Raw genomic sequence first — 72089 nt, forward strand, 5'->3', positions numbered from 1 at the left:
TAATTATAAAATATAATTAATTAAATTTGCAGAAGAAAATTTCCACCACATTTGTCGTCATTCATTCCAAAATTGAGGGTCACTTGTGTTAAATGAACACTCCTCTCGTTTCATTAATTCCTTCCAACTTTTTAGTGTGAGGGTAGGTACAACATTTTGAAGGTTTTGTTTATTAGTGTATGTGTTTGACCATCATTGACTTTATTGCCACAAGTTTTTCTGCATGTTTCTTTACTAATGATAGAGATATTATATGTTTAAATTGATATAGGAAAGAATCATTAAGATTTATTTCAGTAGGGTCGTCTTCACTGAAAACCATCGATCATCACTGTAGTATTTGCTTTTATTTAGTTTGATTACTTTTCCTGATCTTTGCTTTGGAAAAATACTGTATGTTTTAGAAGAAGGATGGAGTTACTATCAAGAACTTGGTAAGATGTCAACTCAGCAAATGTTAGTAATATAACAAGTCTGTACCTCTCCAATTACACACGGAATCCTCATGAAACCATGTGAAGCAATCTGCAGCTGCATCTGTGAGGAGAGACAGGAAGCTCTTTCCCTTTTAAATATAAAACTAGTTAACTAACTATTAACAGTGTGTGCCAGTAATTTTGGTCAAAGCTTTCAATCATGTCAGTCATATATGGTCTGGAAATTAGTTCAAATAGTAATGCCCAAAAGTCTATGGACTGTTTCCTGACACACTTAAGATCCCATTAGTAACCCTAGACATTTGTGCAATTAAACTGTAATCAATATCACTACAGGCTTTGGGATACACATCATTGCTCACTTCATGGTGTACATCTTGGATTCATCCTTTGAGAATGATTGGCCTTGCTTAACTGTTACACCTCTCTGTACTTCAGTTTTCTCATCTGTAAGTGGGAGATGGTACCCATTTTCCTAAAGGAGTAAATGAAATTACATGTTTTTCAGTGCCTGAGTGACTCAAATCTGATATAATCTTACTACAGATTATTTTCTACATGGCAGGTGCAAAACTGCTGTAAACACCCAAGTCATCTCATTTCATGCCGCTTAAGATTCTTTCAGCAACTCCCATTACTTTTAGAGTGAAAGCTAAACTCCTTACAATGGCCCACAAGACCCTATACAATCTCTCACTCATGGTCTATTATTTCTTTATCATATTTCTTGCAACACTTGGCTCAGACTACTCCAGACACCCTGTTCTTGATTCTTCATGAACCTTATAGCCATGCCCCTGCCTCAGGGCCTTTGCACTGCCTGTTTACCTCCATAGCATTCATTATCTTTCTCTAAACAATCAGACAGTTCCTTTCTCTTCTTCTTCAGCCCTTGCTTCAGTTTCACCTTCTCAGTGTGGGTCTATTTTAAATGACATATTGACCCTTAGCCCTCTTGATGCCCTTTATCCTATTCTATTTTTCTCTTAATACTTGATATTCTCTAACATGCCATATAATTGATTCATGTTTGTAATTTGTTGTATTTTCCCCACTAGAAGGTTTAATTATGAAAGTAGATTTTTCTCTCTAAGCTTCATTCATTCATTCATCTCTCACATCTAGAACAGTGCTAGGCATTAAGTGGGAACTCAAAGATATTTAATGAATGAAGAAATAATGAATAAATGGCAGTAATTTCTCATATTTTTACCTGGTCTAATTTACCTCCTTATGACTTTGCTCACTGCCATCTCTATCATTTCCCCTCAGGCTTTGGTATATGGCAGGTTAATCATTCCTCCCAAGGAGGCACTGGCTGGTTAGGAGTTCAGGGAGCCTTTAGTTACCTCAGAACATGATCATTCCCCATTTCTGTGTATTTACAAAATATCTGCCCAGCATTTTGCCTTTGAGTGAGCATTCAAGAAGCTCCAAGAACACTGCTCTCTTTGTTTCGCTATTGGGGAAAAATAGAACAAAACTCAATCCTGCCCAATGTGACAGTCTTTCTCTTTTTCATGCCCTGCAATATCAAGTCAACTAAAGATCTACTTTTCAGCCATAGCTGACAGTGTCTGGGTCCCTGTGACTCCATCAGACACTGTGACCACTGGCTGTCATTAAAGTTTCTGATCGACTATATCCAGTATAACTGCTGCGAATGGAAGAGACACACCATAGTCACACAAAACATGAAAATCATGTTGGGTAAATGGTAACAAATTTAAAGATTACTTTCTCATAAGTAAAAATCTGTAATTTACTTCTTTCCTCTTTCTTTTTCTTATAAATGCAAGGAGTGTAAATTAGGAGATGACAGGGAGATGAGGGAGATGACAGATGGTCTCAGAGAGAAAATGTGAACAACAGTTGCTTTGTTTTCATTTGGGCAAACGACATGAGGGAAGCTCATACCACAGCATGGGAGGGACAGGTACAGTGCTGGAGAAAGATTTACAATATTCCAATGAGCTCTTTAGGCTTTAAAATAGATGGCTTTGCATAGGATCGACATAGCTCTACTCTTAAGTTAAATTGAAGAATAAGACAAACTGCATTTCCCAGAGATGGAGTTGGAGAGGATCTCCCTTAAGGTACCTCTTTACCATGTTTAAAATCACAAAATAGAACACAATGGTGTATGAATAACAATATATGAAATCATTCCAGTAGGATAGTCCCTGTAAGTATGTGGGCAAGCACCACACAGGTATAGGCACATGACTCAGCAATGCACCCAAACCACTGATTATGCAAACTCTTTCTGAAGCTTCTTCGGTGAGTTGCACTGTGCTAACCTTTGGGGAAAGCATGGAAGAAATGGCTCTTGCCCTCAAGAAAGTTATGGTTGAATGTGGGAGAAAAATGAGAGGTATACAGATTTACCGTATAATATGGGTACCATCAATTGCAAGGTAAGACTATTGTTAAGGAAACATAAAGTGACATTAGGGGGAACCAAACTCAAGTGGGAAGGAAAGCAAAGTACATATTTTTAAGAGGATATTACAGGCTAGAAAAACCTTAAAATATAACTAAACTGGAGTTAGCTAGATGGAGGAGAGAGTAAGTGGGGGAGGATATGGTTAGCAAAAGGAAGAGCAAGAGCAAAGTGATGAGGGCAAAGAAGGGCGTACTAGAGGGTACATAGGGACAAGTGCCTGGCAGCATATTGTGAAAGGCTTCCTGTACCATTCTGAGAAGTTTGGATTTTATATGGAAAGCTGCTAAGAGAATTTACACGAGGAAAAGACATGAATTTTACTATTTTGAAAAATAATACCACTAACAATACAGAAGATATATCAAAATTTAAGCAATTGGGTAGATAATGATTTCACTCATTAAGAAAAAGAACAAAAAAGAGAATATATGTCTGACAAAGTGACAAATAGAATTAAATTGATAGTGAATTCAGTTTGGGATATGTTAAGTGCTTATGGAAACGTTTAGGAGAGTTGGACAAATAAGAGTTTCAGTTTAAGAGAGAGATCAGAATGTGAGAAAAAGATTGCAATCATGAAAATTTTCATAGTAACATCCACAGTCTCTTGACACAATTTTTATTTCTTGTCTTCTCTTATAAGAAATAAAACTATTGAGGGAAAAGACTTAGGACTCGGCTTGTTTATTTCTGGGTTCTTGGCATTTAGAACTGTGTCTGGATCACAGTGCCACTCATGAAGTATTTTCTGAAAAGATTAATTTCCAGAATTGTCCTTAAAGGACATGTGTTTAGATAAAACTACTTCTTACAGGGAGTAGAAATCAGAAAAGAGGTATAGTGTACTTCTAAGTTAAATATTGGGCCAATGATGCCATGTGATGCTGAGAAAGAAGCACCAGTGAATTAGGAGATTATGGTGCTGTAGAAAATAATGAGATTGTGAAAACCTGTTCAAATGTCCTAGAGCACTAACGCATTTATTAATGACCTCATAAAGAGATCAGTGTGCTTCCAGTGCAGAGAAAGAAATAAAGTCAGAGAACTGAGAATGGGGGAGAACCAAATGAGATGAGAATATCATTACTCTTTTCAGGCACATGGGATGGAAAAGAGCTAGAGCAATAGCATCTCAGAAATACTAAGTCAAAGAAGAATTTTTCAAAAGATTTTTTATTTACTTATTTTTAGAGAGAGAGGAAAGAAAAGAGAAAGAGGGGGAGAGAAACATCAATGTGTGGTTGCCTTTTGAACTCCCCCTACTGGGGACCTGGCCTGAAACCCAGGCATGTGCCCTGACTAGGAATTGAACTGTTGACCCTTGGTTCTCAGACTTATTCTCAATCCACTGAGTTACATCATCCAGAGTGAATTTTATGCCTATTTACTTACATTTTCACTGGGAGCTGTTTAAGCATAGTTAAGGATTAGCAGTGAAGTAAAGAAATTAAAAAAGAACAGAGTAGTAATTGGAAGAAGAAGATCTATGGCGGGGATAAGACCAAGTCTGTTTCATTGTTAGCTCTATGCTGAGTTGCCTGCAAGCACAGGATACACAGAAAATAGTCTTAAAAATGGGCAAAGGACCCTGGCTGGTGTAGCTCAGTGGATTGAGTGCAGGCCTGCGAACCAGACAATCTCAGTTCGATTCACATTCAGGCCACCCGCCTGGGTTGCAGGCTGGTTTCCTGGGGGCCAGTTCCCAGCAGGCCAGTTCCCAGCAGGGGACGCACAAAAGGCAACCATACATTGATGTTTCTCCTCCTCTCTCCTTCCCTTCCCCTCTAAAGATAAATAAATAAAAATCTTTTAAAAAATGGGCAAAGGATATGAACAGACACTTCTCCATGGAGAGCATACAGAGGGCCCATAGGTGTATCAAAGGATGCTCAATTCACTAACCATCAGAGAGATGCAAATTAAAACCACAATAAGATACTACTGCCTCACACTGGTCATAATGGCCATCATTAGCAAGTCAACAAACAACACGTGCTGGTAAGGAAGTGGAGAAAAGGGAACCAAAGTGCTTTGTTGGTGGGAACAAAGACTGACACAGACATGGAAAATGGCATGGAATTTCATCACAAAAATAAAAATGGAACTGCCTTTTGATCCAGCAATTCCATTACTGAGATTACGTCCTAAGAATTCTGAAACACCAATTCAAAAAAACCTACGCACCTCTATGTTCATAGCAGAGTTATTTACAACAGCCAAGTGCTGGAAACAGCCTCAGTGCTCCTCAGTAAACAAGAGTATCAAAAAAAAAGACCTGTAAATTTCATTTACACAATGGAATGCTATACAAAAGAAAGAAGAAGGCACCCCTATCCTTCACAACAGCATGAATGGAACTGGAGAACATTATGCTAAGTGAAATAAGTCAGGCAGTGAAAGACAAATACCATACAATCTCACTTATGAAAGGAACCTAATGAACAAAACAAACAAACAAGCTAAATAGAACCAGAATTATGGAAATAAGGAACGGACTGACAATAACCAGAGGGGAGAGGGGAGGGGGATAAGGGAGGAAAGAAAGGGAAGAGCCTAGTTAAAGAACAAGTATAAAATGACCCGTGGACATGGACAACAGGGCAGCGATTGACTGTGGAAGAAGGGGGATGGCTGGGGCAGGGGAAGGCAATGGAGAAAATTGGGAAAACTGTAATAGAACAATAAAAAAAGAAATCTGTGTAGAAAGTCCTATTAATTGAATGAGTATACTATTGAATGGGACACTGTTGAAATATGTAAATATGCAAGGATCAGGGTCAGGAAGCATGTAGAATAGTTGCTTTTGATTATGAGGAGACTCAACTGTCTTGTTTTACTTCTTCCCAGTTATCATGGTTTTATAACAACAAACGGTCATTTCTGTTTTCTGGATATTAAGGGGCTAAATGCGTTCTGGGCCCTGATCCCCATTTCTGCTCCTAATCCCATACTTTGGTGCTCTTCTATCTCTACAGTAAAATTAGGCATGTTGTGAACACACATCAGTCTTCAGTGCCCCTCTCTCCTCCAGCTTAAGTTCTTGAGTCCCACCAGCTCCATGCCTTTACCACTTACGTTATTTTACTTGCATGTGTACATCCTCAGCTCTAGCAAGATAATCCACCCTCTTAACCAACTCACCCACACCCTGCCTGGTCTTGCCACCCCACTTATGAGCATTGTATAGATTATATAAGATTTCTAGGCAATCTTTCTTGATGTTTTAAAATCAGACTGGTTTCCTGTCTCTTGTAAAAAGTATGTGAAACATCTCACCCTCTTTTATGAAGTTATCAAAGACTACCCACAAAATATTCACTCAATGTTATAATTCATCTGCTGTTTTTATGAGTGGATTAACATCCAGTTTCTTAGCCATGGTGACACGTAGGACTATGACATTTACTGGCATACCTCTTCCTCAAGGGTACACCTGGGAAGGCTAACCAGTTTCTCAAATACCTGCTGTAACTTCTCCCTTTTCTTCTACTTATAATAGATATGAATAAAAAGTATACTATGGAGGCAACACTGAATCCTCTCTAATTAAATAATTTCATCAACTTTAATGTAACTATAATAACAAGTATTTTTTAAGACCACACCAAAATTCCAGACTCTATTAATAAGTCAGAATACAAATAAACCAGACTTAAGTGTTTAAAAGATAGAAAATTTCACTCTGTATGGCTGTAGACTATACACTAAATTTTCATTAGCCAACTTGTCTATTTGAATTTTTAGAAATGAGGCGTTTCAGAAAAGATGTCCCCTCACTAAATTCATCACCAGAATAGCAATCCAAAATTTATGCTTTGTTCTTGACTGAAGTACAATACAATTAATGTTGGTTTATATTACAGAAGATGTATTAGTTATTATTGCATAGTAAATTACCTTAAGAAAAACATTTATAACTTTTTTTACTGTCTTTCTCTATTTCTGTGGGCCAGGAGGAATCCAGGAACAGCTCAGGGTCTCTCATGAGGTTTCTCTTGAGATGTCAGTGGTGGCCGCAGTCGTCTCCAGGGTGGACAGGACTGAAGATGTGCTTCACAGTGGCTCACTCATGCCTGGTGAGTTAGTGCTTGGTGGTGGTAAAAAGTCAGTTCTTCTTAACGTGCACCTCTACCAGGAGACTGCTGGAGTTCCTGGAGTGAGTGGTAGGAGAGAGTAAGTCAGAGGCTTCGTGTCTTTTTTGCTTAGGCCAAGGGGTCACAGGCCATCATTTCTGTAGTACCTTATTAGTTACCCAGGTTGGCCACATTCAGTGTGGAAGAGGACTCCACAAAGGCATCATTGGCAGGACCTGAGGATCTCCTCTGGACTCTCACAGAAGTCTGAAGTTTTATATAAGTGGCACCCTGGTTGGGTGACTCAGTTGGTTGGAGAATTGTCTCATACATCAAAAGGTTTCAGGTTCCATTCCCAGTCAGGGCACATACCTGGATTGTGTGTTGTATCCCTGGGTGGGGCGTATGAGGGAGGTGACTAATCTAAGTTTCTTTCATACATGAATGTCTCTCTCTCTCTCACTCTCTCTCTTTCTTTCTCTTCCCCCACACCTTCTTTCTCTTTCAAATCAATAAACATTTTAGATTATGTGTTCATATATATGTGTTTCATACTAGAATTTCCCTTATAATAAAGATGCCTTGTTTACCTCAGACTGTACACTCATAATACTTAGCTTAGTGCCTTCACTATAACTAGTGCTCAGCAAAGATCTATTAATTATAGAGAAGATATATATGACTTGCTTTTAAGGATCTCAGAGAGACCTAAAAGTCCAGATTGGTTAAGTTGGCTCTGTTAACTCCAAAGGCCCATGTGTAGCTTTAATAATGGACGTTGCAGAGCAGTTCAGTCCTCCTCCAAGAAAACTGGAACCCCTGCTGGGATGTGGAAAGAAGATGTGTGTGTAGTCCTGACGCTAGGGTCTGTGTTGTATTTCTGGATTGGATGATTATTAAGGGAAGGTGGTGTCAATGAGCTTTACATTCAGGATTTACCGCTAATGTTTTCCAGATGCACAGGGATCTTCTCTTCTAAATTTAAGAGACTTAACAACAGTTCTGGAAAGTCTGAGACTAGTTCTGAGTCTCACTGATGCAGCAAATTTGCTGCATCTAATCTTCTGACTTGAAGCAGAAGAATAGCCTAAATAAAAGCTTTTCACGTTACATGTGTCATTTACCCTGAACACAGATGTGTAATCCAGGACAATGGCTGCCAGCCCAGCATTACCCCCACCCATGTTACTGCAGTAATGCTGTGGTGCAGCAGGCCAGCAAGGACGTGGAGTTCAGGGGGAAATCATGTAATTCATCCAAGTCTCTGCTGCCTCTTTGCCCTGTGAAAATAGAGAGGAAGACTGACATCTCTTACAGGACTCTTGTGACAAATACTTAATAAAAATCCAAGCCAAAGCTCTCTATAAGTACAAAACAGTACTATACAAAGCATGCTGTGACATGATGATATAATCTAACAGCATAAATGTTTTTAAGATGAATAGCAGATTTTGGCAATGCCTGAGGCAATGCCTCAATATCACTAACGCCTGAGTAATCAGATCTTCAAGAAATCCATTCTGTTTTGGATCCGGCTGCAAGACTCTCCCAGCTAAGCCAGGATCCACCTTATTACTTTTTGTGTGGCAAGACCAGTGTTGTTGGATTGAGTCAGGCTGCATGGTGCCAGTGAAACACAGTGAGTTAGGTAAAGAAGAAATCCAGACCATTTCAGTCACACTGACAGACTTTGGTCCTGATATCTTTTTACTTTACCCATAGACCTTTTGAATGCTGCTTTGTGAATGATGACACTTTGACTTTATGTGGTAGAGGTGATTACTGGCTCTCAACCAGAATTTTTACAGACTTTTCTGTATACAAGGTAACCCTCAGGTGACTTGCTTATGCACCTCTTTACCCCCAAAGCAAAGGTGGATTTGTTATGTGAAGATATCAAACAAATTTCTGTTTAGGGAACAAAATGGAGATGGAAGGTTTGAATCATGTTTGATTTTGTAACACCTTAACCTTTCCTGATACACATGTTTTCTGACAACACATTTTTTTACTCAATTAAAATTTATTTTATTCTGAAGTGTTGGAAGAGGGTTGAGAAAGTGGGAAAGAATTGTATTAAACCTTCTCCCAGAAAGTAGCCTAGCCATGTGGAAGGACATCAGAACTGGAATCCCAGTTTTGTTCACTATTAACTGTATCAAGTGGAAAGAGGCTTAGTATTCTAATTTCACAAATAAGAAAAATGAGACATAGATATAAACATCTACCTGTGTATAAGGATTAAATGAAATAAATTTGAACCTCTATTTTGAGCATTTTGATATCAGCAGTAGGTTGGGGATCTTAAAAAATTAAATGGGACCATCCAAATGTGTGATTGAAAATGCTCGGAGGTATATTTTGTACTATTTACAGCAAGACAAGAATGCATTTTAAATTTATCCTTGATTATGTTTTCATTTTTTAGACCTTGCTCTGCCTCATTCTTTCTGTGATAATAGCTATAATTACATCCACTCCTCATTATAAAGCTTTTCTTTTCTCTTCCTTGACATTCTGTCTCCATTGACTAATGATGGCAAAGATTTTTCCTGAGATTATTTATAAAATTCAGGGGATTGTGAAGGAATGTTATATGCAGGCTGCATTATACACCTTATTCCACTTTTCTTAGCTACAAAATAAATTTGTCAAAATTGATGTTTGTAACGTAAGCTAAGTACCTATTTCTACACATGTTAGCTTCTGAGAAGTGAAAACTGTCCTGTCTAATTTGCCCAATGCTTCATCCTTATCTGTCCTTACAACATCAAGATAAATTTCACTATCCCTCTTCTCTTTATCTTCCCTTAGTCTTTGTAGTGATTACTAGAGTGTATTTTGTTTAGTTTTTAAATCCCTTTCCCTTGCCTTTCTTCTCATTCTTGGAGTCCTTAGTAAAGATTGTAGGTACATTTCACTTCCAGTCTAGCATTTAGTAGTTAAAATTAAACTTCATTAGATGAAGAAGTATAGACTATTATTCATGTTTTTAAGACTTTGGGGAGTGGGATTGTGGATAGAAATGACTTTTCATATTTGCTCATAAATAAATAACCACGTGTTTATAATCAATAGAGACCCTCTATGTGTAATGTATCCTTCTCTCATGCACTTCCCATTAGAGATGAGCTTGTGTTTCCTAACACGTTTTCAAGGGAATGATTTTATAACAATGCTTCTGTATGCCTGCATTATTTTATTCAGTCGCATGCCAGTCTGGTATTTTCTCTCTTATTATCTTAACCTTTCCTCTATTTGAAGTAATTGTCTAGTTCATGTAAAACTATTTACTTTATTTTAATTACTTTAAAGGGAAAAAATTCTAATGTACATTGATCTTTTTCTATCTTTTACCCTGAACATACACTTTATTATTATGAAAATGTTTTCCTACCTACCTCATATGACCTCCCATTCCAAATCAATGGTCCCCTAGCTTATCGAATGTATTAATATTATTGTAATCCTTTCAGTGTGTATTGTAAATACCATATGTGTTTTTCTACTCTATTCCCCATAGTAACTATAAATTCTTTCAGGGCATGGGCCCTATCTTATTCAACTCCATTTTTAACATATAGCACTTTAAATGGCCGTAATTACTTCAATAAATGTTTGTTGATATATAAATAACTTCAGCTGACTTTTTATATTTAAAGTTTTATTTATTGCCATCATTCTATTTATCCAATCTCATTGTTTTAGTGATTTCTAATAATTATATCAACCAAAAAGTGACAAGTAAATTCTTTTCTAGACTTATACTAAACTATAGAACTACTATTACTATGTAGTTAATTCTTTTATTCAAAACATTTGTTTCTGTGTTAATTTCCTTCAAAGAAATCTTTGAACTAAATGTTGATTTCTTAAAGTTATATTTAGTTATCTTTAAGACACTCTTGAAATTCCAACAACTCATTTTGGTAATTAAATTACATCCAAAATTATTAGAAAATCCTACTATTTAAAGGTATCCTAGAATCTATCCAATGCAGCTTTTCAAAACTTGATAATAAAACCCATTTAGATTGATGGGTATTTATGTACCCAGAAAAGATAGGTAGAACATTAATCCATTTTATTCATTCCAATGAGAAGCTATGGAAATAAACTAGAACACATCCAAGTTTTTTGAACTAGGCTCATGTTTACAAGACTGAGAAGTGTGTACCACAGTGTGGTTTGGTGGTTTAATATTAGTCTAGATATCAATTAAGTCTCACTTACTTACCATATTAAAGTTTGTTTCTGGTTGTCACAAAGCTGATGCATTTGCAGAAGGGCTTTTCTCCATCCCAGGCTCAATCCAAAATACATCCCCCAGGATGGACATGGCAATGTAAGCAACCATGTAGGTGGCATGCCAGCCTTCAATCACCTTGGACCAAAATTATACATGTCACTTTAGGCCAAATCATTTTTCCTGGTCGCCATGCATAAATTCTATATACATAATAGATTGACTTGTCTCCATGGGAGCCAATATAGAAGCTTGCCAGTCCCATATCCGATCCAAAGGGAGGGTCATTAACTGTGCCCAGTAAGAAGGAAAGCACCAGAAATGGGAATTCACTGGCAATGTCTACGTGTTTGCTCAAGTATGCTACATTAAATGTTTTTTGCAATCAAAACATTGTGCTAAGTCAAATTTTTATATATAACAATTCAGTTACATGTAGGTACTAAAAACAAAAACAAAGAAATAAACAAAAAGCCACCATATCATTGCCTTTTAAATCAATTTTTATAAAAAAATGTCAGTAGTATTTGTTCATATTTTAAGAAGAACTAGATATAGTCAGAAAGACTTAATATCCTTTGAGTTAATATCAGGTATTGTGATCCCTCCAACATTTGTCTTGTTTAACTGTTACTTTTTTTCAGTAAAAACTCAATGTGCCTTTTTATTAACTAAGAAAAGAGTAAGCTCATTTCATCAGTCATGAAATCACCCCTGCATCTCCCCATTCATGCACTGCTGTCCAAAATGAGAGAATGAATGCATAATTAAAATTCATACCCTTTTTATGGAGACTCCTAAGTAATAAAATTCTACAAAGTAGGCTGAAAATAAATTGCTACATGGTTTTTGCTTTCCTTCACTTTCAATCAGATACTCATGATGTCTGTGAAAATCTGGAGCAAAATCTTGCTACAAACTGGAGCAAGAGGAGATGGCTACACAGCAGCACATGGTTGAAGGTTTATCTTCTCTAAGCTCTTTGAGGATGAATAAACACAGTTAGCAATGAACTATTTCTGAGCTTTCATTTGACTAAAATGCAGGCTCCACTTAATTAGCAAAAATCAGCTATATATTGGTAAGATTACAGAAATGACTATACGGACCTTTGACTCTTATTCAGGAAAACAGCAAATATCAGCCCATAGTCATCACGTAGAAGAACTCTTCTAAGAATAACGTCTAACACCAAATAGATCAATCTAAAATTTTTAGTCCAACAGATTCTCCTTAAAGCCACCAACTGTATATTTTAATGCATAGAGAACCCCAGCATTGAATTGAAAAACTGCTTAGTTAATTCAAGTGGCAATAGTGTTCTTTGTATAACCCAAGAATATTTATTTTATTTTTGTCTCTGCCTTTGTTTATTCATATGTAAAATGGCATTTTATAGCATAATTTTCTAATTGTTATAGCATAATTGGAAAAATTATAGGGTTTAATTTCTTTCTCTTTTTCTTTCTTTCTACATTTTTTGTTCAAGTACAGTTGTCTCCATTTATAGGGCTTACTTTCTAATAGCACAGAGTTCTGAAGATCTGAAAAGTAAATTCATTTAATACTTTATATTGTATCATTTTACCCCCAAAAAATCAAATAAAAATGAATATGAGGGGTCTTATAAAAAGACATTCAGAATCAAAAAGGCAAGAAAATGAGGATAAATATAAAATATTATGTACCCAGGGATTATGTTGGTGGAGCAAATACATCCTCAGACTTGTGCTTGTGTTTCACAGCATACATAAAAAGAAAAAATATATATTCAACTAATACATAGTAACTAATCAATTCATTCAAAACAAAAGAAAAAAACAAAGATGGGAAGAAAAAGAAACGAAGGAGAAAAGGAAGAAAGGAAGCAAGGAGAGAGGAAGGCAGATCCAGTTTTCTTGGTTTGGAAGTACTTTCTGAAACTAACAGCTGAAAAAAATGTTTGCCATGGATATATATACATACAGGGAGATTGGGTTAAGTATTTAAAACATGTTGGTAATAATTGTGATATTAAGTTTCTATAACTTATTTCAATATTCTACATTGATGATTCTAATGTTTTATACTATCCCATAACCCATTTATTCAACCATTGGTTGTATATATAACTAGTGTTGGTATTAAGAGAGAATGGTGGCATCCTATCCCTACCCTCATGGCTCACAGTTTAGAGGACATGTGGAAATAGAGGCAATTAAATCATATTATTAGAGAAGCCAATCAAAGAGGGCAAAACAGAGTGGTGATGAAAGAGTCTGCTAAGCCTCTAAGCAAAATCTGCAAACACCTTGAGGGGAGAGTCATGGCCTTTCTGAGAACTAAAAGTATGCATACAGGGGACTAGGAGGAAAGATAAGGGGTGAGATTACAGGAGTAAACAAGTAAATAGATGATAAAAGGCCTTATATAGGCCATGTTAAGGAATTTGGCCTTCATTGTGAAAAGAGTGAGCCAAGGTGAAATTTGTGATTTACCAAAAATAAGGAAATAAATATAAACCATGACAACACTGAACTCCAAACCTGCCATTGCACTGACCTCTAATAAATAGAAATGTTTATGAAGTGCCAAAGTGACAGGGGAATTTGATGTGTTCCATGTGCCTTCCTTCTAGTTCCTAATGGAACAGTTCATTTCTACTCCAGGAGGGACTGAATTACAAAGATACAGCAGTTCCCTTGCTGTCTTGAGTCTCTTAGAACAGATACATACTCATCCTGACACAAGTCATACATCTGGCATGGCCTGCTCCCATCCAGGTAGGTTATTTGGTCCAGTCTAAAATGTCTACCTAGACCTTAGGTAAATTCCATCAGTTCCTTCCTACTTGAGCCTGTTCAAATTGTTCAGGAACAACTTGGCCCACACTAAAACATTTTCACCTACTCTAGCAAACCAAAAAGGGTTATAATTAGGTAATACAGCCACAACACCATTATTGTACCAATAAAACGTGATATTTGTTTTGTATTAATCCCACAAATCAAAAGTATAGATACAGGGCTTTCTGGTCAAGATGGCAGTATAGGTGAATGTGATACTCAAATCCCCCAACAACCATATCAAAATTACAACTAAACTACAGAATAGACATAATTCAGAACCACCTGAAATCTAGCTGAACAGAAGTCCTACAAATAGGGATATAAATAAAAAAACATATCAAGGCTGGTAAGAAGGGCAGGTATGAAGAACAGGTTGCTCCCACACCCAGGTGTGCAGCATAAAAACCAGGAGTAAGATCCTGGCTTTGGTGGTCTCCCTTGGGAATGAAGGTTCTCAGCTGCTCACTAGGCCCCCAAACCAGTGCTGGAAAAAGAACTCCTCACCTATAGCTGTAAAAATCACCAAGGATTGTGGCTGAGTAACATGGTATATACAGAGGAACACTGATTCAGAGGACACAGATTCTAACACTGTTGGCCCCAACCTGGTGATTCCCTGAGGCTCCCCAGACTTGCAGGCTCACCCAAGCCATTTTTGGTTGCTTTTCTTACAAACGTCTTCTCTTGACTCACGCTTTGGACTTCCCTAAATATCATTCAAACAAGTAGCATGTGGGTTCAGTGTGCCCCATACATTTTGTTAAGTGGCCCCCCGGCTTAGCATTAGCAGTAGCTGGACTTGGTTTGTAGCCTAGCCTCTCCTGGGTATCTCCAAGCCCAGCACAAGTAGCAGCCATCTTAAGATGATTTGTAATTCAGGCTGTGGCCTGAACTTTCCTGGCACTGCACAGGATACAGGTGGCAGTTGACCTTGACCTGCACCTTCCAGGAGGTCCTACAGCCACCTCCACTAGCAACACACTAAGAGGCAGACTCAGTGGACACCAGAGACTCACTAACGTAAGTCCTGCTCCATGAAGTCAGCCTCTGTACAGCTGATCCTCCACAGCGATTATGGCAGATTCTCAAAGCTGATCTTCCCAGGGGAAAATCCCTCCCATTTACGTGCCAGAAGCAATCAAAGCCCAATTAAAAGAGAAGAGTGTGCACAGTCCAGATGGGATGGGGAGGCACACCTTGAGTGCCCAGCTCAAGTGATTTGGAAGACTATATCACTGGACCCTAAGAACGCAAGGCCATTCTGCCAAGCTGGGGAGACATAGCAGCTCTACCTAATACATAGAAGCAAACACAGGCAAGCTACCAAAATGAGGAGACAAACACATCCCAAATGAAAGAACAGAACAAAACCAGAAAAAGAGCTAAACAAAATGGAGATAAGCAACATACCAGATTCAGAGTTCAAAATACTGTTTATAAAAATTCTCTGTGAACTTAGGGGAAGAGTAGATGAACTAATGAGAACTTCAACAAAGGTGTAGAAAAAATAAAACCAAAACAAGAAAATATAAAAATGAACCAGTCAGAAATGAAGAATATATTAACTGGAGCCAAAAAGGGGTAAGGTTGGGGGTGGGAAGTGGAAGTGGGAGGTGGGGGTGGGTGGAACAGGGAGAGTGATGGGAGGAAGGTGGAGACAGCTATACTTGAATAGTAATTAAAAATAAAGCTTTTTAAAAAAATAGGTAGTCGACAGTGGAGTAGATGAAGCAGAGGATCAAATCAGAGATTTGGAAGATAAGGAAGCAGCAAAAAACCTCAAAAATAACAGCAAAACCAAAAAAGAATTAAAAAATGAGTATAGTGTAAGGAACCTCTGGGACAATTTCAGGCACACCAACATTCACATCACAGGCATGCCAGAAGGAGAAGAGAAACAGCAAGAAAGAAAACCTACTTGAAAAAATAATGACAGAAAAATGCCTTAACTTGGTGAAGGAAGCTTGTATATCTTGTATAGACATATAAGTCCAGAAAGCGCAGAAAATCCCAAACAAGTTGAACTCAAAGAGGTTCACATCAAGACGCATCATAATGAAAATGCCAAGGGTTAAAGACAAAGAGAGAATCTTAAAAGCAGCAAAAGGAAAATAGTTACCCATAAGGGAGCTCCCATAAGACTCTCAGCTGATTTCTCAATGGAAACTTTACATGCCAGAAGGTATCAGCAAGAAATATTCAAAGTGATGAAAAGCAAGGACCTACAACCAAGATTACTCTACTCAACAAAACTATCATTAGGAATTGAAGGACAGTTAAAGATCTTCCTAGACAAGAAAAAGCTAAAGGATTTTATCACCACCAAACCAATGTTACAAAAAATGTTAAGGGGTTTTCTTTAAAAAAAAAAAGAAAAGGAGTGGATTAGGGGGAATGAGTGAAAAAAGTGAAGGGATTAAGAAGTACAAATTGAAAGTTACAGAATAGTCAAGGGGATGTAAATTACACAATTGAGAATACAGCCAATAATATAGTAACTCCTATGAATGGTGTCAGATGTATACTAGATTTACCAGGGTCATAACTTAGTAAGTTATATAATGCTTGATCATTGGGTTGTACACCTCAAACTAATATAATATTGCTTATTAGCTGTAATTGAAAAATAAAAAGTTATTTAAAATAAAAAATACACAAATACATATTATGGGCTATTTAAATGCAGGGACAATCTTTAAGTTAGTCATTTTTGATAGAACCAAATATCAAAGACCATTTGGCATGAATCAAATATGCTCATAGACAGGACCAAATTTCAAGAACCTTTTGGCATGGACCCGATATCCATTAATTGGCTACTTACATCATCAATGGTAATGCAAAATGTACTAAAATATACTACGGGCCAAGGAACAACTGTTTGACTTGATGGCTTGTGGTGATGTCGAATGCTTTTTTTTGCCTTAGAACAATAGCTTTATAAACTAAAATTCTTTATTATAACTATATGTTCAGTGAACTGAGGGCAGAGAGTTTTTTTTCCTTTGAAGATGTGAGCTTGGAAATTTCTCTTCCCTGTATGTCAGGAGAGGGGAAAAACACACAGCTTCCATAGGTGAACCTCACCTTTCAAAGGACGTATCTAAGTCTCCTCCAGATAACAACCCCACCCGTGCCCAGACACATCCACCCAAAAGAGATTGCCATCTCATGAAGCTGGAATCTAATTTCTTTATGCAGTGAAATACTAAAATACTTAAGTAATAACATTCCCTAACATTTTCTGCTGTCTGATAATGCACAGAAATGGGGCAATTATGCTTCACCTCAGGTGGCTAATGAGTCACTTCAAACTGCAGGCATTATCTAATAATCTATGTGTATTGTTATAATTATTAGCCATAAAGAATGTGGAATGTATGTATAGGAGAAACAGTTTTAATTATTTAATTTGATGTTATAAGACTACAACCTTGCCATTGTCATTCTCACAGATTTACATTTCGCAACAGGCATATCGGATTTCAGTAGTTTGGCATTTCTGTGCATGGATCCTAATTTAAATACAGGAAACCATATAATTATCACTTCAAGTAAAGAGGGCTTCAGGGTACAACTGCTATCAAGGATATGTTAAAATAAAAGTGAAAACATACTGAGGGATTGAAGAGAGTGTCTTGGGCAGTGGAACTGCAGCAGGAATTTCAATGCTTGAATCATTCACAGATTATTTTTGGAAGGTTTCTCTTTCTTTTATAGACAATGATTCTTACAGATAAGTTTTAATTTCTCTTTGAGACATGGTTTGGGGAATGAGTGACCTTTAATAAGGTGACCATATATGCCAACACGAACATGTAATAGTGTAAAAGCACTTGACTTTGAAGCCAGTAAGAATCATTCAAACCCTACCAAAACCCTCTAGATGACCTCATAAGTCACAAGGCTTTAGCATATTTCTCCAGGACACTGAATTTTTAAATACAGTCTGTGACACAAATATCTCAGGTTAAACTATTTGGGTCATGTAAAAAATAGAAAACAACTAAGCTATGCATGTTAAACTTTAGAAAAGGGAAACTTAAAGGATATAATTCTTGTTCTTTATCATCTGCCAGGTCAGTCAAAAAGAGTTTGGAATTTGATTTATTAATCTTCACTGCTTCAATGGTCAAACTATTATTTCCAAGAGGTAAAAGATACTAAGAATAAAATTTTTCCTTAATATAAAATTTCTATTTTTTACTTTGAGTCATGTATCATAAATATGTTATAGAAAAGGGTGGTTTTTTTATTCCCTGAGTGGGAAGTTGCTTAGAACAACTCTAGCTCCCCTTCCAATTTAACACGGTCCAAAACTGCATAGAATGGATAGGGGACAAACAGAATGGCTAGTGTTCAAAATGTGTTAGCAAGTTTAAGTCTATTTGATGGAAATGGGTCTCTAAAGGACAGTAACCCAACTTTCCCCATCTGTACCTCCACTCCCTCCTCCCACTCCACACCCCACTAATGGTTTCCAGTGGCAGAAGTCCAAGATACAGTAATCCTGTTTGTTTGATGACTAAACATCCTTTTATGTCTGAAGGATCAACTCTAACAGTCAAACAAACTAAATTAGCTCCTAATACTAAAACCAGAGCACTCTCTGGACTTTGAAGAATGGCCCAAATCACCAATAGTCCAGCCTGATTGGTGTCTCTCTAGAGAAGCAATCACTTTGTTTCATTTTAGTTGGTTATGACAAAATTGGGGGGATGTAATTGACCAAAAGGACACTAAATTTAAAATGCATGTTGAGGTTTTTGGGTAGCATGAATCCACAACTAGTGTACATAGAGGCCATGAACTGACATATGTTTCTCAGTTTCAAAAAGCAAATGTTTGATTTGACTTGATTTGCATTTGGGGTAAGTAGAGTTGAAAGAAAGATGAAAGTCTAAGCTGTTTGGAAAGAAAAAAAAAACTAAGTCTGCATTGAATTTTACCTAATGGAAATTAGCCCTCTAGGGAGAATAATTTAGTATAATTTATTTGTCCTGTTTATAGCCTCACTAGAATTTATGGTTGCCAACATAACATTCTTTCATGAAATCACCCTTATACCATATGAAAACCTTTCATCTGTTAAGATTACTGTCCTCCCAGACTTCAGTGAGATAACCCTCTCTCTGGGAACATGGCAATGAGGGAAGACCTGACCTTGAGGGATTCCATTGCTGTTTACTATTTATTATGAGAATGGAATATGAGACTCACTGGCTGTTTGTGGGTCTGGTAGATGAAAAGAAAATGTACACTAGGAGTAAAAAAGAGAGGATGAAAGGAAGCCAAAGACCACAATTTCTACCTAATAATATGGTTTCAGGCAGACTATCATGATACAATCCTAATACAGAGATTAATGATTTATAAAGAGGAAGTATTGAATAGTATTCCATTTCTTACTCTGCTTGGGGCTTTTCAAATTTCAGTAACTCTAGTATCAGTGGGTTATTTATTATTTTTCAAAAATAATGAAGACCGTGTAGACAGGAATGATATGATCGTGGCTACTAGCATAACAAGACCAATATTCAAAAAAACTTTTATTTTAGATACCAGACTTTATTGTATTTCTTAATATGAAATAAAGGATATTTAAAAGAGCATCATGCATCATCACTTGCTACAAACTCAGCACTTCACTGCGACTAAAATGGGACTCCAATTGACCTGTTCTAAATTAGTCTCATTTTTTTATTGAAATAGAAAACATGCTTAATAACCTACTCCTGGTTCTCTTGCCAGAATAGAACACGATGAGGAAGTTTCATTTTTAGTACAGGTAACCTTGAATGTGTTACATCCTACCAACATTATGTTGTACAATATGTTTGGAATATATATTCTTTCAATAACCTTTCCAACTACTCATTCTGCTGTGAACCATCTTTACCACTCCAGAAATTTGCATAGTATCCAAAATCCAAGCAAATCTGGTTTGTTTTGTTTATATCCCTGTGTTTTAACTGAATAGTTTGTGAAGTTATCAGAAAAGAAGTAGGTAAAAAACTGAATCAGAAATAATATATCTAAGTATCATCTTCATCCATAATCTTTTGCTTCTTAATTCTCGAATTAATATTTGCTTTTAATTAAAAAAGAAATAATGCATGCTACCAGATCAAGTTAATTTTTCTTTTTTCCTTATCATCATCTATTTTGGAATAAACTTTGTTCTCCACTTTTTACATTAAATTAATTGGACATATCTAAAGAGCTACTAAAATTTAGCTTTGATTTGGGAGAGTGAGTAAGATAGGGAAGTAGTAAAATGAATGCTGTGCAAAATGGAAGGAGTGAAATTCTGAACAATGTCCTTATCTCTTTAAGCTGTGGCAAATGTCTATTTTAAGTACAGAAGATAGTTAAACAATTTTGAATATCATTGGATTAGCACTACTTGCCATAGAAGCCAAATTCTGACTTGCATCAATCTGTTTTTGTATTCATGTACCTTCTCTATTACCTTACAGACAGCAGGGGCATGGGTGCATCTATCTGGTTGAAAAGTATCATCCATTCATTCAAATTAGGAGTTAATTGAACCTCAGGATACTATTTTTTCCTTTATTTTAAAAAGTAACATAATCATTGTATATCCTTCTTGGCTTTGCTTCTAAAGGAATAGAATTGAAATACAAACCTGTTTAGAACATGTTAATTTTAACCATTAGTTTGAATTCAAATATTAAGTATCAATAAGTGATTCCTTATGTTCCTATGCAACCTGTAATGTGGTTTCAAGTTTGTTTGTTGCACAATTCTGTTACTGTGTATTTGGACAGATGCAATTTCCAAAAATCTTTTAAATGGTTGATCAAAATGAAAGAGGATTTTTAAACTATTACTTGCCATTTCTAAATATAATGTAATAACATAATAATCCTAATCATTCAAATAATCATGAATAATAGATAGTGACTATAAACAAAGAGTTTTGGAAGTTCAAGAACATTTATAGCAAACACATTATGCCCAGGTCATAATCCATTACTTTCTTTTTCTTTTTCTTTTCTTTTGTATTAGCCCTCAAAAAGTTTATTTTTATTTTTTTACTGTTTGTGCTGTTACAGCAGCCCCAGTTTTTCCCCTTCTCTCCTCCCTTTAGCCCTCCTTCTTGATTCACTCATCTACTCTGGGCACTTAGGCTGTTTCCAAATCTTGGCTACTGTAAATAGCACTGCTATAAACATAGGGGTGCATAAGTTCTTTTGAAATGGTGTTTCAGGATTCTTAGGGTATATTCCCAGAAGTGGAATCACTGGGTCAAAAAGCAGTAAGCTACTAAACCTAGTAAATACATTTGACAGAGTAGAAGGATAAAAAATCAATACTCAGAAAATGATGGCATTTCTATACACCAAAAATGGATTATCAGTAAGAGAAACTAAGAAAACAATCCCATTCACAACAACAACAACAACAAATGAAATGCCTAGGAATAAATTTAATCAAGGAGGTATAAAAGACCTGTCCTTGGAAAACTATAGGATGCTGAAGAAAGAAATACAAATAAGTGAAATAATATACCGTGTTCATGGACTGGAAGAATTAACATTATTAAAATGCCCATACTACCCCAAACAATCTACAGATTCAATGCAATTCCTATTAAAATGCAATGATGTGTTTCATAGATGTAGACAAAATAATACATACATTTTATTTGGAACCAAGAAAGACCCCGAATAGCCTTAGCAATCTGAAGAAAGACTAACAAAGATGGAAGGATCACAATATCTGATATCAAACTATATTACAAGTCCACTGTAATCAAAGCAGTCAGTGCTGGCATAAAAACAGACACATAGATCAATGGAACAGAATAGAGAGCCCAGAAATAAACCCACACCTTTATGGACAATTAATCTATTTACTTTCAGAGACCTTAGGATAAAATTAAATTTCTTTCTTATCTGAGATGGCTAATACAGTTGTAGTAAAAAGATATTCCAGCTTGTTCATCAGATAAAAAACAAACAAGACAAACCTCACTCTGATGTGACCAGTCTTTCATGCTTTTCTTTGAGAAGTTTTCTGACAAAATATGAAAAGGACACAACAAAGCCCAAAATTATCTTCCAGAAGGTGGACCCCTTGTCCTACAGGCATTCCCTGCTAGGTAAATATTTTAGAAAGCCACCTGTGTCCTTGTACCAGCTGCCGTTGTTGTGAGAGGCTGCATTAGTCTTCCATGAATTTTTTGAAGACTCTTTAATGTGTTTGCCTATTTCATGATAACTGAGCACCCCTGCCCACACCGCACTGAGTGTTCAGCAGCTTTTGACCAGAAATGGCATGACCCCCATTCCCCACCCTCTCTACCACCCAATTTCTCTCTGAGTGACTTTTCTGATTTCCCCAGATGAAAAATATCCTCAAAGGGAAATGTTTTGCTGACATGGAAGAGGTGAAACTAAAAACAGCAGAAGCACTGAAAGGCATCAAAATCAACAAGTTCAAAAACTGTTTTGAGCAGCGGAAAAAAGGTTTCAGTAGATGTATTGCATCACTTGAATGTGACTGAAGTTTAAACATAAAGAATAAACATACTATTTTTATAAACAAATATCCTTCTGGGGGGAGTTCCCTCTTGTAACTCAAGCAGGTCAATAAGTCAAACTGTTGTCTGGGCGCAGAAGAAATATGTCATAGTAAGGAAATTAAGTACAAATATGTTTCTTCTGCTTAATCAATTCCTAAAGACAGGTAGTGTTGCCTAAATTTCTTGAGCCAGGTTCTCAAAAGAGATCCAACCTGTTTTGTTGTTCTGTTTTATTCCTTTAAGAAAAAGGCCCCCGTCAAGGGCAGATATTTTTTTTTAGGATTACTGTTTCTGGGCTACATTAACATGCCCCATCTCCCTTCCTGTCTGCATACCATGCACCTTCATTCTCATTTCTTGAGCCTGTCTTGACTGGAGATTAAAAGTAGAAAGAAACAGTCATTTGCTTAAATGGGCAGGTGCTTTTGAGAAAGGTGGAAGAGAAGAGCATATATTTCACTTCGCAGAAGCAGGTCCTGAAAAATGGCATGCATTGCTGGTCAATAAGCATATGATTGATAGTGAAAATTACTAGGCACTTGTGATTTCTCAGGGAAACAAGAGATAAGAAATTAGGTATTGTCATGGTCTATATGTTTCCTTTAGTTTTCAAAAAATTCAAAGATTTTATTTTTCTTCTTTTTTATTTATTTTTTATTTTTTATTTAATTGTTGTTCAAGTACAGTTTTCTTTTACTCCCATCCCAGCCCCACCCCCCAGTGCCCCCCACCTCCCTCCCATTTCCACCCCCCCCTTAGTTTTTGTCCATGTGTCCTTTATACTTGTTCCTGTGAATCCTTCCCCTTTTCCCCTGAAATCTCCCCCTCTCTGCTCTGGTCTCTGTCAGCCTGGTCTGTAAAATTTTAATATTACTTTTTAAACTCTCAAATTGTGTTTCTTGAATGTGACATGGAGATTAAAATATGAGAATATAATTTATTAATGTTGCAACTGTAAAAGTAGTCTCTGGTGTTTATCTTCTAGTAAATTTATAGCTCGTTTGTTAAACTGCACAGCATACTTATGAAAAGAATGTTTTGTATTGTATATTATGCAACTGCTTGATTTTCTTTCAGAATTTTGTTTAATACCTTGAACAATGCCTTGTACATTATGTTCAATAATTATACACTGCTCCATATTTTAACTCTTTTTTGTGAGAAAGCCCCCCCAAAAAGGACAAGAATAGACCTTAGTGAGTTTTCTTTATTTCTTCTAAAAATTACCAAAATAATTCAACTCAGCTTTATCCATTTACTTAAAAGATAAAAGCATTTCTTGTTCATTTTTTTGTTTTGTTTTATTTTTGTTCCACCCAACATTTTGTTTGTTTTTTGGTTTTTTGTTTGTTTTGTGTTGGTAGGAAAGAATTTTAAGAAAAAAGCTACATATCCTCTGTCATTTTACAAAATGTGTATGTCCAACTGTTCAAATTAAACAGGCATATACTATGTACTGTATGTGTCTAAAATGTATACTATAATATTCTGGATGCTTTTATGGTTATAGGAAATATGTACTCTCAGTAAATACTGTACTTTAAAAAAAAACCAGTTTAAATGACAGGCTATATGATTCTTTATATTTTACATAAGATTTACCATTTGTAGTTTTTATATGTGTCAAGTTTATAAATTACTATAGTAAAAATTAATAAATATTTATATACATATTTATTATTTATATACTTTCTATTACATTATATATGTAGGGATATATTATGTATATATATGTATGTCTTATACACATGTGTGTATAAATTAAGTACATACCTTAAGATACATCTTTATATATATTTCAAAGACATATTTATATATGTATTATTTTAATACAATATTGAAAAATAACACTTTTCAAAACCCATAAAATAAAACATCTGTGAGTATCTTCACTGTAAATCTGTTTACCAGGTGCTCAGCTACATAAATTGTGTAAAAACAAATGTCTTCATCTGACATGGTTATTTCATTCAAGCGGGTCTAATAATTGAGCTGTGAAAGCTTAGAACCATTCATTTTGCTGTATTTACTTTCTATTTTTTAAAGCTTGACACTGACCTTCGTCTAAATAAGAGTTATACTGAAATTATCTTTTTAAATATCTTGGCATCTTAGTAGTGTGTTTTATTAAAATTTTTTTGTTTGCTGTATATTTTTTAACATCAAGAACTATATAAAAATGCTCTTGGCAGCAAATTGAATTAAACCATAACTGTCTTTCACTGTCATCATTTGATAAAGCCATATAGTTTGTACATCTCTCCATTATAAGTATCTAAAAAGAAAAAAACAGCAAAGAAAACCAAGGGCAACTGTAGATGTAAATAATAAAGAGTAAACTTGTGAGTTTCTTTTTTTATTTTTATGCTATTACAGTTGTCCCAACTCTCCCCCCTTTGCCCTCCCTCCTCCACGCAGCCCACCCTCACCTTCCACAGCCAATCCACAAACGGCAGCTGGAATTGCTGACTGAAAATACCAGTCATACCCCTGGCCAAGCAGTTTGGTTGGTGAAAGCATTGTCCCAATAGACCAAGGTTCAAGCTTGATTGCTGGTCATGGCATACATAATAATCAACTAATGAATGTATAAATAAGTGGAACAAAAAATCAATCTCTCTCTCTCTCTAGTTAATAAATTAAAAAAATAAACACCAAATGAGATACCACTTTACACCAGTCAGGATGGCTATAATAAACAAAGCAACAAACAACAAATGTTGGAGAAGTTGTGGGGAAAAGGGGACCTTAGTTCACTGTTGGTGGGACTGTAGACTGGTACAACCATTATGGAAAACAGTATGGAATTTTCTCAGATAAATAAAAATCGACCTGCCTTTTGACCCAGCAATTCCACTGCTAGGATTATACCTCAAGAATCCTAAAACATCAATTTCAAAGAACCTATGCACCACAATGTTCATAGCAGCACAATTTACAATAGCCAAGAGTTGGAAGCAACCTAGGTGCCCATCAGTAAATGAATGGATCCAAAAATTGTGGTACATATACACCATGGAATTTTATGCAGCAGAGAGAAAGAAGGAGCTACTACCTTTTGCAACAACATGGATGGAACTGGAAAGCATTATGCTGAGTGAAATAGGCCAGGCATTGAAGGACAAATACCATATGATCTCACCTTTGACAGGAAGCTAAAGAATAAAACAAACAAGCAAACAGAATAAAAACAAAGACGCTGAAATAGAGAACAAGTGGGCAGCGATCAGAGGGGAGAGGGAAGGGAACTTAAGGGGAAAAAGGGGGGAGGGATTTTGAGGAACAAGTATGAATGACACAGAGATGAGGACTGGGGGGGGGGAATGGGAGGGAGGGGGGAGACCGGGCGGGGGGGGGGGAAGAGAAAAAAAAAATGTACTTGAAAAGTAACCAAATAAAATTAAAAAAAAATGTTTATAAAAAAAAAAGAAATTAAAAAAGACAACAAATGTTGGAGAGGGTGTGGGGAAAAGGGGACCTTAGTTCACTGTTGGTGGGATTGTAGACTGGTACAACCATTATGGAAAACACTATGGAATTTTCTCAGAAAAATAAAAATTGACCTGCCTTTTGACCCAGCAATTCCACTGCTAGGATTATACCCCAAGAATCCTAAAACATCAATTTCAAAGAACCTATGCACCACAATGTTCATAGCAGCACAATTTACAATAGCCAAGAGTTGGAAGCAACCTAGGTGCCCATCAGTAAATGAATGGATCAAAAAATTGTGGTACATATACACCATGGAATTCTATGCAGCAGAGAGAAAGAAGGAGCTACTACCCTTTGCAACAACATGGATGGAACTGGAAAGCATTATGCTGAGTGAAATAGGCCAGGCATTGAAGGACAAATACCATATGATCTCACCTTTGACAGGAAGCTAAAGAATAAAACAAACAAGCAAACAGAATAAAAACAAAGACACTGAAATAGAGAACAAGTGGGCAGCGACCAGAGGGGAGAGGGAAAGAAATTTAAGGGGAAAAACAGGGAGGGATTTTGAGGAACAAGTATGAAAGACACAGGGATGAGGACTTGGGGGGGAAATGGGAGAGAGGTGGGGAGACGGGGCGGGGGGGGCTGGGATGGGAGAAATAGACAAAAAATGTACTTGAAAAATAATTAAATAAAAAAAATAAAATAAACACCAATCATTTATATTTTTATATAACATTAAATATCAAAAAGTCTCTCATAAACTGAAGTGAAAATCAATTAAAATATTAAGCATTAATTAAGTGCTCATTGGATTTTTTTAAACATGTAGATATTTTACATTATATACACTCATAACATACTTTTCATCTATATCCATTAGAGTTTAGAAATTATTTATTGTATTCTTACACTTTTTATTAATTTTACTGAATTGGATATAAAGCATTTTTGTGCCATTCCTCTAAGTGTCTCAGTTAAAAGATATAATTATAAATTTATTTCAGAGTATTTCCGTGTCTTTTAAAGTTCTGAAGTCCATGTCCAAACATTTTAGCTCTTGGTTCCTTTCATCACTACTCCCGGGTGTCACCTGGGTTAAACCTGTAAGTTCATAATACCCACAGATAAAGTGTCTGACATAAAGTCATTACCTTAGTTTTTTCTAGCACTATCTGAACATAACAACAGCTCATATACATAAATTCTGATTAAAAAAATATTTTAATCATGAGCTCTGTTGTTAGGTTCTGAATAATAATTTTTTTAAATTTTGTTTTTGTAATCCATGATTTTTGCAACAAGTAATGCAGTTTAAGAATTAAAAATACTTATGCATCATGAGGATTATAAAAAATAAAATAAAACGATAAAAATTATTTTAAAATTTATGTGTCATGAGGATTAAAATGTAAAATAAATAATAAGATAATACTAACAATTGATGGGCTATTGACTTCATTAGTCCAAATAAATAACTATCTTCAACAATAGGACAAACTTCCAGATTAATGTTCATAATACTCATGCAAATAGCTCCTGATGTCCACAGGGGAGTGTGAGAGCGGAAGAGAGTAGAGGCGCAGAAAGACAACTCAACCACTTGATGTAAAGTAGGCAGAAAAGCTTCAACAAAAGTTCTGTCTTATTCACCACTGTTTTGGTACATACAAGTATGAATTCCTATTTTCTGTATGTTTGCCTTTTATCAGAGAAGATGCACAAAATAAATCTGAATTTTACCTCAGAATTTCTTCTCCAAAAATGTTACCATCTCTGCCAGAACACATAAGCGTGCTCTCTAGGGATGATTGTGCTTATTGTAAGCTGAACTGTGGCTTCCCAAATTCATAGGTTAAAGCCTGGACCACCAGTACCTCCGAATGAGAGTGTAGTTGGATACAGAGTATTTCTAGTCGTAGTTAAATAAAATGAGGTCTCCAGAGTGACTAGTGGACTTATAAGAAGAGATTAGGACACAGGTACCCAGTGTCAATCATGTAAAGACACAGGGAGGAAAAATGGCCATCTATAAGCCAAGGACAGAGACCTCAAAAGAAACCAACCCTGTGTAAAATTTGATTTCAGCAATCCAGCCTCCAGAACTGTGAGAAAACAAATTTCTGATGTTTAAGCCACCCTGTCTGGTACTTCATTATGGTGTTCCTAGGAAATTGTTGATAATACAGTGCCAAGGAAACCTAGGAAACCAAGGAAGGTAGATGTGCAGAAGAAGAATGGAATCTAAACAAAACCATCACCATGACCTAAGTTCTTCTGACAGTTAAGACATTAATAATTATTTTCTTTTTGGTTTATGCTATATTAGCTCAATTATATTGTGCTGAAATGGTAAACCCATCCAATGATCTGTAATTATTGTTCCTAAAGCATTCATCTGCTTAAATATTAAGCTTTAGGTATTTCCATAGAGTTAGAAATGCCCTGATATTGATCACTTTGCCCTCCTAAAACTTCAAAGCTTGGAATGATGTTCAATGTAATAGTTTTTTTCTGTCTCTACTATAATATAAAAGAAATAGGAATACCTGCCATGAAATCAAAGACAGACATTGATTTATGCTCTGGGAAGAATGAATTGAAAATTGAATAAAGACAAGAGAAAATAAAATTTCCTAGACCAAGAACAAATGGAAATTGATTTAATTTACTGAAAAGAAATCACCTCTTTGAGTAGTCAAGGAAAACATTAGGATCTTGCTGACTACCAGGAAAGGGCAAATTAGAATTAGAAGAATCTGAGTATGTGGACTCCAAATTACTGTAGTACCTTTCTGGTAAATTTCCCCATTTTAAACAAAACATTATGAAACATTTCAGGGAATCAGGGCTTTTTGCCCCCACCAGTAAAGTATAATGATATTAAAATATCTCCTTTGCTTTTCCTTTTAAAGAAATATTAAATTATATTTCATTTTGCAGGCATACAACACATGCATTTTGGATAATGGTACTTAAAGCATAAGGGCATTTACTGTCTATGGTTTTCCTAATAATTTTTGATTCTCCTTAAATAAACCATTCCAAGAGGCATGGATTAAAATCTTTGGAAAGTGAGAGATGGGGAAGGTCACAGGTAGGTGATAGACTTCTTGTTTGTATAGGACTGACCTCAGACAAACACTTTTAGATTAACAGCATGAAAGGGTCATGTTGCCATGCCAGCAACCTGGCAGCCTACCAACTGAAGACAACGATGGAAGATGAAGATAAGAATGTAGACTGTAATACTCCCTGTTCTGAGGAATTATGTGGTAGAATTGGAATAAAAGTATAGTGTATAAAAGACCTGGTGATTTGAACTTCTTTTTTAATTATACCTTGAGGCAAATTGCAAAATGAAACTGCACAAGAGTTAGCATTGTACATAATGTATTAATGACTTGGCATCCGGTGTGTGGTGTAAGTTTAGACAGAAGAGGGCAGACATGTGGAATACACATGTGTTTCTGTTTGAAGGCCACCTCCAAGCTCTTGCTTTGGGGAAACTTTCCCTTTGGGAAGTGTCTAGTCTCATGTCAATCATCTGGTCAGAAAGGAGGGAGGGAAGACAGCTTTAACTGGAGGCTTGGAGAATCACCTCTTCCCCTGGCTAGACACAGAGGACAGGTCCCAGCATTTATAATCACTCTCTGTATTTTACTTCTGCTATTCCCCAGCCACCTTTAAAGTGCTCGAATAGATAGCTTAGTGAAAGCTATGCTTTGGGGAATTAAGGGACTAGTTACATCCATGCTTGAGGCAAAGCAATTTCTGGCAGAGCAAGTGGCAGAAATGTGGAAGAGTTAATCTACAAGGGTTAACAATCAAACGATTTTGCAGAGCAGGAGACTAAGATGACAATTGACTGCTGGCATGGACTTTAAGAGTTCACAGCAATTACTTCTCAAGAAGACTCTGTAGAAGAATGAGCTTTCAAAAATCTATGGCATAGAAGCTGGTATCATTGATCTCTGGGCATTGCTCAAAGAACTCACAGAAGAACTTGGAAAGATCAAAGATTATTAGCCTAAATTGTTTGTCTATACAAGAAGATCATCCTGTTCCCCAGGAACTTAGAAAAAGGAGAATAATTTACCCTCAGTTAAAATGCAAAAGCCAAGCACAATCCATTTGAGCCAGTGAAGCAGAGATGGTCAGTCTGGTGTAAGCATGGGAAAATTCTTGAAATGAATTCATGGTAGCAGAAAGGTTGCAGAAGGAATTAATAGAATTTCTGGTAGGCTAAGACTGACCCTCCCACCCTGTGCATGGCATTACTTGACACTCAAACTATATACAAAGAGAGAATGGTTGATCCTGGCCCTAACCTTTTATGTCCCCATTTATTTTTTTGTTTCTCTTTTTTTCTTATTGCTGTCCAGCATACCATACATTCTAGTTAACAATTCCAGCATTGCTGTCCTCTTGCATTAGAACACTGGCACCATTAAGTCAAGAAATTTTGTCTGTTCACTATTTCCCTAGTGCCCAGAATTTTGTCATGGACATAGTACATGTTTACAAACATTTGTTAATTCTGTAATCATACACCTATTAGCAATAGGTGCCATCTGTGATATGGGGGAGACTTGGACAAATATTTTGGTTTCAGGTAGGATCTCTCCTATTGTGAGATTGTTCAGAATAACCTTAACATTTTTGCTATCCAATGTTGAGATTGTTGCACCCACTTTTTGGTTACATGGAGATATGTTTAATTTTATAACTCTAAATACCCTATTTATTTATTGATATGTCTTCATTTCTTCAGGCCAAAGGCCTTTCCTCCTTTCTTTTTCCTTGTTGTTCTCTTTACCTTTATTTAATTTAGATTGAAGATGTGATTATTCCAGATTATATTTGGGAAATACCTTTTTTTCAATCCAAATTTCATATTCCCAATAATTTTGATGGGATGATGTTTCTGTTATGACTTCTCAGCTATTTATTATTCACCTTCTATTTACTCGAGAGTTAATTTTCATAATCTCACAAGAGACTATAAAAAATCTATGTATCTTAATTTTTATCTTTAACTGTCAATTTAGTATTTAAAGAATAAGATGCCAATATGGAAATGTATAGGAATATAAAGATAATTATTCCTAAGTCTTCCTTAGCTTACATAAGGTGGCTGTTACCCCCAAAATTCAAATGTTAAATATAGCACAGTCTTCTTCCTCACCTCCCAACAAGTGCCTAATTACATCCATGCTTTAACATCCCTAAAATTGAAAATCACCTTGAGCATTTCTTTTGTCAGAAAACACATTATCTCCTAAGTAATCCGTTTCATTGTCAGACAGTTCTGAAGGATAGGACATTCTCAGTATTGAAACAAATACTCTTTGTCCTTATTCCTTAAGATGATATAGTCTGGTTTTGTCCTCACAATTCCTCCAAACAGGCCACCTGTGACCCTTATGACAATAAATCTAATGGACCGATGCCAGAATTATCTTATTCACTCAGTAGCATTGGTACCAGTTGTCATGACTTCCACTTCTTGATTTCTGGAAGGTTCCTTCTGCTTTTTTCCAATTATAGTTTACATTCAGTATGACTCTGGAGTAGTTGCAGATGAACAGCAAAGTGGCTGGAAAATCCTGTATTTCCCAGAGTTGTCTCCTGCTGCTTCAGGCACCCCAGGCCCCACACATATTATCACAATAGTATTGACTGTATTTCCTATGCTATAGTCTACTTCTCTGTGATCATTCTGTAATTACCAGCTTGTTTGCTTAATTCCTCCACTTTTTTTGTTTTGCTCTCTATGTTCCTTTTTCCCGGATGTTTGTTTGTGTCTCTAGGCATTGCTTCTCCATTCCCATTGCCAGTATATCCATTTCAACTCAAAAAGAAAAATAACAATAATTTCCAAATATGTTTTGTGCCACACAGAACATATACCAACATCTTAATTTTTTCTTTAGGTTTAGAGATAATTGACTTAGAAAAGGAGCTAGTATTTGGTCTGGACATACAAGGCACTCAATAAGTTGAGTAATGAAGTTCAATGAAGTAATTCCTTTTTCTTCTTTGAAGACTAACATTAATTAGGATAATATTTTAAAATAAAAAGTATGTAAGGAAAAAATTAAATCTTATTTTCTGTGTTTGTTACTGAATTTGATTGAATGATATTTAATATCTGCAACATTTTGAAGTATTTATCTTGGTTAACTGTTGATTTAAGAAGATCATTGATGGTTAATTATTTAAACAAATTCAAGATACCTTCACTTAAATATTTTCTCAATTTTCAATTACAGTCATACTTTAACTGCAGTGATTAAAGATAAAACAGTCTTTCTGTAGTGAAGAAAAAGTGTACATGTTTTATAATCCACAAATGTGGCCAGATTTGCTTTAATGGGCTATATATCTTGAGAAAATAGCTTAATGCAAAGTACGTGAAAGATTTAAAGGTGAAGCAAATTCCCTTGTCCTTTTCTTTAATAAACACCATCACAATTGACCTTTAAAACTGATAAAGCTATAAAGAAAGACAAGAGCAGATGCAATATTCTGCCAGACCTCTTTGAATATATTTAACAGATGGCCAAGGCAATGATTCTTTATCCAAAGAAATTCCAAATTCAGTTTTATTTCTGTACTGATGCTTTGTATATGAAGGGTTTTTTTAATATAAAATAAATTGAAACAGGAAGTTAACTTAAAAATAAAAGAAGTTTTTCTTCTGCTAGTCTTAGAGGGGTTTTGAGATAGTGAAAACAATAGCTTCTAGCAGCATAAGGAAGTGAAATACATAAGCAAGCATCTGTGTTTGTCAATTCTATGTCAAGCCTTAGGAATGATCTCAACACCATCCACAAGATATGGGAATTAGGTTGCCTTTTATTTGACCTCTACATTTTTGATTTGTTATATTGTCATTTAGTCTGTGAAAATGTTCAACCCAATTTTTCCAGACTCATAATCAACTAGAGTGGTATTGATCTTCCTATCACCCTCATACCTTTGGAAATCAAGTATGAGTAAGAATGTGCACACTCTTATAGATGATCTAAAGCTATTCAATATGTTCCTAGTTATAAATAGTGCCTTCCAAATTTACTAGTGCTATAAACATCATATAATGACATATACATATATATATCCTTTCTCTTATCCACTCATGCACATTTATATTCATACTTTTATAGTCACGATGCCACAAATTTCACTCCCAGATGTCTCACTGCCATATCTACTCTGTACTTACCTTCTCAACACCCTGACACCATTGGCTATGGTGACCTTTGGCTATGGATGAATTGCACACACATCTCCCAGAGGAACCCTGGAAGGAGGATTCCCTGAGCTGGCTTCAGTTGATTTGTTTTCAAACCTGTCTTCTATGGGTTGGAGACATCTCCCAGGATCTAGTAAATAAAATGCTGAAATTCAACACTGAACATTCATCTACTCTTCGCTATTTTCACAAATTATTGATATTTTGCCAGTATTGTTTCCCTTTATCTGTATGCTTTAATACCTTTTGTTGTTAATAGTGACGGTCAATCCATTGGAGGTAATTTGTAGACATCATGACATTTCTCCTGTAAATACTTTACCATGCATTTTTCAGAATGAAAACATTTTTTCTGTCTAATCACAATATAATTAATAAATACAACTTGAAATTAATTTATACACAGTTTAATTCATACTGTTCATCTGTGGTATGATTTTTTTTAAAAATTAGGCCAATTTGTATGTAGATTGTCCCATAGTCTGGCTCCTTTGACTGTTTCTTCATGACTGATTGTATTTATATTAACTTTTTTTGTTTTGGCAAGAACATCACATAAGGGTTGCTGTGATTTTTTAAAAATTGCTTCACATAAAATGACACTTAAATTTTATTTCACTGTTAGTAATGCTAAATTTGATCACTTGTTTAAGACGGCACTACAAAGTGTATCTACTGTACAGGTATATGTTTAATTTATTATGAATAAACAATAGATGGGTGATATTTTAAACCCAGTGAATATGTAATATCCCGACATTATTGGTTCAATGGTTTTTGCATCAACTGGTAACTGGTAGTTGTCTTTGTCAAAAGAAAGTTTGGTTTATAAACTTTCAATTAATTCATTAACATAGTTTAACAACAAATACATCGACCCACACATGCCAAATAAAAAGATTAGTATAAAGTTCTTAATTTATTCATAAAACTATCTATACTAAGATAATCTAAAATATTGAGGCCAAACAAAACTACACTTAGTTGTTTGTTGGTATACAGGTGAAGGTGGGAAGGGTAAAGACTTGGGGGCCAGAGCTATGCTGTTGGTGGACCAATTCTAATTAGAAATCAAGCATCTATCAAATACCAGTCTATTGATGATCAAATACTGATGCCACATTGAAATTGCTCAAAAATTACCTGGATTGTTTTTCTTAATTTCTCACTTTCTCAAGCTCTATCCTGATTATTTCTTAATTTGTATAGAAAATAAAAGTGGGTTTGGAAGAAAGGGGAACCATCTTGGAAGCAGAGCTATAAGTAAATGCTCTCTATAAACCCTTTTTTATTTTTTCCCCAACACAACCAAATAATTTATTTGGAATCAGAATTAAAGGAACATTTGATAGCTGTGAAATGTATGTCCATTTTGATACTCTGATTAGTTGATCAATTAATCAAGAACGGATTACAAGATTAACTGTACAGTATTTATTCATGACTTTTTTTCTGTGATTTCAAAATGGGGATCTTCAAATATGAAGTTAGAGAATGTTGTCATGTCTGCTTTACATCTATTAGGTTGACATCTATATAGGCCTGGAACAATATCAACAGGTCTTCCACGTGCCTATTGCTTAGATTTATATTCTGTAATCTACAAAGTATTTGTATAATTTTAAGTTCTTATCAATTGCCACTGCTGTCACCAATGTTACTCTGCCAGTGAACTGAGACTGCCAAACAAATGATAAAAGAGAATTTGAACAGCCTCTGAAGAGTCATGATGGCTCTTCTGTTCCTTGCATTTGATCCCAAACTGGCTGGGCCACTGCTGCTGCCTTCTTTCTGCTTTTGGCCCTGGCTCCACTCACCTACCTACCTGCCTGTCACAATGTATTATAAACCACCATTTCAGTCTGCAGGTGTACGTGAACAGGAAGCAGCTGGGAGACAATCAACTTTCAGTTTTTAAAAAGATTTTATCTATTTTTAGAGAGAGGGGCAGGGAGGGATAGAGGGGGAGAAACATCAATGTGTAGTTGCCTCTCCCGTGTCCCCCACTGGGGACCTGGCCCACGACCCAGGCATGTGCCCTGACTGGGAATTGAACTGGCAACTCTTTGGTTCTCAGGCCAGCACTCAATCCACTAAGCCACACCAGCCAGGGTTATCTTCCATTTTTAAACTGAGGCATTTTTAAGAGAAGCATTAGAAATGACACCAAATGCATGATCTTACCCAAATTTGAAAAAGTAAGAGAAACACAACAGACAAATGTTTCTTAGAAAGATGTGGTAAGCACTCCTATTGGGGTTTAAATTTTCCCAGAGAAGGCAAATAAAATTAAGAAGGAATTTGAGCAATAAGAAATTACACGGAAAAATGAAAGGAAAACATTTCATTTTGTAAAGTCAAAGATAAGTGAACAATGTTATAGCAGCATGAAACATTATGTTAGGTGACCAAATTCAAGATTATAAAAACCATCTGTAGGACAGCAAAGGAGGCGGTTTTAGGTAAGTGAAATTTTGAATACTCGCAAGCAAAAATCCTGAAACATGTTATATCCCAAAGACTTATAGGTTGAAAACAGAAATGTAAAATTTTTGATGTATATTAATGGGTGATATGTTCAAATCTGAGGGTAAATACAAGCTAAAAACATTTGAGAAGAGTTGTGTGAAGAGTAACTACCTTCTTTTATCAAGTGCTGACAACAATGTGGAGGCAGGGGACACTTTTGCACTGTAAGCGGGAATGCAGACTGGTGCAGCCACTGTGGAAAGCAGTACGGAGATTGATCAAAAAATAAAAAATGGATCTTCCTTTTTACCCATCAATCCTATGTCTGGAAATATAAGCTAAGGAACCCAAAACACTAATTTGAATGAACAGAAGCACCCTTATGTTTATTGAAGCATTATCTACAATCACCAAAATATGGAAGTAGCCCAGTGTCCATCAATAGATGAATGGATAAAGCAACTATGGAGCATTTACACAATGGAATACTACTCAGCCATAAAAAAGAAAATGTTACCCTTTGTGACAGTATGGATAATCCTGTCACTGGAGAACATTATGCTCAGTAAAATAAGCCAGTCACTGAAAGACAATTACTATATGATTTCAGTGATATTTGGAATCTAATGAATAAACTGAAGTAAGAAGCAACATAGAAACAGATTCATAGAGCTCAGAATGATAGCTAAGAAGGTAGGCAGTGGGTGGAGGTATTGAGCAAAGAGGAAAAAGGATTAAAGCACTCATAGACATGGAGAACAGTGTGGTGATTGCAGGAGGGAAGGAGGGATATGGGGGACTAAATGGTAATGGAAAAATACAATACAAATTAAAATAAAAGAAAATTATTTTTTTGATATTTAGAGATAGGCTCCTCTAATAGTTAAGCATAGAAATAATATAAATGATATTAAAAGCCCTATAGTTCTATATTTTAGTCCATGTAACTTTTTATTTTTGAAATATATATGAGTTCTGCTTTCAAAACAAAACAATAAAGAAAAGCAATTATTCTTTTGTGTTTTTCCAAAATATTAGTATTTTCTTTAATTCCAAAAATAAACTGTTTCTGAAAATAATAAAAATGAATGAATTATTCCACAACTAAGTGATTGCTGCTAATATTTGGTGCTTTTTAATTTTTTTCTAATTATTTATTTTTATATCTGGTTAGTGCTGTATAAGTATTTGTAAACTCTATCTCACATATTGATCTTTTTTAATTTGTGAATTTGGAGTCTATAAGGAGAAGAACATCTGTCTATACCACATGTTGAAGCCCTTGACAAATAAAATTTTAAAATGAAACAGAACCTCTACTAGGCTAATAAGATAGTTCTCATGGAAAGGTAAACTTTCAAAATCCTGTCAGTTCTTCTCTATTTATCATTATGATTGAAGATCACCCAGGCGCAAAACTTCTTTGACTCATGCTAAACCTCTAAATAATCCTTTGTAATTATGAAAATGTAAATCTAGAAGGCATCGTCTGCCCTCCTAAAACATCTGTAGCTTCGCCAATGCTATCGTTCCTAACTATCTTTCACTGGCACAGTTTTCAAAGGCACGAGGTCATTGTTTCTTGGATTCAAGGGACCTTCTAAGTGGGAAGCTTCAAAACTGACTCACATTTGGAGAATGGGTTGGAATAGCCATGACTGAAATCTGGAGGCAGAAAAGAGCAAGGAAAACCCTGAAGAAAACTTCACTGTGAGGAGAGCATAGCTCTCTGGGTTTTTCAGCAGCTCCGAGCATTTCATGGAGAAGGCCTGATATCAGTCAAGTGTGTGGCTGCAGCTGGTTTCCACTCAGGGCTCAGCTACCCTACCCCAGTATCACGATTGGGAGGTAACGGCCAGGCCAATGAATATGAACGAAAATACCTGCTTTTGTCCTACCCAATTCTGAGGCACCTCTGGGGCCCACGCAGAACTCCAGGTTGCCAAAGGCCCAGTAGGGCACACAATGACACCATGGCACCAGGATAGAAGCAGTGGAAGCAAGGCTGGTAATTACTGACTAAAATTTCATTTTCTCCTTTTCCCTGGCTTTTATTTTATTTATTTATTTTATTTTATTATTTTTATTGTTGTTCAAGTAAAGTTTTCCCCACTTTCCTGCCACCACTTTTCCCCACTTCACCCACCCTGGATCCTACTCCTGCTTTGGCTTTGTCCATGGGTCTTATATACATTTTCTTTGACCACCTTTCCCCTTCTTTCCCCCATTCTCCCCCTCCCACCTCCCCTCTGGTTACTGTCAGTTTGTTCTTTATTTCAGTGTCTTTGGTTGTATTTTGCTTGACTGTTTGTCTTGTTGATTAGGTTCCACTTATAAGTGAGAACATATGGTATTCCTCTGGCTTTTGAAAACAGGCCTAAGTCCTTTAACCTGAGTATGACTCTAAGGGTCCTTGACACTTCCGGTGAGTGGCTTGAGAAGGAGATCTTGGACTGCTGGTCAATAACAATTAATTATTCAAAGTGTAAAAACAAAAGTAAACAATTCAAACAACAACAAAACAATGACTTGGAACCTCAAGGTATGCATCCAGTGAGGTAGATTACATGATTTTCCCCAGATATAAAGCAGAGCCAGGAAAGCTAATGGCCCCAGAGAGCTGTTCTTTTCTTCGTCACTATTGCTCTGAGTATGAAAAAGCTAACCGGGTAGAACCACCTGACATCATGAAAGATGCATCCATTCTCTAGGTGACATTCACTATTTATTTTAATTTTGATTTTTCTACAAGAACAAATTTAACCATTGGATACACAGAAAGTAAGTTTGTCCTTTTGTTTTGCTTTCTTATCATTGATAGCTAATTAATGTAATTAGAGGAAGGCCTAGTATTCTACTTTTTAAAGATATAAGCGATCATTGCTATGATGCTGTTTAAATCTGCTTGAATGAGAGTATATATTTACCAGTATTTACTAATGTGGCTCTGTTTTTAGGACCTGGTGGGAGCCTAAAGTTAGAAGAAGGGCCTTGGAGAGCCTACCTTGTATTTTTCTACTCACAGCCCAGAATAATAACCAAGCAATCACAAACATCTATGGGTATGATCATATTTTGAAGTGCTTCCTGGTTTGATGGGAAATAGGAAGATAGAAGTTTGGGCATTACATAATGTATACAATATACACAAAATATATATAAATACATATGTGCCAAAATCTGTACCATGCTAATTCTGAATCTTCATTTGACTGATTCACAGATTATTGGTTTTAGCATGGCCAGTAGTCTATGTATGTTTTACTTAATGGTAAGACTATAATCTTGCAGATAGCTCATTGTTACCTTTGTTTACTAAATGATTGCCTTGGTAAATACAACTCTCTCTTTTCAGACAATTAAGCAAATATTTCCCTTATCAATAAAGCCTTGAAGTTAACTAAATTTTTTAACTCCTACAAGTAAAAGACTAATGTGTTCCTATGCTCCCCTACCCCCTAGTCTATGTGAATAATTATTGTTTAAGGAAAAAGAAAAGAAACTCTCCTGTGCACTTAATCAGGCTAGACTAGCCCATTTGGTAGCTGTCACTTGAAATGGATGTGGTGTCACCTTTTCGTAAATGGATGAAAATGTACCACCGATAAACAGGAGCCAGCAGTCACAGAGTGCAAAGAAGTGGGCGAGGGGGCAGGGTGGGCATAACAAAAATAAATAAATAAATGAACCAAAAAGTTTTTACAAAGTTCAATGATAAATCTCTCTGGGCTACTGTTGCGTTTGTATGAAAGGCAGGGGGCATCATTTGGGTGCTCCTTGAACCGTTTTCCTTTTACCTGTACACAATTACATTTTTACTTCAGGGACAGAGAAAGGGATGGAAAAGAAAAATCAAAACAAAAGAGGGTAATAAAACAAGTGACAGATCTCACAAACTGAGTTATTGCTAATGTCATAATGATCTCATGTTCAGCCAGCCCTTTACCAAGACAGGATCCAGGAACTGGAAATCTGGTGGGAGTTCTATATTCATAGCTGCATCAACTTTTAAAGGTGGAGCAGTCAAGCCGAGTTACTACCTTGATAGAAAGTAAAATGAAATGTTCAAGTGCAGAAAATAGTGAAGCTGATCAATTGTTTTATATCCCTGCCAGATATTTATTTACTATAAACTCTGGGATTGAGTTGATTTGTTTAAAGGATAAAAGAACACAAAAGACTTGAAGGAGATGAAATAATTATTCGAAAAAGTGGTAGAATCACATATGGGAAGAGATGTCTTATCATTTGAAAAGGCATTTGAAATATTATGTTCATTTTCCTAAATAATAATTAGTTTAGAGCATTAATGTCATTTCCCTTGTTTTTATTAAATACTATAACTCTGTACCAGAAGTAGACAAAACAGAGAACAGCAGAATGGAAACACAGTAAAGTGGGAGCCCAGCACTAATGTTGTCAGTGAGAATACTGTGTTCTCAGTAACCATTGCATAATGCCCAAACTTCCTTCTTCTTGCTTCCCCTCAAGTCAGAAAGAACTTCAAGACATGATCAGAACCACAGACTCTTGTGAGTGCTTGGTTATCGCTCTGGGCTATGGGTAGGAGAAGACAAAACAGAGTCTTCAAGACTCTTCCAATTTGAGGCTTCCTTCCACTTGGTCTCAAAAACACTGCCACACTTTTAGGTCCTGTAATGGCAGACCTGTTGGGACATCTGTGTACCAAAATTTCTCTTAGTTAGTGTGACCACAGAGTAAATCATCCCCAGAATTAGTGGAATACAGTAAATATTTCTTATGCTCATAGACTGTAGTTCAAGAGTTCAGACAAGATACAGCACAGACAACTTCCTCTGCTCCATGATGTGTTCTGGGGCCCCAGTGGAAGACTTGAAGACTGGAACTAGAATCATCTGAAGGTTCATTCACTGCACATCTGACTATGGATGCTGACTGTGGGCTAAGAGCCTATTTGCTCTCCTGGTGGGAATCTTCATTTGACCTCTCTACCTGAGCTAGTCTGAGCTTCCTTTCAGCATAGTGGCTGAATTTTAAGGGAAAATATCCCAAGAGAAAGAGAGATAGACAAAAGGAAGCTGTATTCCATTTCCCAACCCTGCTGGGGAAGTCATGCAGTATTATTCGTGCCATATTCTATTTACTGGAAAAGTCAGAAACTTGTCCAGGTTCAAGCAGAAGGGGAGGGCAATAGGAGGTTTTTCCTCTTTCTAAGGTTCTGGAAGAGAATGAGGAACCAGAAATATTGCTGTGACATTTTCAGGAAATAAAATTTGCTCCAGTAAGAAAGCTTAAGTACAGAATAGTTAAGGGATTTAGTCAACAGATCTATGTCTGGCAGGGGGTGAGGCAGAGAACCAGTCCCTCTTTCTCATACTCAAAATCCTTTCTTCTTTCAATTACACAACAGTGAGGAAATATTAACCCCAGCTGAATGAAAGTTGCCCTCAATGAGGAAGGGGTTATTATATATTTAGGAAAGTAAAGGTTTATAAAACAGCAACAAGAAAAATACAGTGAGCTACATTACAGAATTAGCATCATACCAGCCTGGCCTGCAGGATTGAAATATTATTTGAATATATTTTTGTAAAGGAAACCCATGATGAAGTTTTCAATATGAAACTCTTAAGTTTTAAATTGATAGACACTATAGCTAAAGTATATGAAGATGTAAACTCTACTACTGATTTTAATAGGTAAATATAAAATAAATGGGAAAAGTATGTATTATAACAAATCAAGACCTGGACAGTATAATGTGATAGGACATATTGGCCAGTTTCAAATGAATGCCATTGAACAAAGCAGAGAATGCTGTGGTTACCCTAACAAGCTCAAATATAAAGCATGCTGAACTAAATATGAACTTTAAAAAGCTATTAGTGATTTCTGATTATGATTGTTTACATTATATATATAAATCTTAAATATATACATAGTTTTAATCAAAGTATTACCCACAAACATTACACTATTGGGACAAGTTTTCTTTTATTAAAAGTACTATATTATAAGAATCAATATTAAGAAAAAATATATATTTAATATTCTACTTTTGGATATATTTATTTATATCCAAAGAGAGGCAGTTATATTTAAGATGATGTCTTATCTTGCCTTTTCCCCAAGCAGAGCAGGAGACAGTCTTGTATTCAGTTAGTTTATGTTTCAAGGTGTCGTAAAGAAGCAGGTATACAAAGAGTAGAACAAATGTTTATCAGGGAAGAATAAGACCACATGGCAGACTTCCGCCAAGATGGAGGCATAGGTGGGAATACTTTTCGTCCTTGCACAACCAAATCTAAAAACAATAAAGTTTTAACAACAGTAAACATAATCAAACCACACAGAGAATTGAACACAGAGTCCAGGAACAACGGACCACTCAGCTAAACCTGTGAGAGGGACGAAACCAGCAGCGGAGCCAGTCGGGCAAAAAAGATCTGGGGGGTGCACAGGTAGCCGGGGGCGCGGATCCCAGGTGCGGGCTACCTATGGGCGGAACCCAGGGAAGAGGCGCTGCTGGCTGTCTGCAGTCGGTCTCGCATTTGCACACAGATAAACCAGTGAAGAGGCGAGTGTTGAGACAGATCTCACAGGCCCCAGCAACTGGCGCAGGGCTGCAGACTCCCACAGATAAGCAGAAGGGGGGCAGCAGTGAGGCGGACTGGGCCAGCTGAGAGGACCATTGTAACTCCCTCTCTGACCCCGCCCCCACATACAGCATCACAAACCTGCAACCTGGATAGCCTTGCTCCAGTAAACACCAAGGTGCCTCTCCTCATGTGTAACAGGCACGAACAGATCAAAACATTGCTCAAGAACAACTCAGAGCCCCAGAGCCGATAAATCTAAGTGATGAAGAAATAGCCAAACTTTCAGATGCACAGTTCAAAACACTGGTGATCAGGATGCTAACAGAACTGGTTGATTATAGTCACAAATTAGAGGAACATATGAAGGCTACACTAATTGAAATGAATCAAAATGCACAGTAAACCAATAGTAATGGAAAGGAAACTGGGACTCAAATCAAAGGAGTGGACCAGAAAGAGGAAAAAAATGATCAAACAGAAAAGGATGAAGAAACAAAAATTCAAAAAAATGAGGAGAGGCTTAGGAACCTCCAGGACATCTTTAAACATTCCAACATCCAAATTATAGGGGTACCAGAAGGGGAAGAGGAACACCCACGAGTGGAACACTTATTTGAACAAATAATAAAGGAGAATTTCCTTAATCTGGCAAAGAAAATAGACTTCCAGGAAATCCAGGAAGCTCAGAGAGTCCCAAAGAAGTTGGACCCAAGAAGGAACACATCAAGGCACATCATCATTACATTAGCCAAGATTAAAATGAAAGAGAGAATCCTAGAAGCAGCAAGAGATAAGGGGACAGTCACCTACAAAGGAGTTCCCATCAGACTGTCAGCAGATTTCTCAAAAGAGACCTTATAGGCAAGAAGGGGCTGGAAAGAAGTATTCCAACTCATGAAAACCAAAGACCTACAACCAAGATTGCTCTATCCAGCAAAGTTTTCATTTAGAATGGAAGGACAGATAAAGTGCTTCTCAGATAAGATCAAATTCAAGGAGTTCATCATCACCAAGCCCTTACTATATGAAATGTTAAAGGGACTTACCTAAGAAAAAGAAGATAAAAAAGATGAACAGTGAAAGGACAGCAAACCCACAGTTATTAACAACCACACCTAAAACAAAAGCAAATTAAGAGGACAGCTAGATCAGGAGCAGAACCATAGAAATGAAGATCACATGGAGGGTTAGCAACAGGGGAGTGGGTGGAGGAGAAGGGGGGAGAAGGTACAGAAAATAAGTAGCATAGACAGTAGATAGAAAATAGGGGGGAGGGTAAGAATAGTAGGGGAAATATAGAATCTAAAGAACTTGAGACACGTGGTCATAAACTAAGGGGGGGATGGTGGGGGACGGGTGTGCAGGGTGGAGGGGAACAGAGGAGGGGATATAGAACAAATGTAATGGTATAATCAATAAAAAATTAAAAATAAATGAAAATAAAAACCTCAAAAAAAAGACCACATGGCAAGTTTTTTTCATTACCATCCAATCCCAACAGAAGCTCCTGAGGACACTGATAGAATGGATCTCAGATCTCTCTGCCTGGAGGGTGAAATCCCATCCCTCACTGGATAATGATGTTCAAATGGGTACTCACATCCCTTTCTACTCCTGGATTTCATGTGCTGAGAGTAGAACAAGTTCCCAAAGTGTCCCACTTGCCATTTCAGAGGGGTCACAGGACAGGGAGTGAGAGGGTTGTAGCAAAAGTGTGAGGCGATTCAAACTTACCAGTGCTGTCCAAATACACCAACCAAGGGGAACAGTGTACTGAGTATAATTTACATTAAGTGAAACACACAGATCTTAAGTGTTTGCTTCAAGGAGAGTTGACACTTTTATATGCAAATGAAACCATCACCCTAAACAAGATTCAACTATTACTATAACCCTTGAAGATTTCATAAAGTGTCTTTCTCATCAATTTTCCTCAACCTCATGGCAACTACTTTCTTATTTCTATGACATTAAATTGGGGGTTTAACTTAAATTTAAATTAGTCTGATTTATAACAATATAAATATAATAAAATATATACTCCATAATCTGATGTCTTCCACTCAACATGTTTTTCAAGTTCATCCATGCTGGTATGTAAATCAGTTTGACATTAACCAGTATTTGGTTAATATTTTTAGTTGTGATATTCCACTGTTTGTTTATCCATTCCTTCATTAATGGCATTGTATTTTCTAGTTTTAGGAATTATGAATAAAGTTGTTATGAAACTTCTTGTACAAATCTTTTTGTAGACATATATTTACATTTATTTGGGGTAAAAACCTAGGAATAAAAATGCTGGGTCATAAAGTATATATAATTTAATTTTATCAAAATGTTACTAAGAAATTCTATGTGTGAGAGTGACATTTTATAGTCACACTAGCTGTTCCACATCCTTGCCAATTATCTTAGTCACTGCTGACTGCTTACTACAGAAAATCCCATAGACTGAGTGGCTTAAAAACAAATATTTATTTCTCACCATTTTGGAGGCCAGGAAGTCCAAGATCAAGGTGTCAGCTGGTTTGCTTTCTAGTGAAAAATTTCCTCCTGGTTTTCAGACTGATACCTTCTTGCTGTATCCTCACATGGCAGAAAGAGAGACGAGGAGAGAGAGAGAGATCATTTCCACACTTATAACTTAACTAGCTCCCCAAGGCTCTACTACCAAATGCTCTCACATTAGGGATTAGCGCTTCAACATATGCGTTTGGAGGAATACAAACATTCAATCCACAGCATCCACTTTGTATATTGTCTTCTTCTTTTTGTTGTGTAATAATACTCATGCTAGTGGGTGTAGAATGGAATTTCCCTTGGTTTATTTTGTATTTCCCTAAAGACTAATGAAATCAAGCACCTTTTGCAGTGCTTAATTGATTATTCTTTTATCTTTTGTGAAATGGTCTATTGAAGACCTTGTTCATTTTTAACTGGTTGTGTGTCAGTTTTCTAATGCTGTTGTAACAGATTACCACAAATTTAGTGGTTTACGACACGGCAAATTTATTTCCTTAGAGTTCTGTAGGTTATAAATCCAACACAGGTCTCTTTGGGCTAAAATCAAAGTGTCACGGGACTGTGTTCCTTCGGGGACTGTGTTCCTTCGGGCGGCTCTAAGGGAGAACCACTTTCTTTCCGTGTTTCTAGCTTCTACATGCCGCTCCCATTCCTTGACTCATGACTCTTTCCTCCATCTTTAGAGCCCAAAACAGTGCATCATCTAACCGTTCTTTGCCGTCACATCTCCTTTTCTCTCTGAACTCAGCATTCAGAACATTCTCAGATTTGAAGAACCCTTGTGATTAGATTGGTCCCAAGCAGGTAATTCAGAATAATCACTTCCTTTCAAAGCCCTTTATATAATTACACCTGTGAATTCTTTCTGGTGTGTAAAATAACACAATCTCAGATTCTAGTGACTATGAGATGGGTTATCTTTTGGTGGCCATAGGCCAGTCATATATTTTTTAATTGTTAATTTCTAGGAGTTCTTTTTTTAATTTAATTTTCCTAGTCATTTTTGGTGACTAGAAATTTTTGAGTTTGATGAAGTCCAGTTTACCACTTTTTCTTTTATGTCCTTTCCATTTTTGTACTTTTGCATCCTATAAAAGCATTTACTTACTCTAATACTGGGAAGATACTCTCCTATGTTTTCTTCTAAAGTGTTTATTGCTCCAACTTTTACGGTTAGGTCTGTGATTATTATTGAATTAAATTTGCGTATGAAGTGACATAATGGTCATGGTTCATGTCTTAAATAAAAATATTTAGTTGTTTCAGCACCTCTGGTTAAAAAGTACATACATTCCTATTAAATGGCATTTGTGCTATACCCGTAGTTCTGTTTTATATATATATATATAACAGAATTATTATATATATATATATATATATATATATATATATATATATATATATTTGTCTATGCTGATGCCATCACCACACTTCAGGATTATTGTAGCATTGAAATGGCTTTAGAATCTTTACAGGTATGTACTTTTACAGGTATGTAAGAGTGTTTTAGTTATTATGGGTTGTATACATGTTGATGTTAATTTTAGAAGCAATTTCTACAGAAATCATGCTGAAATTTTGATCGGGATTGCATTGGATCGCTAAAGAAATATGAGATCTTCAATAAAATCCTCAGTCTCCAGATCCATGTACATTGTATTTCTCTCCATTGTGTAGGTCTGAGAGTAAACATATTTTCTTATTAACAAATTTGAAAATCTATCAATAGTTCACAATCATGAAGTTAGTTGTAAGTTTTTCCTAAATGCCCTGCATTGTATTAAGAACATTTCCCTAATTCTCTAGTTTTCTGAGAAGTTTGTTATTAGTGGGTATTGAATTTTGTAGGGGTTTTTGTTACCATCAGTGGAGATAATCATATTTTTTTCAGTTTCTTTAATAAATCACATCAATTTATTTTTCAAGTGTTAAACTAAGCACACATTTATGAGGTAAACCCCACTGGTTATAATATATGATTCTCTTTTATGTTTTGGTGGATTTAAGTTACTGTTGCTTTTACAGAAATTTGCATCTGTCTCATGAGAGTTTATGATCTGAAATTCTGAAATTCTTTTCTTAGCCTGAATTATCCTTATCAGGTTTTGTTTCACAGCTACACCAATCTCATAAAAATGAGTTGAGAATTTCCTATTGCTTGCTAACATCACTATTATTGCCCACATTTTAAGATAAAAACACAGATAATTGCTTTTACATCTTCTTTCCTAGTAAATATACTTGCAGCTAAAAATTTTCTTCAAAGCACTGATTCATTATTCTACAACTTTTGATATGTTGTATTCTCATGTTCACTCATTTCTAAATATGCTTCATAATTTCTTTCTCGGCCATAAATTATTTAAAAAGTAATTTTGCTTAATTTCCAAATATTTGAAAATCATCTGCATCAGTACAATACACAATAGAAATATATTGTGAGCCGCAGATATATTTTTAAATCTTCACATGCCATATAAAGAGTTCAAATAAAATAAAAATAAATTTAATTTAATAATGTATTTTACCTCAATATGTCCACATAAATCATTTGAACATGTAATCAATACAACATTATTAACAAAATATTTTACATTATTTTTGTACTAGGTCTTTGAAATGTGATATGTACTTTGCCCTGATGATATATCTCAGTTTGGCTTCGACACCTGCAAGTGTTCATTTGGCAGGCAGCCATGGAGCACCATGTTGGAAAGCCCAGCCCTGGCAGGATGACCTTTTTCCTGAGAGTTCCCATCTTAGGTCTCTGTCTATGCCAAAATACTTGATATGAAAATGTTAGAAAAGGAACATGAAAACGATAGTCTTTCTGTGCTGGCAGACAGGCCTAGGATCGGATCTTCGTTTTTCCAAATAAAGGTGAAAATAAATGCCTCTGGAGATAGTTGAGTGACAAAGGTATCATCTACAATATAACACAGGAAGTAGAAGACATAATCCATGCCTCAGGAAGTTGAGCTCAGGCTCATTCATGGCACACTAAGAATCTTCACTCACTGCCCCCCCAATTAAAAATAGTTCTATATTTTAGAATGAATTATGAGATCAATTTTTCCTGATGGAATCTATCATCTATCCTTCACTTCTTTATCTATATATACATCCATACATGAACACATGCATTTATATAAAGGCACATGCGGGTACTTACCAGCATATTTCTGTATGTGAGTATGTGTGTGTGTGAAAGAGTCTCAGATTCACTCACTTAAGTATGGCCATTGTAATTCCCACTGTCGCATTCTTTTCTTATTAAAGCTCTGACTTTTACCATAGTTCCTCTCTATGGAGATTATGCTTTCAGTTACTTTGCAAGATCTCCCACACTTACAATTAGATCATAGGTTATATTTTCAGCAATCAGCTCCTTGACTGCATGAAATGGGGGTTTTTATAAGTGCCACCATGGAAGCACTTTGGTTTTAAAACATAGTATTTAACTAAACTTGGCTTATCATTTTCTTTTGTCAGGGCTTTCAAAACAATAACAAAAAACACCTAGCTTCATAATCCTTCTGTCTATACTACTATACTCTTGAAGTGCTAAAGCTATCATATAACCTAGACCTTTGAAAACTATACTGTGTATCTGAATTACCTGGAGGACTTATTATACTAAAAATAGCTGGGCTGTACCCCACAGAGTTTCTGATTCTATAGGTCTTGGGTGGGACTACTTAGGAGGGACTCCATAAATATTATCAACTTGATTCTTATATCAGAATGGAAAAGAAGCCTAATTAGAGTTAGGTTCTGCCTTGGGTGGCACAACTTACTGGCCCCTAAGTACATTGAACTTATAACCATGTTAGTATATTCCCTCTAACTAGCTAAGTAATTGCATGAATAATTTACTGTGTATTAATTTGTAGATATAGTCACCAAGTATTTTTAACATTCGTTAAAGCACCTAACTATGTCCTTAAGCTGTAAAAAAAGAATGAAGCTCTTCTTTGCCCTTATTGAGGTCATGGTCCAGTGCAGGTACTATACCTATTAACAGCTAATTTTAGAACAATAGCAAGAAGTAGAAAGATATGTGCATGTACAGCAATTATAAGAAATTAGCAGAGCAAGTGGTAAGCAAGTAGTTAAGGGCATCAGGGACAATGTTGGGGAGTGGGATGTATGAGGTGAAAAATTATTAGATGATGGGCAAGTGGGTGAGAGGAGGAAAAAAGGAAAGAGGAAGCTTTCCAAAAAGTGTACTTAGCAAAAATCTGTGAATACTAATTATGTGGGACAAAATACAAGTGATTCAATTCTGTTAGATTCTAGTGTGAAGCAGAAGCTATGATGGATTAGGCTGAAAGTCCAAATGTTCCTTTGTCTAGAAACTTGGACTTGATCCTGGAGGCACGGAGTTTGCTGAATGATCTGAATCATCACAAAGACAAATCTTTGCACTAATGTCTGCATAGATCCAAACTTCCTATTACAATATCCGTATAATACACAATTTAGCCCCCTTAGTCCTGGGTTCTAGTTGTGATTATGACTAGTTAAGTAATAACTTAAAGTGGTCATTTAACTTTATCTGTTACTTTAGCTGCTAGAGATGAGCCATTTTACTAGGTTTCAACGCATTGCTGGACCACATATCAAATAGAATAGCAGATGTGACAGCAACTTCTAAATGCATATTCACACAACATGTATTGTTCATATTATTTCAAGTTCTTAGAAGACAGATGTTTAATGCACAAAAACATCACTCTCCTGTGCAAATGCTCATCACTTGCATAAAGACTATAACAGTACATAGGTAGAAAGTGGGAGAGCACCGATATAAGCTATGCACTACACTTTCAGGAATAAAAACAGTTTTGTACTTTTTTGTGCAACTGAGCTAAATATTCAGTATGCCTCTCTTATTGGTGTTTATACATATACAAACACACACTTATAAATGACATGTGTAGAAAAAACACAGAATATTCTAGAAAGTGGACCTGTTGTAGTACAGGCCTCCCCACTAGGTGAGTGTTCTAGGAACCCATCTGTATCAGTGCACCAGCTGGCATTGTTGTGAGAGGACGTGTTTGAGCTTCAGTGACTTTTCTTTATTTTTTTTAAATATATTTTATTGATTATGCCATTACAGATGTTCTATTTTCCCCCTTCATTCCCCTCCACCCTGCACACCCCTCCCCCACCATTCCCCCCTTTAGTTTATGACCATGTATCTCAAGTTCTTTAGATTCTATATTTCCCATACTATTCTTGCCCTCCCCCCATCTATTTTCTACCTACCGTCTATGCTACTTATTTTCTGTACCTTCTCCCCCCTTCTCCTTCTCTCACTCCCCTATTGCCAACCCTCCATGTGATCTTCATTTCTATGGTTCTGCTCCTGATCTAGCTGTCCTCATAGTTTGCTTTTGTTTTAGGTGTGGTTCTTAGTAACTGTGAGTTTGCTGCCCTTTCATTGTTCATCTTTTTTATCTTCTTTTTCTTAGGTAAGTCCCTTTAACATTTCATATAGTAAGGGCTTGGTGATGATGAACTCCTTGAATTTGATCTTATCTGAGAAGCACTTTATCTGTCCTTCCATTCTAAATGAAAGCTTTGCTGGATAGATCAATCTTGGATGTAGGTCTTTGGTTTTCATGAGTTGGAATACTTCTTTCCAGCCCCTTCTTGCCTGTAAGGTCTCTTTTGAGAAATCCACTGACAGTCTTATGGGAACTCCTTTGTAAGTGACTGTCCCCTTATCTCTTTCTGCTTCTAGAATTCTCTCTTTCATTTTAATCTTGGCTAATGACTTTTTTTAAAAGAATCTCTCATTGCGTTTGCCCATTTCATGATGGGTGCTTTATGAGGCACCTGCCCACACTGCACTGAGTGTTCAGCATTTTTTGACCAAAAGTGGCATGGTTCCCATACCCCGCCCTCCCTATTTACCTGATCTCACCCCAGCAGCAACTTGTTGTTTCCTGGGGTGAAAAAAGTCCTCAAAGGGAGACATTTTGCAGATGTGGAAGAGCTGAAACAAAAAAATGGCAGAAGCACTAAAAGCTATTAAAATCAATAAGTTCAAAAACTGTTTTGAGCAGTAGAAAAAACATCTTGATAGGTGTATTGTATCAAATGGAGAGTAGTTTGAAGGTGACTGAAGTTTAAACATGTAAGAATAAATACACAATTATTTTATAAATTCTGGCTTTTGGGGTCCTCTCTTGTACATACATATGTACCTTTATGTGTATGTGAGACACATTTCAGGAACTATCCACAACTAATAACTATTGATTTCTGGCTTATAATTTCTTTAAAGACACTAAATCCTAAATGAATATTTAAAATCAAATATTCTGACTGTATGAGAGGAAAAGATTAAAACCAAGTCTTCAGTGTCTTCAGCTTCATGACTTTCAACCCATCATGCTCCACTATCCCAATGTTATTTTTATGTGCATTTAATATTAGAAAAGAAAGAGTTGGCAATTCTAGTAGTTCAAATCGCTTTCAACCTGTTTCAGTCACCTCCACAGAGAGCCATAACTTTTGCTAATCTTGTTTATTGAGTCATCCTACCTAAGGCATTAGGGGCTTAGACAGGTCACATCTGCAACTAGCATGTATATGGTTCTGGGGCGGCATGCGTTTGTTTCAACCTCCTCATCCTCCACTCTCTGTCCTCTCCACACATATACAGCCCTTGGCTTCTACTGAGTTTAATGACTGCTCTTAAATGTTAGAGGAAAGAAAGCAGAGTCAGGAAAAAGTGGGCGCCATAAAAAATGTGCAGGGGAAGTCATGTTGTCACTGATGGTACTCTGGTGCAGATCACAGCATGATAGCCTCGGTGTAAGTCCTTCCAAGGCCCAGTAAAAATGAAAACAACATTGTAATAAATTAGCTGGAACTGCACTTCCCTAGGGTTCAGTGACAGCATGATAAATAACCCTACACAGGTACGATCTGGCTTTCCCTCTGCCAAGGTTTTCTACCACAATATTTTCAGGCCTTAAGCCAGGTCATCAACACTTTATTAATATTCCAATACAAAGAGGGAGAGTTAAGATAACACCAGGGATATGTTTCCTTGGACAATACAATATATTAACAGTATAATACTATATCCGGGTTAAGTTTTTATTGATTACCATAAGGATTATTGTTTTTATAGTTATTTACCAGTTGGACTATTCCAGCCTTTCTCATAAAGTACATAAAATAATCCTAGAAGCACATGTTAGGTTTGTCTCTGATTTTTAAGGTATATTTTCTGATATTTGTGAAGGAGGTGCTTAAACTTCTCAGCATTATTTGTGTGCAAAATTTATTCCTCAGTACATTTTCCACTATACATATAAAATATATATGTATATATAAATTATGTATATAATACAATTGTGTTTTATAAATATTTATATCACATTCACTTAACCTCAATCCATCAAATAAATTCAGTTATATTTGTATAACTTTCATAAAGCAGGAATAACTTAGCATATGACTTTTCTAGCTAAACTACTATTGTCAGAAATAAATCTGTATTTACTCTCTGTATCCCAATCATTTTTTTCTGATGAAAAATAAGTAAGCCATAAAGATTTCTTTGCCATTAATTATTACGCCAGAGAAAATGAAAGTTCAAGTGAATAATAATAAAACTGATTTTTACTGAATAAAAAAGCTGGATAAAGAAAGAATAAAAAATTGTTTCTATTTTTTGAGGGTTGGCTTGCATCATTAACTAGACTCCATAATACTGGGCATAATTTGGTGTCTATACATACGTTCACATTTTGTAGCACTTTTCATATCTTAGGTCCTAAATTATATCATGAGTTCAGATGTCTATGGTTCTATCCACTTGGGCTGAATGTGTCTGCATGTTTGCACTGCTGTTGTAAGTTTCTGGTATGTATTTTAAAACAGTAATAATAACAGCTATTACATATTCAACACTACATATACACACACATATATCCAATACTATTTTTAAAGTTTTGTATATTTATTTTATTTACTTTGCAAAAGTACTATATGGCTAGATAGTATTATATCCCCTTCTAAATATGGGGAATAAGTCAATAAGTAATATGTTAGCTAGAATTATTCACTGAGAAAACTGTAGGACTACAATTCAAAACTTGTAAGTCTGTCTCTGAAGCTTCAACTTCTAACCAGTGTTCTCTAGTTTAAAAAGCAGGTTTTTGGCATCAGACACAGAGAAAACAGCATAATTATTTCCAATGATCCTTCCCCTTTTATATATATTATATGATTTCTCAAACCTAAGTATACTTGGATTTCATGGAATTATTGCAAATCCTCCTCAAAGAAAAATCCTTCCAAGTAAATTTACCACATTTTCATCACTCCTTTACTATGCTCACTCTACTTTATTTAAATAAAAAGTTAAATTAAAATTGAAAAGATCTGAGAATAATCATAAAAACAGCTACCATACATCCAAGCTTTATTAATTTGGAAACGCACTGCTATTGAATACTGAAAGTTTATCAGATATAAGAAGTGATGAGTGAAAGGTCATTTGTCTGACCCAAAGTAGGACCTATGTTCATCTTTCAAAAAAAAAAAAAGATAATTCACCAAGTAGAAACCAGATCTTATTAATGTTTATAGCTTTAGTTCTGAGTATAATGCATAACAGGGCACTCATTAAATATCTGTTACATCAGACATGCCTAATTGACTCCAATATATCCAAGAAATATTTTATTTTATAATTTTAATACCAGGAGATTCCACATGGAATAATTAATATCTTAGGAAGATTTGGGGTTTCAACTGACAAAAAAAATTCCTTAAAATAAGAATTTATGAGAAAAAACATATGGATCCTGTCAAGCTGGTGGTGTAGGTAAACATGGTTCACCTCTTAGCACAATGGAAACTAACCTACAGAACAAACACCAGTCTGAACCATCAGAAATTGTGCTGAATGGAAGTCCTACAACTTTAGAATTAAAGAAAAAAACCACAACAGTGTGACTGGCAGCAAAAGGCTTCAGCAAGCCCTTTACCCTTTGTTAAGTTGCCCTAGGCCTGGCACTAGTGGCAGCAGGCCTTGGTTGACTTGAGCACCCTAAGCCTAGTACAAATCACAACCATCTGCAGATTGCTTTGTAGCTTATGCTGTGTAGCCCTGTATAGAGCACAGGTGGTGGCTGACCTTGGACATGCCAACAGCAATTAAGGCTCAACTACAACAGAAAGATATACAGAGCCTATACAGTAGGTGCACCACAAGTACCCAGCTTAGGTAATAGGGGAGTCTATGCCACTGGACCCCACAGGAAACTAACTATATTAGGCCATCCTACAAAGCCTGGGAAACATTGCAGCTCTACCTAATACATAGAAACAAACACAAGGAGGCTGCCAAAATGAAGATTCAAAGAAACATGGCCCAAATGAAAGAACAGATCAAAACTCCAGAAAAAGAACTAACAAAATGGAGACAAACAAGCTACTAGATGCAGAGTTCAAAACGCTCACTATAAGGATGTTCAGTGAACTTTGTGAGAATTTAAACAGCACAAAAAAGGTCATGGAGCCTTAAATAAGAACCAGTGAGAAATGAAGGAAATACTAATTAAAATAGAGAACAATTTGCAGGGAATTAACAGTAGAATGGATGAAGCTGAGAATCAAATCAGCAAATTTAGAATATAAAAAAATAACAAACAACCAATCAGAACAGCAAGAAGAAAAAATAATCCAACAAAAAGTGAGGATAGTTTAAGGACCCTCTGGGAAAACTTCAACCATGACAACATTTGCATTATGGGGGTACCAGAAAAGAAGAAAAAGAGCAAGGAACTAGAAACCTACTTGAATAGATAATGACAGAAAACTTCATTAGCTTGGTGAGAAAAAATGACATACAAGTCCAGAAAGTTCAAAGTGTCCCAAACAAGATTAACCCAAAGAGGCCCACCCCAAGACATGGCATAATTAGAATGCCAGAAGTTAAAGACAAAAATAGAATCTTAAAAGCAGCAAAAGAAAAGCTGCTTACGGGAGCCCCTATGAGACTGTCAGCTGATTTCTCAACAGAAACACTTCAGGCTAGAAGGAATTGGCAAGAAATACTCAAAGTAATTAAAAGCAAGGACCTATAACCAAGATTACTCTACCCAGCGAAGCTATCATTTAGAATCAAAGGACAGTAAAGAGCTTCCCAGATAAGAAAAAGCTGAAAGAGTACATCACCACCAAACCAGCATTATGTGAAATGTTAAAAGGTTTTCTTTAAGAAAAAGATAAAAATATGAACAATAATATGTCAATAGATACATATCCATCAACAACTAAATATAAAAAGCAAAATAAACAGATAAGCAGAACAGAAACAGAATCATAGATACACAGAACATTTTGATGGTTGCCAGATGGGAGGCGGGTCAGGAAGAAGGGCAAAAAGGATGAAAGGAGTAAGAAGTATAATTTGGTAGTTACAGAACAGTCATGGGAATGTAAAGTACATTACAGGAAATAGAACAGGCAAAGAACACATACGCATGACCTATAAATATGGACAATGGTGTAGGGACTGCCTGAGGGAGTGGATGAGGGGCTGGGTGGAGGGATGCAAAGAGGGAAAAATCAGGAAAATTGAAATGGCATCATTGATAAAATATAATTTAAAAAAGAAAGAAAAACACATGGAACTCAAGCTCAAAAATATATAAATCGATTTTACCAGGCACTGGAAACAAATTGGCGTGGTCCCCATAAGCCCAGTTGAATGTCTCTCTTTCTTTAGTCACCTGTTTTATCACCACTGGTTTCCTCTCAGTATCACTTCAGTCTTCTCTTCCCTGGGAGTTTAGATTTTTCTGCTACTTCTTACATGAAAAAGAAAATTGTAACTCCAGCCTGATTACATCCTCATGCGTAATTTCCATTTTTAAACAATTACAAAATGGTATCCTCACAGTACAAAAATCTCTAGACAATTTAGGGAAAAATCAACTAAGTATTTATCTGAAGGGCAAATATTTCAAATTCAGTGATGCAGAAGTGTGTTACTTCTATTTTCATCAGTTATCTATGTGAAAGAGAATAAATATAAACCACCAAAATAGTTTGATCATTCAGTCTCCACTACAGGTGGAGTTATTCAATATATGTCAAGTCAATATATTCACATAAAAATTATACACATGTTAAGTCAAAATGCAAACTATTTTATCTGCATTTTAATAAAAATAGAAAAATAAGCATATAGGTAGCCAAATATTGTGTTTGGTCCTCTACTGCCTTTGAAAGAAATGCCTTTTATTCTGTGATCATGTCCATCCTCTACTTTGTTTTGTGCTACAATTGATATGCTGTTAGTTCTGTCTTTTAACATCACTACTTGGTTAATTAAAAAGTGTAAGTATTAACTAGGCATCGCAAGTACTATTTTTGTTTAAGTTTTTATTAGTGGAAGGAATAATAAAACAACTAGTAGTTTGTAGTAAAGGTGCAGATGCAATAAAGACCTCAACACAATAAAATCAGAAAGCAATCGAGGAGTAATAGCAGAGAAAGGTCAAGAAGGGAAAGCATAATTTGAAATTCTGACAACTCAGAATATTTTGTAGCTCTGAGTTTTATAAACAATTGAGTCAGGAGAAGCATAGTGATGTCCTTATTCCTATTGGCACATACTGTGGTGTGCCAGATAATGGCCTCCAGAGCCATTCATTTCCTCATCCTTGGAAACTTACTTAGCAAAAGTGACTTTGCAACTTTTATTAAGATTAAGATCTTGAGAGGAGCATTGTCTTGATGAGCCCATGCTAATCACATGAGTCCTTAAAAAGTGGAGAAACTTTTTCCCAGCTGCAAAAAAAACAGTGATGGCACCATGAATATTTGATACCCTGTTGCTGATAACAAGTAAGGAATAGAAAAAGGCCTCTAAGAGTTAGAAGAGGCAAGCTAATGGATGCTTTCCTACCTAGATTCTTCAGAAGAGGAGAATTTGACACCTTGGTTGTAGGACTGCTGACTTCCAAACAGTAAGATAATAACTTTGCGTTATTTCAAACTACCAATTATGTGGCAATTAATTACAGTAACAATGAGAAACTAATACAGACAAAAAGGTGCAAAAACTGTTCATAGAAAAAAATGTTGTTTTGGTTTTCTTCATTCTTAACTGCATGAGAAAACTTTACACATAAAAACTTCATAAAGGATAAATAAGCATCCTAATGAAAAATAATCCCAATAGCATTATTGCACAAAAGAATTTGAGGGGCATTCTTTTTTATTTTTATTTTTGTTGTTCAAGTACAGTTGTCTCCATTTTTCCCCCACCACTCTGCGCTCCCCACCCACCCCCACCTCCCACCCTCCATCCTTCCCCACTTTGGCTTTGTTCATGGGTCCTTTATACATGTTCCTTGACGATTTTCCTTCTTTCCCCCAAGACACCCCTGCCACTTCTCCTCTGGTTACTGTTAGTTTGTTCTTTATTTCAATGTCTCTAGTTCTATTTTGCTTGCTTGTTTGTTTTGTTGACTGGGTTCCACTTATAGGTGAGATCATATGGTATTTGTCTTTCACTGAGGAACAGCAATTGTGGTTCTCTGCTACCCCATGACCATGGGTCCCAACAAGGGCCACAAAGTGACAAAGAACATGAGCAAATCAAGGCACATCTGCCCCTGTAGGTGCCTCACCAAGCACACCAAGTTCATGTGGAACATGATCTGAGAGTGTGTGGCTTTGCTCACTGTGATCGAGGTGCCATGGAGCTGCTCAAGGTCTCTAAGGACAAGAAGGCCCTGGAATTCATCAAAAAAGTGGGGACACACATCCATGCCAAGAGAAGGAGAGAAGAGCTGAGTAATGTCTTTGTATCTGTGAAGGAGTCACAGCCAGGAAGGGCTGAACCCCATCCTCTCTGTGTAATAAAACCTATTCAGAAAAAAAGACATTCTTTATATGATTAAGTTTAAAGTTTTTTTCAGAAAGCTATATGAAGAGAGAAGAATGAAAGTCATAAATGAAACCTGAGGAGTCTTTAGATTTCACTTCTCTTTGCCATTCATTTTCATAAAGATATTATTTTTCAATAATAGAAATACTTTCCAATGGGGTCAGATTTGGCACCTGGACAGTGACTTTATTACTCTGAATTTGTTGAAACATCAGTGACATAAAACATGTTTAAAAACTGGCCTCAGACCCAATCATACTCCTCATTTGTATCAGTCGATTTGTCATTAAGTATATGGTATGACATTAAGATACATCAAATACTTCAAATAATAAATAAAATTTTGCTCTAGGAGACTGAACTGATAGAACTACAACTTTCCTATACAGTCACGATCTACATGAAGACATTTTGGTCAACGAAGGGCCACATACACAGTGGGGGTTTCATAAAACGACAGTAGAGCTCATAAATTCCTATCACCTAGAGATGTCATAACTGTTGTAATGCAACATATTATTCACATGTGTGTGGTGCTGGTATAAAAACACCAACTGTGGTGCCAATCTTATAAAAGTATAGCACATACAATTATGTATAGTACATAGTACTTGACAGTGATAATAAATGACTATATTACTGGTTTATGCATTTACAATACTAAGCTTTCTATTGTTATTTTAGAATGCACCTTTTCTATTTACAAAAGAATGTTTTACAGTGGCCTCATACCTGTCGTGTTTATCATGCCTCTTGATAGCATCATTTTCTCTTGTGCTTGATTTAATCTCATGTTTTTTTGGTGCATTAATAAGCCATACAGGCTTGTAGTCTAGCAGCAATGGGCTGTACCTTATAGCCTAGGTGTGTAATAGGCTACAGCATCGAGGTTTATGTAAGGGCACTTTATGATTGCACAATAACCAAATTGCCTAATGATGCATTACTCAGAATATATCTCAGTAATTAAGAGGCTCATGACTACATCTTAAACTTTTAAGTAAGGCAGTCTTTGCTTTCCACAGCATTGTTGCACTGCAAAAATGACTGTGTAAGCTAAAATCATGCAATGTGATTTTAATAAGCAAAGAAAAAAATCACAAGTGTTCTGCAACCTTTAAAAATAGGGTCAAAATATTAGAAACTCCCTTAATGCCAGCTACATATGTGTGGCAAAATAAAGATTAGCAAAACAAATATGTATTCAGTACATTGTAATTCCAAGCATTAGAAACATCGAAAATGGTGTCTTTGTTCTTTATAAAGCGATGATCAAGAATCACTTGAACAGTACTTGCTTTTTTCCTCATAGTATAAAAAAAGAAGTAAGAATCTTTCCTATGTCTGGTGAACTGTCACACTCCTTTCTAAGTATCCATCAGCTTTCAACAATTTATTTTTTGTTCTCACAACGATATGAAAGAGCCCTGAAATTCCTTGTATGTGAATTTATATGTGAGTGCTATTCTCTCTGGAACATCTTCATCCTTTTCACCACCACACTTTTCTCATTTATGTCAATAAGTTTGCCTTCATGAAGTTCCGCTGGTTGCACCTCTACAACTGAGGCGGCTAACCTGGAGTCTCACATCTAGGGCAGCAGGCTCAACATTCCTGGATCAGCTGTTTCTTCTAGAACTCCTTTTATGTTCAATTCAAATTTTATTCCCAGTGTTACCACGTTTGTTTCTTTGTTGCACTTGCAACTCTGTTGGCCTATTCCCAACTTCAAGTACCTATTGTTGAACAATGCCACCTGATTTTAGGGCTCAGAGAAAGGAGTTAGAAACATAAGTGCATGCCTCACTTTTTGTGAGTGAACTGAACAACAGCTGTGCAGGAGTCAATCATCAGCAGACTGAAAGAAGTGATGTGATTGATCATCAGTTCTGATCCTCATCTGTTATCGATGTGGTGATTTGTGGGCTGAATAGCTAGCAGTGAAGTTTGTTCTTTATGTAATTATTCATAGTTAATATTCCATGATAGTTGAGGTCTAGTGTTATTTAACTAAGACAGGGTAACAAATCTGTGCATATCACAACCAGGCAAAGAAGGACTATCTGTAGGGGGAGTGAGTATACAAGAAGGTCAAACAATTAAAATGACCAGTTTGAAAAAGACATAGGGAAAGGGAAAAGAAATGATATTTAAAACAAGTAAGATAAAGGTCTATAAAACATATTAAAGGAAGTAAAATGTTATTCAGTGCATTTCATACAGATAATTCCATGCACTGTGATACTGAAGAGTACTAGGAAATTGGAAAGAACATAAAAGAAATATTCTTCTTATCTTGAATATAAGTGACAAAAAGGAGACCCTTAAGAATTAATACAGAAGGCTGCAGAGAAGGGGGTTGGGGAAAAAGCCAGCCAACAGATGCACACAGAATATAAAGACAGTTTTATAAGGGCAAAACACATGCTGGATTTTCCCCATAAAGCTCTTGAATTATGATAAATGTGAGTGCTGTGTATGTATATTTGGAAAACCAACTGTGCCTTCTGCTTTAGTTGCCTTTTTTGCACCAATAATTCCTTAAACAATATTTCATTTCTACAGCATAACTCTGTTACTGTAGTGCAGCCAAGCTTTTCTTGGACAAATCAAGTCCTAAATAATTCAGTGGTGCTGCAAGGGGAGAAATATCCACAGCACACTGCTACAGAAAGCGTCCCTTTCTCATAAACAGAACAGCTTAACACAGGTATGCAGAAGGACATCTGTGTGTGTAAGCACCTTCAAAATGAATCAGGACAGAGTGTGCACATCCGGAAAGAGCTGGCGCTATGGTCAGCAGCTTGATCATCTTATTAAAATATGCCGCTGCTATTGTTCTTTAATTGAAGTTAATGACATTCTATTGGCTTAATTATCTGGGCATAAAATAGGTGCTTTTACTAGAGAAGAATATAATAGTTTAACTAAGTAAGAACCTATAGGAATTTATAGAGCTTATTTTATGTATTCCCACTTTTTTACAGGTTGTTTTCTTGTATATTCTTAAGGGGTAGAAGACTCTAGGATTGTAGGGATAGAACACATGTGCTTGAACAAAAAAATGATGTTGATGCATAATGGCTATCATGGCCAATTCCAAGCATTTAAAGTATTTGGTAAAGGAATATGTAGTAAAAATATGTATATCATGTAAGTCACTTATGAGGAAAAATAAAGAAAAATCCATTTTTTAAAAAAATTACTTTTCTCAAAATCCAAAGAATGCAATCAATGAAATCTAAATTTACTTTAAAATAAATATCAGTGAGTTTGTTAACTAAATGCATATATTTTTCTCCTCCATTTACCAGGTACAAACCAAGTTGAAGGAATAATGTATATAACCATGAGATATTTATGTTGCATATCTTTGGGGGTCTTGACATGCTTGACAAAATCCATGCCATTAATTATTCCTCTATCACTATGAGATAGGAAGCACGCAGATGTTACCAGACAAGAATATAACTCATGTGCATCCAGGGAAGCAGGAAGGCTGGTGGGTCTACAGAGCAGCCCTGGGTGAGCTGGTTTTCTGCCTTTGGAGGAAGGAGAATGGCTGCAGGGAAATCGCACTTTCCCGAGTCTACCAGTCCCTTCCCTTGCACAGGGAGGGTGTTTTGTTTTGTTGTCGTTATTGTTGTTTTGCCTCTAGCTCTTTGACTACTAAATTTATCTAAGTAACTCCCTAAAGTGAATACCAGGATGAATCTTCAAGTAAGTGAACTTTCTGTCTCTCTTCTCCTCAACTTAGCAGATTGTTCTGTAGTTTGAGGCCCTTTGTCTGTAACCAATTTCTAAGCAATAACTCTCAGTGAATTGTACATCTCAAGCTCTATCTCAAGGGGCTCAGAAGGAAATCCAGATCTGCTTTACCTCCACTATTTCCACAAATCAACAAAATTGTCCCTCTCATGGTGATGCAAGTTCAAGTCTTTTCAATTTCTATTAAAGAGAAATTCTGTACATTTGTACTGCAACTCTCTCACCAATGGATCATGGAAGTTTGATCATAACAAAGAACATCTGTATATATAACACTGTGTTTTGTTCAAAATCATCTCTGCCCTGACTTTGGTCTTTAAAGAATAGTAATATTAATTATCTTTATAACTGAATCCTGATAACAATAACCTAAAGTTCATGTTACATTTACTCTGGGTTTTGTAATATACTCAAAACTTTGCATTCACTACGACAAAAAATACAAGTTTGGTGTTTTTATAATATGCGTTTTTAGCTTCATGATGCTTTAAGCTCAAATTGTATCTTGTTCATAAGCATACAACTCAGGTGTGAAGTAGAACTTAAACCCATAATTCTTTCACTATAAGTCATATGTTCTGAAACACTAAATTTTAGTGCTACTAAGCATTGTATGTGCTGAGCAATGCTAAGGTATACATTTTTTTATAATCAATAAATAATTTCAAGAGGGCAAGAAGAAAGGGATTTAAAATTGAGGTGTTAGGATTAGTTGAGTAATATGCCAAATTTATCATGGTTTTGCTTTTTTCATCTTACAAAAAAATTCTATTTTACACTGTAGCAGAATGAACTCGACTTATGTTTCACTGCCTATGTAGCTGCTTGCACAGATTTTTGATAGCCCTATCATATTTCCAGCAAATACATTTGCTCCTCACCTCATCTGCCACTTGAGACCTCGTAATATTAGAAACAGGTTTCACGTCACTGCAGTGTGTACGAGGTGACAGAAGGGCACATAATGAATAAGTAAAAGAGGTAGGAATATGACCCCAACTTCCTGACATTTTGATGAAGACTCAATATGTCCCTATTGTTTTTCTGCCAAGATAAGTACACCAGATTTGTGTGGTAGGACTCCTCCAGAAATATATATGAAAGTAGGTATTGCTTTGCTCTTTATTTTTTGCAATACTTAAGTTGAAGCTTTAGGTAAAATATGAGAATAACATTATCATCGTGTCAGAAAAATAATATATTTGATATCAAGGTTTCTGTCATCACTTATGTGGTTAACAAACCATAAGCCTGGTGAATTTTGACTGTGCCTTGTAATTTATTTAAACATGCTTTCACTATTCTGGAAGATTTAGGGGATTATTTGCAGGATTATTGTTTTGAAATAGAGAAGTAATGTTGGGGTATTAAGAACTCTTCTTTTAGAGACATACACCAGTTTAATTTTGTATAATAGCAGTATAAATAATCACAGGCATGCTGTGTCCCAGCTTCCAAGTGTACGTTACAATAAATCAAAGCAAGGATGAGCAAGGTGGGCGGCAGAGTGGTGGTTAAGATGCCCACTGCCATTTTCAAACACTGTGAGTTTAACCCAAATAGAAAGATGTTTGTTTACTGATTGATTTCACTTTTCTTGTACTATTATGTCCTGAACTTTATTGAAAAATAAATCTGTGTGTTACTAGGTTTTTTTTGGGGGGGGCCTTATTTCTATCACATTGATTTGTTTATAATTACTAAGGGCTCATTTTGGCTGGAGGAATAACAGAGAGGGTGTGCAGGATGGAGGGGAATGAAGGAGAGAAATGGGACAAATGTAATAATATAATCAATAAAATATATTATAAAACAAACTAAGCAAAGAACCAGAACTGGAACAGAATGACAGAAATGGAGATCACATAGAGGGTTATCAGCAGGGGGAATGACAGGGGGAGAGAGGGGGAAAAGGTACAGAGAATAAGTAGCATAAATGGTAGGCACAAAATAAGACAGGGGGAAGTTAAGAATAGTATAGAAAATGGAGAAGCCAAAGAACTTATGTGTATGAGCCATGGACATGAACTAAAATTGGGGGGAATGTGGGTACTGGGGAGAGGGGGTAAAGGGGGAAAATTTAGACAACTGTAATAGTGTAATCAATAAAACATATTTTTAAAAAGTTTACCTTACATGTAAAATTTTAATTTTATATACCCAAATCCAAAATTTTCATGGTGTTTGCTTTCATAAGATTTTCATTATTTCAGGATTTCCTTATTTTTAAGGCTGAATAATATTCCATTGTATGCATGTACATTTTTAATATCTATTCATCTGTTGATGGACATTTACATTCTTTCCACATTTTTGCAATTATGCGCAGTTCTGGAAGGAGTATGGAAATGCTAATATTTTTTTCTGAGATCCCAGCTTCAAAGAAGTAAATCTTGCAATGTATGATAACATCGATAAATCTAGAGAAAATTGTGCTAAATAAACCTGTAACCAAATACTGCATGATTCTGCTTATATGAAGTATCTAAAACAGATTCATGGAAGCAAACAAGAAAATTGCTGGCATTGGGAGGAGAGGAAAACTGAGTCACTCCCAGTGAGCATAAAATTTTAGTTACGCAGCTAAGTTCTAGATTTTCTGTGCAACATTACACTTCTACATAATAATGCTCAATTGTACACTTACCGATATAAGAGGGTAGATCTCATTTTAACTATTCTTACCACAAGAAAACACTTTTAAAAAGATTTGTATAATACAATGAAAAAGATCTAGTCATGGAAGTTCAACTTATCTACTAATTATGAATTACGCTGTCTACTAATGAGTAATCATACTTGAAAATAAATAATAAGACATGACTCATACTATTACATAGGTTATTTCTAGTGTTCAAATAACAGCTACCTCTCAGTTACTGTGTGTTATTTGTAAGACACTAGAAATATGAAGATGAAAATTTATAGCCATTGGTTCAAGAGGTTTAAGCTGATACACAAATCATAGTAGATATTCAAAAGACTAAGTCATCAAGTATGCTTGGGTTGAAGTCAGAGAAGGATACCAGGGTTGTTGACAATTGAGTCTTAAAAAGTAAAAACTAGCTTAAGAGATGAAAAAGAGACTGACAAGTGAAGAGATTTCCGGACTAATTAAAAATACTTTTAAAGGTGTGAAGACAGGACATGTATAGGGGTCTTTATATAATATAGCAGAACAGATGTAACTAGAACAGCAGGGAAGGAAGGGAGGAAAGCTATAACAATGACCCCTAAGTGATGAAGCTGATGGGAACAAGCTAGATTTTAGGTTTGTAAGGCAGGCCAAGGAATCTAATATTTATGTTGTGATATAAAAATGCACTGAAAGATTAAATCAGGGGTATTTGATATTCAGGCTTTTGTATTAACAATAAAATTACAGCAGCAATATGAAGGGTAGATGAATGGCAGAAAACAAAAGCCAGATTCAGGGCCACCCCTCAGGTTACCGTTGCAATAGTCTAGACCAGAGGTGGTAAAGGTGTGCATGAAAGCAGCAGAAGTAGAAATAGAGAGAAAGAGAAGGAAATAAGAATTACTTGTAGTATAACTGGAGAGGAATTAATAACCAATGATATATAAATAATAAAAAAGGGAGAAAAATAATAATGGCTGAACTAATTGTTTTTTATTGTAGAATTCATTTTTAAAAGATGTAAAATTTTAGGATTAAACAGATTCCAAGGAAAATAATGAATTCAGTTTTGCAAAATTTATTATTTGTGATTCATTATTTAGAAGTAAAGTCATCAGTTAGATTTAGGAGTCATTGACATTTATATGGTAACCAAATCACTTGAATATCTAAGATTGTCAAGGAGGCAAATAAAAAATAAATTAAAAAGCCGAGGACAAATATTAGGAAGCACCAAAGACAGAAAAGGGAAAGTATAATGGTCAGGAAGACGGGTAGGATCAGGAAGAGGAGAGTCAGTCACAAAAGATGAAGCGCTCTAAAATGCACATCAAATGAATTCAAGACTTTGCAAAAACTAACCACGGTAATTGAAACTACCCATTGGTTTTAGCAATTAAGGGATCACAGTTTATTAATACAGGGGCATTGGTGAGGATGTAAACCAGGTAAACTGATGGCAAAAACATGTGACATTGAAATCTGTGGTGAGAACAAAGACAAATGGAATAGAGTCTTATCTGTGAAGGAAGAGAGGGAGGCTGAAATCAAGAGGAGAAATATTATTTAGATAGTAAGAGTGACTTCATCATGTTCAGCATTTGTGAAACAAGCCAGAAGAAAGGAAATGGATTAAAATATGGGGGAATGGAATACTTAATGAGAAAAGTTCCAAGAGAGGCTGAAGAGAAGTAGAATAAGATTACAGTTGGAGATCTCAGCCTTGAAGGGAGTCGGGAAAGGATGAAGGTAAAGTTACCTCGCTCTCTTGATGTGTAAAGGCAAGAGGGTCAGAGAGTTTTTTGCCTAAAGACCTCTATTCTCTGTGAAAGTGCTTTCCAGCTGGAGGGAGGTGAGAGAAGGGGAAAGCTTAATTACAATGATTAGGGTTTTGGCTGCCACTGAGAGAAACCACAGAGGAAATTAATTAAGAAAGCATAGGAGGCTTCACTGAGATAGATTTAATAAGCATATAGTAACCTTTGTGTGTATATCAATATATATAAATTTATTCAACAAATTTTTATTGAGCATCTATTATGCCAGAGATTATTCCAGGTATTGAGGAATTACCAATAAATAAAAACAAATAACGAATCTTTACTCACGCAGCAGAGTTGGGGGATTAAATAAGCACAGTATATAAGTAAACTATCTACACTATACATTGCCATCATGCTCTGGCTTTTTCCTAATGGGGGTTATCCCTGTCTTCCTAGGTTGATGTCAGCTCTAAGTAAGCTAATTTATTTTGAAAACACTTCTTAAACTATAATGGATCCCACAGGTGATGACCCATGACCTGTGGATCTTGAAACCAAATGTTATGGTCGATGAGTGGAAACTTATGGACACCAGGAAAATAATAGAAGAGAAAAACAACACAGGCCTGCCAATAGGATAAAAATGTATTAAACAGAAGTTATGAATGATTATTAATATCAGTAGAGTGCTTTTTATCTGCCCACTAAGCTTTGCACATGCCTAAGAGACATGACTATGGTTCGGCTATTGTAGGATAGGCAGACCAGTATTTAGTCAGGCACAGACACTTTCACAGATAATTCTAATGCAATGTGGTAAGTGATATGGGAGAAATATAGGGAAAATGCTCTGGGGCCACAGTGAAGTGACTAGATCTCTTTGGTATAGCCTGTGAAGGCCATGTAGCTAATAATACTAATACTAATACCCCTTAACAATGAAAAGAGGTCCACAGAGAAGAAATAAGGAAAGAGGCAACAGGAATAACAACTTATGTGTTCTATTACCCAATTATAATATGCAAAGACAGAATAATAAAAGTCCTGGATAACAAAACCAACATCCCTTGCAAAAGACTTTAACTAAAAGAAAATGAAGTTCAGTGTGAGTGTAATTTCATGGACATCTCTGAGTTAGTCAGCTACTATACTACATAAAAGGGAGGAGACCAAGTCAAATAGTGTGAACAATCATTCATCCAAAAAATCAGAACTGTTTATACTGTTTATTCAATCACAGATACTTCTGAAAGTATTTGTGATTGAATTTCCTCAGAAGACTACCCAGGGCTTCACGTTTATCAAAGCACTTCATTTAAATTACCATTAAAGTAAAATTAAATTGATATTAACCTTGTCTATTCAAATGATGCCACTGAAAGGTAAACACACCATTCTAGTGTGCATGAAAATGAGATGATAAATTGATACACACAGTGCTTGAAATGGATGGACTCCTCGTAATGAGTGATTATCTGTGGTATAACTATATTGATTGTGTTTGTACATGTCAAGTGAGGCTGGCAACAATTAACTTGAAGAAATCAATCTTGGAACTTGCTAGGATAGCAGCCTCCTATTTTCACATGTATTAAATCATGAATTTTAAAAAAGACTACAAAAGGTTTTAAGGTACCAATCTCTTATGGACACCGTATGACTTGGCAAAGGATTTTTGTCAACCCAAAAGACAAATAAGTGCTCAGATAATGATTTGTGGAGGACAAATAATTACAAGAGTTCATTTGGAAACATACACTATTCCAAAGCCTATCCTCTTGATACTATAAAGAAAAGTTGTTTCTTTTCATTTCTGTTTGATTTCTCATAATTAAGCAATACATTTAGAAACCCACATTATTCTAAGCTCTCTTTTGTCAATACAATGATGAGGTATTTCTATGCTACATTATATATGTTGGAGTTAAGATTTATTAGAAGGAGTATGTAAAAACATAAACAGAAAGTTAACATTTTATGTTTTTATTGGGAACCATTCCTGGAGTAGGTGGGGATACTCGTATGCACACACATACAAACTGCACATGTGTTCATACACACATGTGATGGAGTGTGCAGTCTAGCAGTGGTTTGCTGGCAGAATGAAGTATGACTCTCCACTCTTACAAGCATTGGAATTCATGTTAAGAGAGAATAAGGACCTGTGGAGCTCCCATCAACATGAAATAACGTTTGCATCTATTCTAAAGGAAAATTGCTAAGGCAGATTTGGAGTGAGGTGGTTCTCACAGCAGATTAAAACTACGCAAGACCCACATCCCCGATGCAACCCATCTCACCTGAAGCACGCCATCCCTTGGTTTCTGAAGAAAAACTTATGAAACCTGGACAAGAATGCCCACTTAACTGACCCTAATCTCTAACTTAGAGAACAATTTCTCATGTTTTTTTTTCTTTTAAAAAGAAAAGAAAGATATGCACCTTGTCTAGATCATCCTGAAACAGCAGCCTGGCAGAGCAATTCATTTCTAGACATGCCTGGTGATTTTCCTTCCACACAGTAGTAACTGAGGCAGATCAAGGACACCTGAACTTACAGTAGCACTGGAATGTCACCAACTTGTATGTTACTTCAATGCGTTTAACTCATGCTTTTAAATACTTTATTTAATACAAAGAACTTACACGACTCCACTCTAGGAAGACATCGAACCCAATTAAAAAATGGGAAAAGGACTTGAACAGACACTTCTCTAAAGAGGACATACAGAATATCCAGAGACACATGAAGAGATGCTCAATATCGTTAGCTATCAGAGAGATGCAAATTAAAACCACAATGAGATACCACTTTACACCAGTCAGGATGGCTATAATAGACAAAGCAACAAACAACAAATGTTGGAGAGGGTGTGGGGAAAAGGGGACCTTAGTTCACTGTTGGTGGGATTGTAGACTGGTACAACCATTATGGAAAACAGTATGGAATTTTCTCAGAAAAATAAAAATTGACCTGCCTTTTGACCCAGCAATTCCACTGCTAGGATTATACCCCAAGAATCCTAAAACATCAATTTCAAAGAACCTATGCACCACAATGTTCATAGCAGCACAATTTACAATAGCCAAGAGTTGGAAGCAACCTAGGTGCCCATCAGTAAATGAATGGATCCAAAAATTGTGGTACATATACACCATGGAATTTTATGCAGCAGAGAGAAAGAAGGAGCTACTACCTTTTGCAACAACATGGATGGAACTGGAAAGCATTATGCTGAGTGAAATAGGCCAGGCATTGAAGGACAAATACCATATGATCTCACCTTTGACAGGAAGCTAAAGAATAAAACAAACAAGCAAACAGAATAAAAACAAAGACGCTGAAATAGAGAACAAGTGGGCAGCGACCAGAGGGGAGAGGGAAGGGAACTTAAGGGGAAAAAGGGGGAGGGAGTTTGAGGAACAAGTATGAATGACACAGAGATGAGGACTGGGGGGGGGGGAACGGGAGGGAGGGGGGAGACCGGGCGGGGGGGGGGGAAGAGGAAAAAAAAATGTACTTGAAAAGTAACCAAATAAAAAAAAAATAAATAAAATAATTAAACTCAGAAAAAAATAATAAAATACAAAAAAAAACAAAAAAAACAAAAAAAAACAAAAACATCCTTATTTAATGAATCTCTGGTAAAAAAAATAGACACCACTTATCTTCTTTTACTAGTGATTAATTTAACTTGAGTGATAGTTACAGAAAAATTATAGAAAAATAGAATATTTGATATAATGAATTTGTCAGTGACTCGTGTTGTTCAACATCTTGTCATCTTACACAACGTTAGGTCGAAGAGTGAAGTCACAGCATAGACACTCTTCTGTGATTGTCTAGGGTGGGACATTCCTGTAGAAGGCGAACACACAAAGCCTCTGTTGGTGGCTTCGTGGACCATCAGCCTCGCGTGGGCAAGGAATATTACAGACTGTGATATGAATGCAGGAGATCAGCATGTTCCTCTCCTTAGCTGTATATATCAAGTCCTGCCATGATTTCACATCATTTCTTTCTCCACCTTTTGCTCTGAAAGAGATGCAGTTGGAGCAAACATTTCTTCAGGCATGGTGCAGTCAGTGTCTTAGATTCAGGGTCTGTATTCTGATTCTTTAATTCAATACATGGCTTTCAGCCAAAGATGATATTCTAAAGGAAAATTACACTAGACACACCTCCTCCTTACTCTCCGAAATATATATATTTCAGCTGGAATGAAATTTGAGAGCTTCCCTAAAAGGAAAATTTAAGAAAGGACACTGCAGCATATGTAGGACAAAGGAAGGATAAATCTTCCACAAGGATGAAGGGTTCCTTCCAACAGTCTCCTTTAACCTAGGGGAAAAAATAGGTGTATTTTACATGGTTTTACCAATTTACAGTCCTATCAATTAATCTTAAATTCATTAATAAATAATATTGCAATTTTTAAAAATTGTTTAAACTCCTACATGTTTAAAGATTTCTTATCTTTCCTTTCCCTTTCACCTTAATGAATATTATGAATACTTTAAAAGATAATAGCCAGTTTCCTGTGTGAAGTCGTGTTCCTATGGATTAGCTATCAGGTATAATTTTTTTTATCATTTTAAAATTCAGCTAAACAGCTGAAGCAAAGTTTTCCATTTTCATTTTTTTTGATCAATACAGTATTTTTTAAATGCAATTCCTATAATTAAATTACTGTGAATATGGATTTTCAATTTGGTCCAACACTTTGGCATATTTCAAATGGGTTTGGTTTATTTTTAAATTTATATAATTTTATTAAATAATGTCACTTAAGCTTGTAAGTTTATAAACTTGATAAAATGTATATTAGAATTTTAGTTGTAAGAGTAGTATGTGTGTCTGAATCTGTACACATTTTGTAATTAAAATTAGTCCTAAAACTTTACCTTCTTGAAGGCTGCTAGAGAGTACTGATCAGTCTTGGAGGCATTGTTAAAACATTTCTAAGATAAAATTTTCAGCTGGGCCAAAAAATTTTTTTTAAATGAGAATGCTCACTGAAACCTAAGGTTTCAAAGTGCTTTAAGAAGTAGTCACTGTTGCATGAAATGCAGGTTTCACTTTCTTTTCCACATGGATAACAATAATGTCACCAGCAATATATCCTCATTAAACAATGATATATCACAAAACTAATTTTCAAATTATAGAAAATTTAGAAAATGCATAGAAGCATTAAGAAAATATTAAAATCACCCCTGGTCCATCATCTACTAATATCCTGCATTCTATATCTGCTTCCAGTGTTTTTCTATGCATAATTTCTACACAATTCTGAAAACTACGGGGGGGTGGTATTCTGCTCTTTCACTGAAATTATTATGGAGGCGTTTTCCATGCCATTGAAAATTAGATCCTTGATTGCTGAATTTCAAAAATAATGATAGAGGGAGAAGAAATAGAAATGAGAGAAACAGTTGTTAAGGGCACTACCTCATTAAATACTGAATTTTGCTGTATTCTGTGTGTACGCGTGTGTGTCCTGTGTGTATATGTGTGTCACATTCAAGACACTCATTGTGGGGAATCTTTTATTTTTGTTGGAACATCAAAATTAACTGGAAAATAAATGTAGGACCATAAAGGTCAGTCATCTGAAATATAAGACATCCCATAATAATCCATGCTGTTATAAAATATCACTTCTAAATTGAAAATGCTATGCCAAATATTTTTGGTGTGTATTGTTACATCTATGAAGTTCTTTTTGCACATGGATCAGATCTGTTCATCGTTTGGGCCTCTCCACCTTCTTGTTCTGCATTCTCCCATAACACATTTTTAACTATAGAAAATAAGCTATGGGCTTTCCTTACAAGCTAAAGCTCAACTGCTTGCCAAAATGGACCCAGATTAATTTTATAGTCACATCATGTTTAATAATGTCATTTATTTTGTTGACTAACTTTAAAAATAACTTCACTGTTGAACAATTGAATTCTGCAAAAGTCATTATAGTCGAACCTAATAGATCCACTGCTTTCATCTTCTTATCTAGTTTTTTTCTAGTTTATTTTCTTCCTTCTTTTATGCCATTCTTATTTCTCCCACCCTTTTCCATTCCTTCCTGTTTTCCTTTTTCTTCATTATTCCTGTATTCCTTTACTT

The 72089-nt window shown here is 35.9% G+C and overlaps 1 pseudogene; it reads left to right on the forward strand.

The window, feature by feature from the left end:
* The first annotated feature begins 6883 nt into the window (after positions 1–6883).
* On the forward strand, positions 6884–57806 carry LOC128627890 (60S ribosomal protein L36-like; annotated as a pseudogene).
* The last annotated feature ends 14283 nt before the right edge of the window (positions 57807–72089 follow it).

Source organism: Artibeus jamaicensis, unplaced genomic scaffold (genome assembly GCF_021234435.1).
Source record: "Artibeus jamaicensis isolate MK-2021 breed Jamaican fruit bat unplaced genomic scaffold, CSHL_Jam_final contig_482, whole genome shotgun sequence".
NCBI classification, from domain to species: domain Eukaryota; kingdom Metazoa; phylum Chordata; class Mammalia; order Chiroptera; family Phyllostomidae; genus Artibeus; species Artibeus jamaicensis.